General features: G+C 52.1%; 5 protein-coding genes across 7 annotated transcripts in view; 3 read left to right on the top strand and 2 right to left on the bottom strand.

The window, feature by feature from the left end:
* The window catches only part of RHBDD2 (rhomboid domain containing 2), a 10,343-nt gene extending 9,001 nt beyond the window's left edge, over positions 1–1,342 (top strand). The window contains exon 4 of the mRNA XM_029961262.1: positions 1–1,342. This exon is cut by the window's left edge and continues 840 nt beyond it. The gene's annotated coding sequence lies outside the window, so the exon portion shown is untranslated.
* Positions 1,343–7,205: 5,863 nt separating this feature from the next.
* LOC103763613 (NADPH--cytochrome P450 reductase) lies at positions 7,206–33,068 on the top strand. 3 transcript variants are annotated; one of them, XM_018076643.3, is made up of 16 exons: positions 7,206–7,343; positions 17,427–17,619; positions 23,597–23,645; positions 24,489–24,617; positions 25,032–25,181; positions 26,020–26,144; positions 27,041–27,130; positions 27,587–27,685; positions 28,230–28,346; positions 29,053–29,171; positions 30,332–30,513; positions 30,657–30,806; positions 31,360–31,627; positions 32,118–32,263; positions 32,487–32,572; positions 32,807–33,068. In XM_018076643.3, exons 2-16 carry the CDS (start codon positions 17,441–17,443, stop codon positions 32,949–32,951), a joined length of 2,034 nt encoding a protein of 677 aa, XP_017932132.1. In that variant the 5' UTR covers positions 7,206–7,343; positions 17,427–17,440; the 3' UTR covers positions 32,952–33,068. The 3 variants fall into 3 exon arrangements, with proteins under 3 accessions (XP_017932132.1, XP_017932133.1, XP_017932134.1); XM_018076644.3 differs by lacking the exon at positions 7,206–7,343 and adding an exon at positions 11,995–12,156; XM_018076645.3 differs by lacking the exon at positions 7,206–7,343 and adding an exon at positions 20,981–21,309 and having other exon boundaries at positions 17,511–17,619.
* Positions 33,069–34,647: 1,579 nt separating this feature from the next.
* On the bottom strand, positions 34,648–42,572 carry TMEM120A (transmembrane protein 120A). The gene is made up of 13 exons (XM_029961261.1): positions 42,497–42,572; positions 41,789–42,318; positions 40,132–40,250; positions 39,557–39,673; positions 39,047–39,106; positions 38,257–38,352; positions 37,896–37,985; positions 37,430–37,495; positions 37,213–37,274; positions 36,871–36,963; positions 36,100–36,164; positions 35,493–35,561; positions 34,648–35,404 (listed from the first exon to the last, which is right to left on the bottom strand). The coding sequence occupies exons 1-13, from the start codon at positions 42,570–42,572 to the stop codon at positions 35,291–35,293; spliced, it is 1,557 nt and encodes a 518-aa protein (XP_029817121.1). The 3' UTR covers positions 34,648–35,290.
* A 247-nt stretch (positions 42,573–42,819) lies between these two features.
* On the bottom strand, positions 42,820–53,749 carry STYXL1 (serine/threonine/tyrosine interacting like 1). Its single transcript, XM_018076646.2, has 9 exons — positions 53,530–53,749; positions 52,555–52,616; positions 51,959–52,085; positions 51,576–51,632; positions 50,530–50,675; positions 49,043–49,188; positions 47,891–47,985; positions 45,789–45,898; positions 42,820–43,635 (listed from the first exon to the last, which is right to left on the bottom strand). Exons 1-9 carry the CDS (start codon positions 53,636–53,638, stop codon positions 43,504–43,506), a joined length of 984 nt encoding a protein of 327 aa, XP_017932135.2. The 5' UTR covers positions 53,639–53,749; the 3' UTR covers positions 42,820–43,503.
* A 36-nt stretch (positions 53,750–53,785) lies between these two features.
* Positions 53,786–62,317, top strand: MDH2 (malate dehydrogenase 2). Its single transcript, XM_008930393.3, has 9 exons — positions 53,786–53,933; positions 55,871–56,039; positions 56,811–56,894; positions 57,855–57,964; positions 58,495–58,620; positions 59,303–59,380; positions 60,367–60,466; positions 60,880–61,031; positions 62,012–62,317. The coding sequence occupies exons 1-9, from the start codon at positions 53,868–53,870 to the stop codon at positions 62,141–62,143; spliced, it is 1,017 nt and encodes a 338-aa protein (XP_008928641.1). The 5' UTR covers positions 53,786–53,867; the 3' UTR covers positions 62,144–62,317.
* Positions 62,318–67,420: the final 5,103 nt, after the last annotated feature.

Raw genomic sequence — 67,420 nt, 5'->3', positions numbered from 1 at the left:
GTGATGTAGCTAGGACCCAAAAGAGATGGGAATTGGGCAAGCCTTAGTTTATAACTTAATATTTGAGTGGAGGAGGACAGATGTCTGTTCTACTGGTGACTTCCCCACTAAAACAGTGCCATGAAGAGGGCTTGTTAAACCAAGCTGGGGCAAGAGGATAGAACACAGAACACCCTTTTCTGCCATCACAAAACACAGCCCTAAAATGCTCAAGGTCCTTCTTAGCTGCAGTCTGTGACTGCATCAACATGTTGCCTTCATTTTCTGATAGCACTGCACCAGCTCAGCCTCTGTCACCAGCACTTGTTGATAAGGCCACCTCACATGCATGGGAAGTAGTGGGGAAGCTCTTCAGTAATGAATTTTGGCCATTTGTGGAGCAAATGTTTATAAATCCAAGGAATGCAGCAGTGCTGTTGGGGGGTGTTCACACTGCTCAGCATTAGAAGTCTCACCCACCAATATTAGCACAATCTCTCTCTGTTTTCTTGGGAGCTGGTGGGCAGGTGTGTGGGAGAGGGGAGTTTTCAGCAAAGGATTTGGAGCAGGATGCACTGTTTGGTGTGTGTGGCTGTAATGAAGGAGTTTGGTCGAGTTGCTGAGATTTGAGTGTTATTCCCAGCTGTGTAGCTGCTGCCCTGTGCCATGCCCAGGAGGAATCTGCTGTCTCTGTATCTGTAAATCAGCCAGGATCTCAACTATTGCCCTGGGCTCTGCTCAGAGTTTTGTTGTGTTCCAAAAAAAAAGTGGTGCATGAAGCACAAAATGCCATTACTGCTCCTGGAGATGTTCCTGCAGTGCCTCACCCATCCCCAGAAACACAACAGCCTCAGGGCTCCTCTGTGCTCCCAGTGAGCCTGACCAGAGGCAGCTCTGGCAGCTGCATGTTCCAAAGCAAGTCCATGCCCCTTTGATTTTTCCATCATCAATGTCTGAGGAAGCCCCTTGTTGCTGTACAGCCACTTCTCCAGGAGGCTGGAGTTGAGGGCCTTTCACTCCTCCACGGGATCACAAATGGAATTGACTTCATGGTCCTGTTTTTCCTGCTGACAGCAGTTGCATTGTTATGTGTTTAGTGTGGAGCAAGAGCGGGATAAGGAGCTTGTTTGTAATTTAAAAGCATGTTTTTAATACCAGGAAAGAAATGCTAGAGATAACATTGAAATGTTGATGCTCCACTCCCTGCTAGTGCCTTGATTTTTCCTCCTTGTGAAATCCTTGCCTGTAAACCTAGGAATTTTATCACTGATTTTTCCAGGAGGGTGATGAGCACTGATAGCAATCATGAATGTTGTATACCTCCAAACTGGGAACTGGAAATAGAATCTGAAAGACAAATTGTTATGGTCTCTGGGTTTGCTTTCAAAGGGGGATGTGGAGCGTGCCCCTCCGGGTGGTGGGCTGGGCACGGTGGGATCTGTGGGGCGGGATCTGTGGGATGGGCTGTGGGATGGGCTGCTGGGTGCCAGCTCCGTGTCAGGTTGGGGCTTTGGACGCGCATTGGGGACAAGTGGAACTGCACCCTGGAAAACGCTGGAAGCCGGTTATTTTTCCTTTCCAGCTCTTATCAGCTGATCTGATGAGAGATTCGCTCTCCCCGCAGAGCTGTCAGAGGGATGGCACGTTTCCAGGGAGTAGTTTCCTGGTTTCGTAGTGGCGGAGGAAGCCCTGGCCTGTAGGAGTCACCGCAGTGTCGCTGCCGGCGGCCGGAACAGCCCCGATCCCGGGGAACAGACAGCAAACCTCCTTCCAGGGGGTGAGCTGGGCCCCTTGGCCCCGGCGGTGGGGGGACATTCCTGCCTGGGAAGGAGCAAGCACCAGCCACTAACCTTTCCATGCTGAGACAAGACAACTGCCACAGCCTTCCAGGTGAGCAGGACCTGCCATAGGGACAAAACCGCAATTTGGTTTTTTTTTTTTTTTCCTTCTGCTCCCAGGTCTTTTAGGAGCTTCTGGGTGACCTTGGCAGATCACATGGTCTCTCTGATCTCTGCATCTTTCACCATGTCCCCAGGGCTGTTCCAAGTCCAGCTGCACCTACTTGTCCAGTGCAACGTGTTGTACCTTCAGTGCCCTTCAGATGGATGTTTGTGAAGATTTATTTTCTAGTGAGGTCTGTTCCCTGCTTTCCTGAGGGCAGCTGTTTCACCGTGAAACGCTGTTGTATAAATGAGCCAAGGACCTTCTGCTTCTCCAGCAGTGGAGTCCAAGCAAGTCCCAGTTCCCCAGGGCTGGTGGCAAACTCAGAACTCCTTGCCCAGGGAAGGGAAGTTGCTGGGAGGGAGGAAAAGTGTTGGGATGAGACATTTCCAAATGTGTTTAAGGCTCCGAGGAGGAATTAAATTTGGGAGAGAGGGAGGTGAAAGTCATCAGCTCGCTGGGCTTTGGCATTTGCCTCACTGAGCTCCCAGCAATGTTACTCATTGCATGTTGCAGTACCAGCTCATTTCCTTGGTGGGGAGACAGAGAATGGAAGTTCCTAAAGGAGGACGGGAAAAAAAAAAAAAAGAAAAAAGTCAATAACCTCCCAGTTCAGCCCGGGATGGCTGCCACTGGGAACGTGCTGTCCCTGGAGCTTTGTTATTCTGTGCCCCTGGTGCATTCCCAGTAAAGGCCACTTCATTCAGTGCTAGGATCGCATCTGCCCCGGAATCAGGGTGTGCAGAGAGTCCAGAACACCCCTTGGGTTGACCCCGTGTCCTCAGAGGGTCACTGCAGAGTGACAAAACTCTGGGGACAAGCGCTGGGAGCTGAGCCAGGTGCTCCCTGTGCTTGGGATAGTCATCCTGATGCAGGAAGGATGCTCTGGAAGAGCCCAGCTCCATCCTCTCTGCTCTTCTGCACCCACTATGGTGCAAGAGGAAAGGCATGGGGGGTACATGAGGAAAGCAGAACCGACTTGGACCTGCATTGCTGCCCCATTTAGGAGCAAGGGGGGGGTCCTGCAGAGTGGGGAGGCCTGGCAGGACACACTGATGCTGGAGGAAAAACAGGTCTGTGTTCCTTTGCTTTCCTATCCCTCATTTGTTCGTGGCAAAGCACACCCATGCAGTTATCCTGACTGGGGGCCAGGTTCCCCGTGCCAGGGCCAGGACTCTGCCAAACACCACCTTCATGGCTGTCCCATGGGGCCCCAGCCTTTTTGCTGCCACTGTTGAGGGTTCCGTGGCCAAAAGTTCAGCCCCAGCCTGTGCTGGGAACAGAGGAGTGTTGGAGAGATGGGAGAAATAGGTGTGGTGACAAAGCAGTGACCCAACAGGTCCCTGTGGGCTGGCAGAGCTCTGCTTTTTCCCCCAGGGGGAGTTTGGGCTGGGTGTGATGAGACCCCAGCCCCTTCCCTGCTGGCACAGAGCAGGCCAGGCTGTGCTGTAATGCCTGTTCCCAGTCCAGGCACCCGATAGGATGACCCCAAACCAAGGGCCTGCACTGTCCTGCCGTCCCATCAGTGCCACTGTGATCTTTAACCCGCGGCCATTCACCCCACGGGGCACAGTCACAGACCAGAGCCACTCCGGGGCAATTCCAGGGGGTTGATCCCAAAACTGATGCAGGTGGCAGTGGTGCCCAGGTGATCTTACACCCCTCTACCCTCTGCTTGGATGCCATCATGAAAGGGGGTGTTCCTGCAGCCCTGGGCAACGCTGCCTCAGAGCTGGTGCTTTTTGGGTCCATGCCCCCTCCTCACACCCCTCGTGGCTCCCCACGTGCCTGCCAGCCCCAGCTTGGACTTTGCACCTTCCCTGAGGGTTTTATTGATTCTGCAGCGAGCGCCAACACAGTGACAGTGTCAGAGTGGTGACTCTGGATGTGCCAGTGCCTGGCTGAGGGAGGGGACACAGTCCCGTGTGACCCCACGTGGCCTGGGGCTGCTCGGTGGGGTCAGGGCGAGCCGTGTGCCTGGCTTTGGCCAGGCTGGACTTAGCAGAGCTGTGACCCAGCTTCCCAAAAAAAAGGAGAGAGGAGAGCAGCGGTCCCTCCGTGTCTGTGGGAACCGGGGTCTGGGGGTTTGAGTTGCAAAATGTCCCGCTGGGACTGCTGGGGATGTTTCTGGAGCTGCTTGTGCAGTTCCCTGGTGGTGGCAGCATGAGTGCTGAGAGAAAGGCCGCCCCAAAACATCTAAAACATGTGGTCTGCGGTTAAATCAGGAGCATGTGCTTGTGCTGGCTGTAAACTGACTGGGCAGGGAGCCCCCCGGGTCCCAGGGAGGGGAGGCAGTGATCAGGTTCCAGCCTCTACCCTGGGGTCCCTTGACCCCCCTTGGGCCCCGCACCAGGGCAGGGGCCTTGGCAGGTTCTGGGGGGTCCCGCAGCAGCACCACCATGTGCACACAGGCACCGCACGTGGCCACAGACAGGGTTCTTGGGTGGGGGGGTCCTGGCTCAGGCACAGCCTGTGTCCAAAACCGACCCCAGCCCATGACGCAACCGTGACCCCAAACACGACTACACCATGACCCCAGCCCTGACCTTAAACCCACCTCGACCGCAAACTAGATCTGAACTCTAACGCCAGTTCTGGCCCCCACCCTCACCCCCCAAATACAACGTTGGCTCCACTGCTGTCTCCTTACCTTGCCCCAACCCTGACCCCTGCTGTACACCCAACCGGGCCCCCAACTCCCCGACCCCCTTCTCCCTCCCCCCCGCCCCAGCGCTCCTGCCCCTTTAAGACCCCGGCAGGCCCTGGGGCCGTTTTTACCAATTGCGGCCTCCGCCGAGGGGAATTCTTTTTTTTCTGGTAGGCCGCTCCCAGGCCTATTGGCGGGCCGGCAGGGCGGAAGCGTGTTTTCCCCCCGCGCGTAGGGCCGAGTGGTTTTGCGGGCCCGCGGTTACGTTGCCGGCCGCCCGGAGGCTGCGGGAAGCCGCCGGGCCACAGAAAACGGGCCGGCCGGCGGTGGGTTGCTGCGGGCTCGGCGACGCCGGGACCGCGGTACCGGGTTCTGTGGATGAGAAGGGAGTTGGGCTTTCGGGCGTTCCCCTATTGCCTGAGGGAGGGCTGGTGCTTTTTTTTCCGCCACTGGTGTCTGTTCTGGTCTGGGGAGGGGGGCGGGAGTGGGTCCATCGCTTTGATTTGGTGGGATGTGGGATGGGACGGACGGACGGGAACAGGGGTGCCCCTCTTATAACTGGGGTGGGGACTGGCTGTGGCTGGCTCCATGTGACTGGGAGGAGTGGGATGACTGAGGTCCCGCGTATGGCGAGGCTGTACTGAGTGGTCCCGCTGTGATTTGGGGGGAGTTCGATGTGAATGGACCCTCTTTTATTTGGGGGGACTGGGATGACCCTCTGGTCATCCTGGTATCTGGAGTCTGGTGTGGCTGGATCCCTGTCTTTGGGGGGGTATTTGGATGTCTAGAGGTCTCTCTTATTCAGGGTGTTGGGGGGAACTGGGATGACCAGACTTCCCTGTTATTTGGGGCGTCTGATGTGACTGGTCCCCTGTTATTTGGCAGGGATGAGGATGACTAAAGCCCTCTTTTGTTTGGGGGGGTCTGGTGTGACTGGATCCCCTGTTTGAAGGGGACTAGGATGACCAGAGGCCTCTGTTATTTGGGGGGTCTGGTGTGACTGAGCGCCCTGTTACTGGGGGGACTGGTGTGACCAGGGTCCCCTGTATGGGGGGTTGACATGAGTGACCCCCTGTAATTTGGGGTACCCCAATCATACCTGGCTCCCCGGGGCCTGTGGGGCAGGGGGCTGACTGGCACCCCGTGGTGGGGCTGAGAAGGGGGTGTGAGGCAGGGTGGGCAGCCAGGGAGGGGGGTGATGCCTGCCCTGTCTCGCTTCCACAGCACTGAAGGGTTGCTCAGACTTACCCAGTCTCGGGCTGTTGCTGGTTAAAAGCCTTTAATGAGCTTAATTTTCTGGCACTTCCCTGCAGAACGTTATTCCCAGCATTTAACTTGCACCTTTGCTGCAGGCTGGGCTGCTTAGCTGTTGTTCCACCTATTTAACTTTATAAGCTGCTGGGGTGTGGGAAGACTCTTTGCCCCTGTTTTTTCCTGATGAAATTGCTTGGGAGAGTGAAGTTACTCACTTAGGGAATGTGCTTGTCAAAGGAAATAGTGGAAAACCCCCTGTTTGGGAATATTAAGGCTGGAGGGGGTGAAGGCACCTGGATGATGGTTTTGGGAGTTAGTCATCAGTGTGGAATTGGTTCTTAGGAAGTTGTCTTACTTGCAGAAGTAAGCACTGCTGGTGGAATGTGCATTGTTCTGTCAGTGTTTAGACCTTGGGTTACCTTTCAGAGTGTAAAAGAAATAGGAATGCTTAGTGGAATGTGTACAGAGAAGAGGAATCACTGAGGCTTTCTGATATGAATCTGGAAAAAGTGAAATTTGGGTTTGTACCTCTACAGCTCTTTTTAAAAAGCAGAAACATACATCCAGTTGAGAAGCTGGAAAAGCACAAGGAAGGGTCAGGTCTCTGTTTCTGAAATCTGGAAGTGCCTCAGTGATAGCGTTGGTGGGGACATCCCCTCTTACACAGAGCTCTACACTCTGTGTGGGCTGTCCAGAGGAGCTGTGGGCTTTCATGTGTTTTGTTAGGCAGCAGAGCTGTGCTGACTGGGGTGCAGGGATGCACACATCCCTTTTGCCTGGGGCTTTCTTCCAGTATTTCTCTGATTCTCTGAGAAATCCCGATGAGCTGTTGCACACATGCAAAGTACCTCGGTGATTAACGTGCTGCAGATGAGGAAATCAGTGTTTTGTCTGGGAAGGGCTGGTGAGCCAGACCCTTCCTGGAGAGCCCAGCATTGTCCCAGCACAGGTTTTTTCTTCAGGTGCATCATGTGCTGGTTGACTGCACTGAACCAGGGTGTGCATGGCACAGAGTGTGTCTGAGTGTTGTATGTGGATGTGACGGTGCATGAGAACTCATTTGCAAAACAGGTTTCTGTAAAGCAGGGAGGATACAGGTGCTACAGGAAGAAACACCAACTGACACAACTGAGTGCTTTCTTTTAATCTTCAGGTGTGAAAGCCTTGGAGAGTGAGGTGAAGAGTGGGCAGGATGGAGAGGGTAGTGTCATACTTAACCCTCTGTTAATTAGTCCTGCCCAGTTTGTGACAGAGAAAAATCTCTTGCTTGTCATCGCTGTGCAGGTGCCTCATGTTCAGTCAACAATCTCTGGGGTGGTGCCTTGTGGGCAGCCAGGGTTGAGCAAGTGAGTGCCTTCTGCAACTTTTAGTTTGTTTCTTCCAGAGCAGCTGGAGCAGCTCGACGGGGCCATAGGACCAGAACTTGTCTTGTCTCGAGGGAGGCTTTCCCTGCTGCTCTCCACCCTTCGTGCTGGAGCTCACAGGCCCCATCAGCGCTTGCTTGCAGATACATAAGTGCAAGGTAACCCCTTTCTTTTGACTGTCAAAGGTTGTGGAGTGTCTGTGGGTGCAGTTGGGTTCGGTAGGGTGGCTGGCAGTGGGTGCTGGGAGTGATGGTTTCTTTACCCAGTTCACCCTCAGCAAAAGCAACATGTGGAACTGTGTCTGACTAAAATCCCATTTGATTTTTGCTCTCTCCTTTGCCTGTTGTGATGCAGCAAAGACGGTGTGTTTGCTCAGTTCTGGCAGACTAGGGAAAAGGCTTCCCTGCTCAGGTCTTCACTCCTGCCATCTCCTCCCCATCCCTTTCCTCTGGTATAAAAGAAAACCACCCACAGTTATCTCTGTGGACACTGAACTTTGTTTTGTTTCCTGATGTGAACTCTCCCGCCTCTAAAAACACAATTCGTAGAACTTGCATAAGGTGCTTTCCCAATGTGCTCATTTGATCCCAGTAATGAGACTACTTTGTCCACGGTATTGTGGAGAGTGAGTCACCAGCCCTGCAGTGACAGGTGCACCTGTGCCAAGATTCCTTTTTTATAGGCTTTGAGATTTCATAGATCAGAACAAATAATTACAGGCTGCTCGTAATCTCTCGCTGCTTATCCCCGAGCAGACATTCAAGCTGATTGTGTGCTGCTGATCGCTCACGTAATCCAGAAAGACCAGAAGCCATCTCTGGTGGCTTCTGTAGGGCCACAAGTCCAAAGAGTGGCTGAGTTTGACCTGTGGCAGCAGATTATTGTAGTGTTTCTGCTTAGTTATCAGCCACGTCTGTAGAGTTACTGACTAATTTACCTTCCTTTCTTGCTGTGTGGAGGAGTAGACGGGCGAGGGTTGGAGTTAAAGATGGGGTGGGGTTTTTCTCCTTGGGGACATCTGGCTCTGGCAGTGCATGGGAAGTGTGCAGGGAAGGTTTAGCAACCGGCTCAGGGAGTTGGTGGGTCCGACTTGGCGGTGCTGGCAGGTACACTGGGTCTTGCTGCGTGGTTGCTTGTGAAACGCATCAATTGACTGGCTTTCACCCCTTTCACGGGTCATTGCTGCATCTCTGGGCCCCAGCTAACTCCAAGCTTTGGAGGAGCAAGCTGATAAAATGCCTGCGAGGATTGTGCAAGCCCTGGTTGTGTAACAGGGCTCTGTGCATAATTTCGGGAGGTAAGAGGAGCAGCCTGTGTTACAAAAGGAAAGAAAAATCCTGTGTCAAGTGTCTTCTGTTTATGTTGATTGTGCTGGGGATTTGGAGAGCTGTGGTTTTTGCAGCTTGAGATCAGCCTTTCAGCCTGTGACCTCTCTTATTCCCTGGGTTGTCTGATGTCCTGTGGCCTGTGTCCCTTTTTGGCACGAGGACATCCGTTTTGGGTATGGAGTTGATGTTCTGGTGCCTGTGATTGTGGTTGATTGCAGGGGCTGGGCTGGGAAGTTGCCTGTATTTCACAAATGTTCAAAAAAGTGAAATCCAGATTAGATTGCTGTACCCATGGCAGGCAGGGAGGGTCCTAGGGTGACTGCACACCCTTTGACAGGGCAGGCAGAGCAGGAGGACAGTTCTCCTCCAGAGTTACCATGGGATGTAAGGATCATGCAGACACACTTCCATCCCATACAGCAACATAGGAGACAGGCTTGTAATGTCTGAAAAGCTCTCACATCCTCAGAGGAAAGCTGCCTTATAAATACAACATGTCCCCGTTCCACACAAACAGGGCTTGGTTTTCTTTAAATAAATAAATCCCCAAAACATACTGTTCTGATCAAAGGTCTTCACAGTCCCTAAAACTTTGCCAGATCTTTTTAACAATGTCCCTGTGATGCTCCTCCAGCTGTTGGTTTCAAAGGAAACCTCCTAAAGGAGAACAGCATTGGAGGGTTGTGCTGTCCACACTCTTCCTGGTGGAAGAGGTCAAAGTCTGGTTACTGACGCCATCTGTAGCACTTACCTCCCTGTAGAGGTTGCAGGCAAAGTCACACCAACCCTCAACAAACTCAGGCACAGGGTGAGTAAATGGCCTGTTGGGAGGAGCTGAAATTCCAGCCATGGCTGTGGCAGCACAGGGCACAGCACTTGGAGAAGAGGCTGCTGAAAAAAATACCATTTTTCGTCTTGATCTTAAAAAAACATCTTCACCAGGACCTGAACCATGCAAAATCCATGCCTGAATGGGCTGCTCCTGAGGTTTTGCAGCCTAGCCTGGCAAGAGGGTGGTTTAAAACTCCTGCAGACTTGTCCCAGCTCCTGCATATTGGTGGTGGTGAGACCCCTGTTCCTCTTTCAAACAATGGCTGAGGTGTGGTGCTCTGGATTTGTCCCTCCCTGGGAGGGGAAACTGGGGAACAGTGTTGGTTCACAAGGGGGTCAGTTTCCCTGCCATTCTCAGGTTTTGTTTACCCTGTAACCCTGAACTCTTTTTTTTATATGCTGGCTCACGTTAATCTGTGTGAAGGAAGGTGTTCAGGTGCCTAAGCTGGTGAGATGCCTCATGCCCTTGTCTAGAGGTCGAGAGGCTTTCATCTGGTGAAAGGAAGTGTGCAAATTTAGTAATTCTGGGTTGCTTTCTTTTAAGGCAGCTTGGCAAGTTCGAATTAATTTTTGTATTGAATAATGCCTCTAAATCCTTTGTTTCAGTGTACTGGTCTGACTGAGCCCCACCTCAGTACACCCACGGTATAGAGTTGCTTTCTGCCTCAGCAAAGCTGTTCCTCTTGTTCTCTTCCTTGCTTTTGCAGCTGCTCTGCTGTCCTTGAATAAGACCCGTGGGCCAGAAAACATGGAAGTATGACAGTGAAAGCTCAAATATGCAGTATTTCAAGATCCAGACTGACTGATGTGCATTCCACATCTGTTTTGTGCCTAAAATAGAAGTTTTGCCAATGTCTGAGCCGGTGTGTCAGGGTCTGGGTAGAAGAGACCTTGCACAGTGAGAATAACTTTTGCTTCACAAGAAAACCCAACAGCTTTTGTGTTCCTTTCCCTGCTTTAGGTGCTGCTGCAGCCAATGCCTCAGTTTAGATTGGGAATTCTGAGCTGGTGGTAGTGCACAGAGGCACTTTCCTGGTTTTGTGTGAGGCTCTGCTTTTCAACCCTTCCTTACTGAACTGCTGCTGGTTAATGGGAAGTTGTGGGATGTGCTGGAATTGTTGGGGTTTTTTAAATATGTGGGAAGAAAGTGATGGGGAAGCACTAGGTGTAGGGAACCTTCATGCCTAGTGAAATCCAAACCCTGGCTCATGTCATCCTGCCCTGTTCCACGGTAAACCCGTGGTCCAACGGAGGGTCTTGGAGCAAGGAAACTGTGAGGTTTCCCACTGTGCCTTCCTTCCCCAGGAGCCCAGGAACTCACCTGTGTGGTGATCCCACTCAAAACAGGAAGCCTGTGCAGACCAGAAAAGCACAGCCATTTATCTGGCCAGATACATCCTGGTATTGATGGGAAATATGATCTCCACATGGCAGAGCTCTGGAGAAAAGGCTGATCCAAGGGCTGGTGAAGCCAATGTTAAATAACCTGGGTCTGGGTGCCTGCTTCCATGTGCTGCTTTTGTTTTGGAAAGGACCACTTTCCTTGCCAGGTCTTCTTTTACTAAAAAGGGAGGGGAAAATAGCTAATTTGAGACTGGCACAGGCTGATGTAAACAGAATTTCTTAGTCTAATTGGTTGCATTTGTACTCAGGAGAGGGAGAAGATCTGGTTTTGCCCCCAGGGTTTCCTGTCCTAATACCACACACAAACATGCAGAAAGTCTTCGCTGCAGTGGGTTTCAGAGGAGACCAGGCACAGGAGTCTGGGCAGAAATGCCACCTGCACCACAGCCCTGCTCCTTCTGCTGCTGCCACATCTCTCCTTCCTCCTGGCCTTGTGTCCGTGGGGCTCCTCTTCCTGACACAAGTCAGTGACCCGCCTGTCTCGTGTCATTAGTGGGTGAAAGAAGAAACCTTTGCTGGTCACAAGACTGCATTCCTGTTTGTGAGTCTCTTCCTTCTCCTCCACTGCAGCTTCCTTTTGGTGCTGCCTTCTGTGCCAGCTCTCCACAAGCTTTGCAGGTGCCCTGGGAATAGAGACCTGTGAGAGTGGCTTTCTTTTTTTCCTCCCAGGTGTTTTAGTTGTTTAATTTCTATTTATAATCTTCCTGCTTTTCTGCTGTTTCTAAGGCTTGGGCTGCAGGTCAGCGCTGTACAAACAGATAGAGTTTTCCATCTGGTGGGGTTGCTTATCTCTGTCATGTGTCTCCCCTCTGTCCTGAAGTTGTCTTTGGGGTTGTGCCATGATGCCAGTGGAAATAACTGGTTTCTCACTTAAAAAGCCCAGTTTTAAGGCTTCTTCTCAAGGCTGCTCTGTGTTGTGCCATGGTCAGCACAAGAGAAGGGGCCATCACTGGGGCAGACGAGGTGTGTGGTGGGAAGGGAGGTCTGCTCACACACACCCACCTGCACCTGTGGAATTCAAGGTGGTCCTTCCTGATCAGAAGGAGGGATCTGGCAGATGTGGTGGTAATGCTGACATTCCCAGCCACGCAGAGCTTCCACCACTGGAAATCCTGACAGCTGTGCTTCCTCTGTGCTCACTAATACAGTGCCTGTGCTGAGTCAGGGACATGAGGGTCATCATCACGTGGCTGCAGGGAGCACGAGGGGTGCTCTGCCAAGTTGCCTCTACCAGCAGTGTGCCCTTTTGTCCCCTTCCCTGTGTGGCTGTGCGGGGCTCTTACTGGGAGTCTGAACTGGAGAAAGCTGGTCTGAAGGAGCCAGTGGCTTTTTGAGTGTGTTTTGCTGTTAGATGTGGTGGTGACCTGCATGGATTCCTGTTTCTGAGAAACTGGATCGCAGTCCTTTGGTAAGTGTTGCTGGATGGAATCAGTGGACTCTTGGAGGGGAGATGGGTGCTCCAGGGCTCGTGTTGGCACCGTGAAGGTGTTGCTGCGAGACACAAGTCAAGCTCGTTGCTGCAGGGGTGATTTGACTTCTAACCACTACCTGCTGTCCCTGCTGGTGTTCAGCTGAGGCAGCCTGGACTTTGCTGTGGGCTGGGAAGGCTCTGGCTGCCTGCACCCTGCTGAGTTCCCTTTGAATGGAGCCTGGCACCAGTGCCAGGGCAGAGGGTGACTAATGGCACTGCCCACACATTTTTCACGCAGTTCCTCTTTGGCTCAGTCATTGTAGGGCTTTTTCCTGCAGGTATTGCAAAACAGAGGTTCTACCTGCAGCCCCTGTGTTTATCTGCAGGGGTCCAAAGGGTGCTGATGCTTGGCTCCTGTTGGGTGTTTCAGTAAGCTCAGGGGCACTGGAGATGGAGGTGCAGCCTCTGTGCTGCCCCATGCCAGGGCAGGCAGCGTCTGTAGGGTGTGTGGGAATCATGGGGAGCTCTTTCTGCTGTGTTAGGCTGATCCTGGGGGCTGTTTGGTGCTACAGCTGGTGCCTGGGGATCACTTATCAGAGGTGGGAGCAGTGAGCAGTCCCAAGCTGTGCTTGGTCAGCATTCTTCCTTCTCCTTTCCCTCTCACCAAGGCTGACACTGCAGGTCGTGGTGTGCTGATGGTGGCACAGGGCAGAGTCAAGCCCAGCTTGGTCACTCGTTTCTGGAGAGTCACAGGCTGCAGTCCTGGTCTGAGACTGAAAAGTCAGATTGTCCTGAGGTAATCGAAACTCCTCATGGACATTCCATTACAAAAAAAAAAAAAAAGAAAAGTCTACTTCAGGCTTACAAAGAGCCAACTTCCTGCCAACTTAGCCTCAGAGCCAACTTTTTGGCCACTAGGAGATAGTACAATGTGACTTGCAGAAACATCCTTACGTTTGCAGAAGGGGAAACCTCCCAGCCACGTTTCATGACTGTGGTGCTGTGCTCCAGTGTGCTTTTGGAGGCATCTGCTGCACCATCTCCTGGCACTGCCATCCTCTGTGTGCAAGATCAAGGGGGGAGAACAGATCCCTTTGGGTTGCTGATCATTTGGCTTTTAGAGCGCTCCCCATCCTGTCTTGTCTGTTGCAATACTGATTTTATATATATTTTAATATGTGTGTGAGAATTAGGAATACAGGTTTTTTTTAACATGATTATGAAGAGCATCTGTTTGGTAGCGTGGAGATGTGCAGGGAAGGTCCCCAGTGATTTGAGTGATTGTGAGCTGCCATGTATCAAGCAGATTCACACATTTAGGAGCTGCATTCAGGGGCTGAAAAGCTGAGCTAAAACACTGCATTGCCTGATTGTGATCTTTCAAAATATTGTGACTTCTCTGTGCTCACACTTTGCTGAGGGTGATTGCTTTGCTGTGTGCATAAACAGGGATCCAGGAACTGGAGCCACGATTACAAAAAAAAAAAAAAGGGATATGGAAGTCTTGTCTTACCTTAATGGAACATATAATAAACACTGTGGATAAAATGACCACCCTTGAAACTGTTGTCAGGGGAACTTTTACTTCTGCATCATGAATTTTTTTCTTTTCCCCTTCAAAAACCTGGTCTGATTCTATCAGGGTCCTTCCAGAGGCTGCATAATTCCCAGGGTAGTTAAATTTCAAGTAAGAGTCAGGTTTCTCTTCACTGGATGTTAGAATGTTAGAAAGTGTATTTCAAAATGAATTGCTGGAAAATTGCTTCTGGAAAATAATTGTTACAGCCAACTGGGTAAGACTGAGATAAACTGAGGAATGATAATCTTCCTGTGCTGGGTGAATTGAGTTCCTGAATTGTGACAACCTTTTAAAAAAAGAAACATGAGGTCTAATTTCACATCCTTTGCTGTGTCTGAGCGAACCTTTTCCCCAGGGTCGGGATGGTGAAGGGAAAGCAAAAAGAAAAACCTTTAGCTGGAATATAAGACTTGAATAACTAAATGGGCAAGACCAGAGGGAGCCCATCATCAACACTAAAGCAGTTTTTGCGTCTTTGCTTCCATCACAAGACCATGACCATGTTTCCTTCCAGGGTTAGAGGTCAGCATATAATCTTTGTGCTGTGGAGATTGTGACTGAAGAGAGGAGAGCTCTCCAGAGATGGTTCTCTTCCCTGGCTCTGGGGGGGTTGAGTGTGTGGTCTGGCTGCAGCTGTAGGGCTCCCCTTTGAGGCCCTGGAGAGCTGCAGTGTGGTGAAGGCCAGGAGATAGCACAGCTTCCACCCCCGCATCCAGCCACGCTGCATTCCTGGGAGCTGCCTCCCTGAGGATGCCTCTTCCCAAGGCATCCCTGCTTGGGACAGCAGGCCACGTCCAGGGGATTGAGAAAGCCAAACCTCTCTGGCTCCTGCTTGTCTCCTCTGCCCTGGGAGGCCTGAAGCTCTGCTGATTTGGGCACAGTGATGAATTTTGGCTGGAGACATAGCCCTCACCTTGCTGAGGAGGGCACAGACTCCTTCTTGCCCTGTGTGAAGGCAGCTGGTGAATATCCATGTCTGAGCTATCCAGAGCCAAGAGGGAATTACTGTGCAGCCTGTGTGCTTTCCACTCTGGGCTGGCTGCTGCTCACCACAGATGTGTCTGTCTTGGAACTCTCCTCCACGTGCAGTTTGTGACAAGGGAGGCTGCTGTGCTCTGTGCAAGGAGGCTTTCCTAGGGCTCAGCTGCTCTGGGTGCTGGGTTTGGTGCTCAGAAGGGAAGGAGGTGCAGCTTCTGCCCAAAACCAGCTTAGCATGGTCTCCTGCAAGCCTTGTTTTTATTCATGGCTTCCTCTGAGCAAGGGTTTGTCATTGCCTCACGTGCCTTGGGGAAGGGATTTTCAAGGAAAGTGGGTGAAACACAGGCTGTTGCTGAGGATAATCTTACTGACATGGCCATCCCTGTGTGAGAGGAACTGGCTGCCCTCGTGGAATTTGGGCAGTGGAAACTGGCACTGATAAAAAAACCAACCCACCTCACAGCATTGGAGATGTTTATCCAGGCAGCCTCCTGCCTGTGTCTGGCACTGCTTCCTCCATCTCTGAAGAAGAGAAGGGGTCTGTGCTGTGCATGGGCAGCAGCTGAGGCTCCCTGGAAACCAGCAACTCTTCTTTGCCCGGAGACATAATGAAAATTCAAGTGATGAGTGAGATAACAAGGAGAGGGTGGGTTTCCTGGCAGATTTTGGCTGAGATCCTCCTACAGGTGAGGTGGAGTGGCAGTGAGGAAGAGGAGAAGAGCTTATAAATAAAAGTTCGGGGGTTTCATCAGGAGTGAAGGCAATAAACCAGCAATATTTTTCCCCCCACCAGCGCGTTCCCCTGGTGTTGGTTGCCAGACCAGCTCCTTGGTGGTTTACTGGAACCAGATAAGGAGAGGGATGCTGCTGTGAGCTGTGCCTTTTTGGCAACTAAGCTCCAGTTGTGGGGGCTTTGGCTAATAGTTTTGTCTAGAGCTGTACAGAAATAACACCCAGCTCTTGCTTGGCTCCGAGATCCAGTGATGGAAAGCCTGTCTGCAAGGAGGGAGGACAGGGTGACCTGCCTGATGGAGAGGAATGTGCAATTTGCTTGTCCGTAGTCACATCACACATTTTTCTTCCAACTCCCTGCCTTGGTGTCATCTCTGAGAATTTAATGGGAAGCTTTGCCAGTGGTGTTTTAGTGCCCTTTGTAATATAGTTACTTTCCAAGTTCTCCACCAAATTAAACTTCTTTGGGGGTTGAGCACTACCTGGGTTGCCAGAGTACCTGTCTCTGCTCACTGCCAGGTTGCTATGGACTTCTCCCTGTGCTCCATAGGGCACCTTTTATAGCTGGTGTCCTCTGGCACAAGGCTTCGTGTTCTCTGGAGGTGGAGTTTCCTTTTAAGGGTAACAACAAGAGGTTGTTCTCTGCTGTACCTGGTCTCCCTTGTTAGATCTCCCTAAGCATCACCTTCCCTTTTCATCCCAGCTAACTTATGCTAAGTTATGCATTAGCATAACCTTAAACTTTGGTCACTTTTATTTCTCAGCCCAGGCACAGGCTTGGAGTTTTCTGCTGTTTTCAGCCCCCCCAGAAAAGCTGCCTGGGAACTTTCCTCTGGCAGTCATGGCTTAGCTCTTCCTTCACTGCCCAGCCATGGCACACGTCCTTTTTTTTCCTGTGGCACCACCACAGCTCTGAGTCACTTTTTTGTGTGGAAGTTCAAATGTCCATGGTCCCCTGGGTTGGCAGGGTGCCCAAGTACAAGAAGAGAGACACTTTGCCCTTACAAATCAAGTTTTGAGTTAATTATCTGTTTACTTGGACAGAGTGTGTCCTTGCCTCTGGTGAGATAATATTGTGATCTGGACTGGGGTCAGAGGAGTTCAGAGCTTTGGCACAGCAGAGGGAGAGAGAGAGGGAGTGATGGGTGGATCCTCAGGGGAAGGATGGGGCCATAGGGCCGTAGGTTTGGGATTTGAGGGCTGGGTGCTCATCCTTGTGCTACCACAGACCCTGAGTATGGCCTTGGGCAGCTCACAAGTTGCTTAAACTCTGCCTTGGTGAGTGGAAAGCAATAGTTCAAGGAGATGGAAGTTAAACCAGGGGAGATAGTGGATGGGACTGGAAAGCCAGAGCCCCAAAAAGAGGTGGATAGTAAATCCACCTGCAATGGAGGTGGATATTAAATCAGAAGTGTTCATCCTTTGTATTGTAATGTTGGCGGGGATGCTCACAGACGTTTCATGCCACAGTCCTGCTCTGTGGTTTATAAGCACAACAGTGGGTCCAGGGCATCCTGTCACCTTGTGGGAAGGAGGGAGGAAGCCCTAAATCTGTGGGGTGGCTGGAAGAGTGGGATCTTCTCCCAGTAGCACTCCAGGGGCTCTGTGGTGAGTAAGGGCTTCAATAAAGGGTGGCCATAAGTCCCTGTTGAGTTTTGCTGTGGCTTTAGTAGGAGTCAGGCTGAGCTCCCTGGCTGGCCTGTGGGACTGCTGTGATGTTGCTGGTAGAGGGAGAGCAGAAATCACTTCAGATGGATCAGCACAGATGCAACAGGAAGGGAAAAGCTTGGTGTGACACCGTGGGACACAAAAGGATCCTGCAGTCTTGTGATGCAAGGCCTCTCTCCAAAGATGTTGTTGGGCAGCCTTGTGCTCCCAGGACTAAATGTGTAGCAAAAACCACTTTCTGAAGGACCCCTGTTGCTCTTCCATGGCACTGTGTGGCCGCTGGTGCTCATTTGTGTTTCCTTGCTTACAGTGCCTCTGACCATCATGGGGGAAGCCAGGATGGACCCAAACCTCTCCCCTCCCGACAGCACTGCACAGCAGGACTCTCTCTTCAGCATGACAGACGTGTTCCTCATCTCCCTCATCACCGGACTCTTCACTTACTGGTTCTTCTTCCGCAAGAAAAAGGAGGAACTCCCCGACCTGCCCAAAATGCAAACAGTGTAAGTAACAACTCTCAGGCAGCGCGCTGGGAGTGGAGCTTTCTGTCGTGCTTATGATGAGTCCTGGAAGGCTCAGCTGGATTGTAGGAGGCCTCTGGTGAGGGAACCTAGTCCCAAAAGATATTTCTCTTCCCTCATGTTTCCTCTGAGCTGCGTGTTCCCCTCCCAACGCAGAAATCCCGGGGGAGGAGCCAGGCTGCAGTTCTGCCTTACCCCACCGCGTGGCCCAAATCGGGAATTGGCCTTTCCCAAGCAAGGCAGGAAAAGGCAAGGCAGGAAACCCTCTGGCTGTACTTCAGAACTCTTAAGGATTGCTTTGGCTATTCTCGGTTTTTTTTCTGATAAAAGTCACATTTAGATAAATCTGGAGAAATGTGGACTTGCTTTTAAGTAGGTTTCCTATCAGAAATCTTATCTACCCTTGGCTATGAAGAAAAGAAATAGTCTTGGGAGATAGTTCCTGGGATGAACTGCTTGGCAGCTCTTGTGAAACTTGCTTGGCTTTGATGCCAGGGTACTGCAGCATCAGGAGACTGGATTTGGAGAGGGAAATCCTTGTTCTACCCTGTCTTCTGCAAAGGGCTTAGGGCCAGGATTGAGCCATGCTGGTGGAGACCAGGGTGCATTTAGTTCCTTACCTCACAGTAACATCAGTTTTCTGCTGGGCTTTTTACCTCAGTCCTTCTGTTTCTGGTGTTGCAGGAGGATGGAAAGTACATTTTTCTGGCTGGGAGGGTTTTAAAGGGCAGCAGTGACCCTGGCTGTGGAACCTTGTGCACATGGGTGCACACGAGGTTGGCAGCAGCACAGCTGTCTGTGCCTGCTTAGCTTACCTTGGGAATGTGTTTCTTTGGATTGGTGGGATACTTTACCTCTCACTCCTGCAGCAGAGAGGGCTGTGTGTGTCAGTGCACGTGGCCCTCTCTGGAGATTGTGAGGAGAACGCTGTTGCCATGAGAGCTAATCTGGCTGGGGAAAGGGCACTACCCATCTGAAATTAGATGCTGGCATGGCACAGGCTGGGCCTGTGTGACTGATTCCACCCCGCACTCACCACATGCAGCTCTTCCAGAGGCTGTTGTGACCTTGCAGAGCAGCTTTTTGACTGCCCCTGGTACATGTTACCACCTTGTGCCGCTGCAGGGCCTCAGCACATGGGCTTCCATCTGGGAATGGATGGGGGTTTTGGCTCTGAGCTGCTCGTGGGCACTTTGCCTGGGTTTGCTCCATGGGGTCCGTGCTGCCTGCTCTGTCCCTGTGAGCCATGGCTGGAAGGGAGCTCCCTGTGGGAGATGTGGAACAGCAGCACGTCCCATTGTGGATAACTAGGGAAGAGGTGAGGCTGTTCTGGAAGTCATCTGACACTACTGCATTTTGGAAAAGTGGCAACCAGGCAGGTGCAGAGTGAGAGGAGGCTGTGAAGCAGTTTCTCCCTCTACATTAAGCCTGACCCTGCTGCAGCCCTGCTGTGGTCCTTGCAGCAAACTGGTCAGAGGGCAGTGTGGCCCCATAAGCTGAGGCTGTGGCTCGTGGCACATCCGCCTTTTGGGACAGAGACAGAGACTTCCTGCAGGTCTTGCAGTGTAATTTTATGGGATGCTTGGAACTGGGAGGAAAATGAGTGGGAAAAACAAGCTTGTTCAGCCTTGGGTTTCCTTCCCTCTTGTAATCCTTGAGTCTGGGGTGGAGTTTCCTTTCTGGTGATCAGGCAGATCGACAAGACACAGGGTCACACTGTCAGCCACTGCCTGTGGCTGGCTGGATATGTCAGGCAGGCCTGTGGGCAGGCAGGGAAGCTGTCCCAGACCCATGAAGGCAGAGAGGCCTCATCAGGGCTGTCTCTGTCTGAAGTGGAGAGCCTTGGCCTTAAGAGGGGTTGCTTTTCTTCAGCTTCTTCTCTGCAGCTCTGCCTCGACTCACCAAACTGTCCTGAGCTGCTTTATCTGATGGCACTGAGTGATGGATTTAGTTGTCTCACTTTGGCTCCCCCAACTTCAGCCTCAGGATACCGGAGGATGAAGATGCTGAACAGGGATTCAGACACATCACAATGGCTGCTGCTTTAATGGTTTGTTTGCAGTGTTGAACAGTGCAAGTAGGGTCTCTGACCTGAACACAGCATCCAGCACCTCAGTGCCCTCCTGATGTTTTTTGGGAGCTGCTGCTGAGCACCTTGATAAAACCATGTCAGCTCAGCAGGGTCTGCAAAGGAAATGCCGCTGTTGTTACTGCCCTTGATTGTGGAAAAACAGATGCCCTGTTGAAACACCCTCTTTTGGGCTGGGTTCTCCCTGCGTGGCTCCACCAGCCTGTGTGGCCTGGAAACACTCATGATCTTGCCATGACGATGCATCCCTGGGTTCAGCCACAGCTCAGTGAGGGATCAGGCTGCTGATTCTTCATCCTTACAGCCAAGTGGAGCTGTTTTCCTGGCCAAAGTCTCCGCAGAAGGGACAGAATCCAGCACATCGGAAGGCATCCTGTACCTGTGACGTGTAACACATGCATGTGTGGGACAGGCTGGGATCCCACTGACTGCTCGTGTTTTGACTATTTTCAGACTTAATTAAAACCACTGGGGCAGCCTTCCCTGCAGCCTGCTCTGCAGATGTCATTAGGGAGAGCAACTCTGGATCGCCACGCGGCCGTGGCCACCGCGCTTCCTCGTGGGGGCATTGCTGGGGAATGCACAAATTTATTTTTATTCTCTGGCTGCTCCTCCTCTGCACGTTTCTCAGTCAGAGATTTCTTTCCCTTCTCATGTGCCCTCTCCAGAGTTGTACAGACAGTCATCCTGGGGAGACACAGGCAGGACAGCCATTGGTATGCTGGGTGTCACCCTCTCCTTTCTCCCCCCTCTTTAACATTGTTTGGGGCAGAAACTGGCTTATCTCTATTCTGCAGCTATGCAGAAATCCATTCCCTGGTACTTGTAGGGCTTCCTGTGGCAGGAATTGCTCCAACTCCTTAACCTGATTAGCTCTCTGCTGCCTGTGTGTGTGAGAGAGAGAGAGACCATCTCTAATTTAATTTAATAGGATCCTGAAGAGAACAAACTCCTTTGAGCTGCCTCCGTAATGGCACTGCCATAGTTACCCGAAGCGTTGCTCACGCAGTGTCTGGAATCGTTTCATTCAGCTACAGCATCAAGCTTTTCTCTTTTTTTTTTTTTTTTTTCCCTGAAAAAGGAGAATATATATAAAAGCAGCTGTGATATAAACAGTTTCCAAGGTAACAGGGCCGGGGGAGGGTTTTGTGTCCCGTCCCCCTGCTCCACGCCGATGGGAGAGGGACGTGTGCTGCGGAGGATCCTGGGAGGTTTCATTCTCCACTCCTAATTCCTTTCTGCCACTGCTGCCAGATGTTGCAGTTTCTCAGGACTGTGTGGATCCACTTGGTAACTTCCGAAGCCCCACCACGAGGATCCGAGGGGACAGGACCACTCCTGCTATGACCCGTGCCGGGACCTTTTGTGCCGGCTCTCTTCTCCTCAACAAAAGGCTGACGCTTGGCTTTAGCGCCCAGGAGGAGCAGAATGGGAAGGCCTGTGTGGCTCCAGAGCTAAGTTAGATCCGTCCCCCCACACCTCCCCTTGCAGACACAGCTGCCCTGGGACTCTTTGTCTGCCTTCTCCCTGCCCAGCATGGGCTGCGTGTACTCGGCCCCGCGGGAAGAGCCGGCCGTGGCCAGGTGAGTCAGTCTGCCCGATGGGCCACGGGGTTGTTCCACCTTGGAGGGTCGCTCCTCCCGCCCCAAAGCTGGGTGAGTGGGATGCCTCTTCCCTCTGGGACAGGAGGAGGAGGAAGGGGAGAGGCTCTGCTCGGAGGCAGGCTGCTCCAGAGGAGACCCTGCTGTCGGTGCTTGGTTTCCCTGCAGTGTCCAGGCTGTGTCTGCACTTTTGGATGTATCTATGTGTTTGTCAGGAAAACCATGGGCATGGGAACTTTCTGAAGGAGAGGTGTTCAGCTGGGACAGACTTTGATATTGTTGCTGAGCTGTTGGGAACTTCTCTCCCTCTCCTTTCTTTCTCCTGAAGTCAAAATGACAGAAAGCCCTGGGAGCTGTTTGTGCTGTGGATTCTCACCAAGGGTGGGAGATCTGTACAAGCTACAGCTCATTCCAACAATGGGGTTAATCCCCTTCCCTCCACCCAACACTTCTGATTCTCATTGTCACTGCTTTGAGCTATCTAAGCTGTAAGAGCAGTCATTGCTGAGAACACACTTTCTCTTCTAAGTTTCCCTGGCTGAGCAGTGAAAATGTGTGTTGTTTCTGCCTTTGGCGCCTGTGTGTTTTCGTAGCTCAGATTTTCAAACCACCCTGATGAAGCAATTTCAGAGAGTTGTGTAGCCTTTTTTCCAAAGCCAGGCTCATTATTTCTTCTGTGTTTGAGCCACAACTTGTTCTCCACCACACACTTCAGTGTGGGGTTGCCTCCTTTGAAAACGGACGAGCTCCATGTGCTGCACCCTTTTCTCTTCCAAAGGGAGCTTGCTGAAAGGATCTGAAACTTTTTTTTCTCCTCTTTAAAAAGCATTTTGTTTAGCAGTTGACCCAACAGTTGTTTTAATTGGATCTCGCTTGCAGAGGACAGAAAACCAAAGAGGTTCACCAGGAAGCCAAAAGCTAAGTGAGAGCTGAGTCTTGTGAATTCTCTCGAGCCCCCGTCCTGGTGACAGCATGGGCAGGGTTGGGACTGCTCCCTTAAGATGCTTGTCATATCTCAGTTCCCAACAGGGGACAAATGACAACTCTGGGAGAGTGTTAGCTGCTGGGAGAGCAGAGCAGGAGTGTGAAGCAGCTCTCTCCTGGGAGCACAGCTGCCTTGGGTAGCTTTTTGAGGTAGGCTTTGCTTGTCTTTGATGTGTGTGCTGTATGAGATTGTTAGTTCTCAGAACTGTCAGGCCCAGTTATGGAGCTCCTTGATACCTTTGGGTCAAGGAGGGTGCTTGGAGGCACATTTTACTGAAGGTCCCCCACCCTGCTGCTCTGTGTGTGTGCTCTCTGCAAATGCCACGGCACATCTGCAAGATCCCTCCCCCTGGGCTGCAGAGTTTAGGAAACTGTTAGTGAGCTCTTCACATTCTCACATGGGCTGGAGCCAAAACCATTTGTTTTTTGCCTGGAGGCTTCTCTCTTCCCACAGGAGACCCAGCCTTGCATTCTTCCATTGTGAAATGGGAACGGGTCCCACGTTCTTCCCCGCTACCAAAGCTCCAGCGGGGAGGACAGCAAGGGAGCTCCTGTCCTCCTTGCCTGCTGTGAAAAGCCCCCAGCACCTAATCTGACTGCAGCTAGACCCATCTCTGCTTGGGAATGGAAACCAGCAAGGGAACCAGCTCTGCAGGACCTTGGCTGGCAGTGGGTGCCTTGCTGGTGGCTCTGTGGGTCTGATCAGCTGCGTGTGTCTGCTCCACAGAGCTCTCCAGCTCTGGGACTCGGGTCTGGCATGCTGCTTTGAGGTTGAAATAGCTGGGTTTTAGCCCTGTTTGACTTCAGGCTTGGGGAATGTGCCCTGGGGAACATAGTGCAGGACTGAGCCTGCCTGCCTGCAGTGATGTGGGAAGCAGGGAGCTCTCTATTCCCTTCTCTCACACCATGGCTTGTCCCCTGAGATTTATCTGGAGACCTGCTCTTGTGAGATTCTTGTAACCTGCTCAGCTGTGAGACCTCTCAGAGCAGTTGATAAAGGCTTCCTGACAGGCAGGGCTGAGTGCCTGGGCTCTCCCTGTGGGAGGGTTCACCGGTGGAGGTAAGGCAGGGGCTCAGCTTTTCCTGTCTGCTCCGAGTCCCTGCTCCATGGTTGTTGCAGAAGCCCTGTGGTTGAGTGATGGGTATCCCTGGGACATGGATGGTCAGTGGGCAGCCTTTGGGCAGCCTTCCTGAGGTCTCGAGGCCACTTCTTCCCCACTTGCTTATTCCTGACCTCAAAAAATGAATGTGTTTCATCTGAAAGGAGGTTCCTCCTGTCTTTCAGAGTAGCTCCAGTGAGAGACAGCAGCTTCATTGAGAAGATGAAGAAGACGGTAAGCAGCTTGTTCTGGCTACAAGGGGTGCTGGGAAGGAGGGAGAGCTCATGTCCTTCCCAGTTTTCTCTGGAGACTGTCAGCAGGAGGGGCTGATTTGGATACAGGCACATGCCTGCTGCAGAGAGCATCCAGGGGAAGGCTGTGTGGGCAGCCAGGAATAGCTTTTTGGGTCTATGCCTGGATGTTGTTCTTAGAGAAAAAAATTAAAGTGAAAATTTGGTGGGGAAAAAAAAAAGTGTAATATGAGATCAAAGTCAAGAGGGAAATGGCAGAGACTTTAAAGTCATTGGCTGGCAGTTATTTATCTGCGTGGTTGGTTCCCAAACTGGCTCGCTGTGGAATGGGAATTGTTGTGCACAGAACTGGCTTTTGACTCCACTGGTCTGGACACAAGGGGAAGCAGAGGAAGAAGCAAGGGCTGGATGTATTTTCTGTTTTACTTCAAAGTAACTGGCTTGCAGCAGAGCAGGAGCTCTGGTGCTCAGGCATTTCCCCAAAGCTTTGGCAAGTCTGTGTTCTCATCCAGGGAGTTCCCTGTTTTCAGGAGTCACGCTGCAGCCCTGAAGTTGAGAATAAATCTTGAGGGTTTTTCTTTGTTTTGGGTTTTAGTCTGACCTGAGTCTCCCCTCTGAGTGTGACAAGAGTCATGTTCTCATTAACGGTTTAGCCTTGAGTTTTCTGTCAGACCTGGCGTGGAGTCCTGTACGAGCACAGACTCCTGGTTGCCTTTAGGTTGCAGTCCAGGACTCTTGATCCCAGGCATTTCCTTTGTCTGTGCTTCATCCATGCATTTGCCAAGTGAGTAATCACCATTTAACAGGGATTTCTTTTTCTCTCCAGGGCCGAAACATTGTGGTTTTCTACGGTTCCCAGACGGGCACAGCAGAGGAGTTTGCCAACCGTCTCTCCAAAGACGCTCATCGCTACGGCCTCCGGGGCATGGCAGCGGATCCGGAGGAGTATGACCTGGTAATTTAGCCATGAACAGCCTCAGGATAGGTAACATCCCATTAATGTCCCCTAAAAAAACCCAAGGACCCTGGCCAAGGGACAGCTGGCCTTTTAACAGTGTCATTTAGGGGAGAAAAGATGAGCCCGAGCGATGCAGAGATGGGCTTGGTCCTTGCCGTTCTGCATTCTCACGGTCCCTGAAAGCTTTGCATGGAAAATCCCATTGCTTTTCTGGTGGAGTAGAAATGCTGACTTGCAGTCCAGTGGGGGTGGTTGGCTTTATTTCCCCTGCCAATTTTGGGTGGGTTTGGCCTTTCCCAACCCCTTTTGCAATCGAGTGGTGTTGCTCTGCACACCTACACCGTAGGAACAGGCTTGCCCAATAACCACGTTGTGGGGTCCTTAGGGATTCATTCTGTCCTTCGCTTGCAGTCGGACCTGAGTCGCCTCTCGGAGATTGACAAGTCCTTGGCTGTGTTCTGCATGGCCACCTATGGAGAGGGGGATCCCACGGACAATGCCCAGGATTTCTACGACTGGCTGCAGGAGGCCGACACCGACCTCTCGGGTCTGCGGTTTGCAGTGAGTGGCTCAACTCCGGTTTGTGTGGGAATTTGGGAAGGAAAGCCAAGAGCCCTCCACTGTGCCTGCACGTGGCTGGGGGAAAGGCACAGCATGTCTGTGTCCTGTACTCCTGTTTTGGTTGAGGTCCCTACTGTCTTCCTTCGCAGGCTTTGTGGACTCCTGCAAATGTACATCTGAGGGCTCTAAATACAGATGTCGTAGTTCTCTCTCCATTCCCTAAATCATGAGGGTTTGCTGGTACAAACAGCCCCAAACAGGCCTGCAGGCACTGAATACAGCATCTGCAAATGAGCTACAGGCTGCTGCTGTTCAGAAGCTAATTGAGCACCCCGGGGCCAGATCTTCTCCCACAATTTAAATCACTTGGAGTATGTAACTCTCTTCCTGTGCTGAGCTGAATAACCACCTCACCCAAACCCTGGCCAAATTCCTTAGGCAGCATAATAATTGCAAATGAGGATAAAATCCACTGCTGGAGATGTGAAGCTTCTCTGTATGAAGCAGTGAGCAAACATTTGCTGCGTGGTTTGTGGGAGGCAAAGGCCAGCAATCGGTCTCCAGGCAGTCCAGGCTCTTACTGGTCCCTCGAGGGTGCAGGAGTTCTTGTAAGTGCATCCTCTTGCCGTGCCTGAGGCTGGGCTCAGGGGAGGTGCTGGTGCCTCCTCACCAGTGGTAGGCTCTTACCCAAGGTCCACGAAGAGTGGATGGGGAGCTGGGAGAGGTCTTGCTGTCTTTTCTCAACTTCATTTGCTGGGTGATACTTGCCCAGAGGATGTCAACTGGATGGGAAGAGTCCAGCTCCTGCTTCTCTATGCTCATGAGCATTCCCTTCTAGGTCTTTGGGCTGGGGAACAAGACTTATGAGCACTTCAATGCCATGGGAAAGTATGTGGACAAGAGACTGGAGGAGCTCGGAGCCCAGCGCATCTTTGAGCTTGGGCTGGGAGATGATGATGGCAAGTGAGTAGCTTGGGTGGAGGGGCTGGTCACAGCTGGATAAAGCACCTTGGATACTTTGGCAGGGAGTTGGCTCTATTACCAAGACAGAAATAAACTCTACAGGGCTCTTTGTGGGAGTTGACGTAACTCTGAGTGTGTGTCTGTCTGCTCTCTCTCCCACAATCAGGTCCCTGTACACAGGGAGTATCCTAGGGAGTCTTGTGTCTGGGAAATCCCACACCAGCTCTAAATGCCCATAGGTACATACTGGAGCAGGCTTTGCAGCCTCCTCTGCCTTTGTCCTGCTGTAGATCCATTGCTAACCCAACCTGTGTAGATAAACTTCCCCATCCCTGTGGAGAAGGCAGACTCCATCTCCTCATGAAGTGTTTTATGGTGGGAGGCAGCAGTTTTCCAACTCAGACAATGATTTTTATTTTATTTTTGCCTTTCTGTGCTCACCTGAGCACCCTGGGACATTACATCAACCTCTGGCTTTACCTCTAAGTCTGCAAGGTCTGATGTGAGGTTTGTGAGGTGTGTGAGAGGCTCTGAACCCAGAAAAATGAACACTGCCGTGTTGGAATCTGCCTTTTGGGAAGGTGACTTCATGCCAGGAGTGGGCAAGGGGGGAGCTGAGGTGGTTAAAGACTGAGCCTGAATAGCAAAGCCTTCCTTGGCAGACCTGGTGAAGGGAGGGGTGGTTGGTATAGCAACAATTCCAACTTAGTGCTCTGACAATGCTTTTCTGGTGATCTGTGGCATATGGAGGTACCAAAACTGTCTGGGTCCAAGGCAAATGCCTTTTCCCATGGTGGAGGGAGAAACTCCATGGGGATCTCAGATGGCTCTTCTCAGAGTGCCCCTTTTCTCCCAGCTGGGAGTGGGTTATTGACTCTTTCTTTTGCCCTGGATAGCCTGGAAGAAGACTTTATCACCTGGAGAGAGCAGTTCTGGCCGGCAGTCTGTGAGCACTTTGGGGTGGAGGCTACAGGAGAAGAGTCCAGGTGGGTTTGGGAGCAGATCCTTTTGGGTACCAGAGAGACTGGTCACCTCTGACTGGTGGCCATTCCATCACCCCCAGGCTCCTGTTCCCTGTCCTCTGCACTACCTCCCCTTCCAGACTGGAGGGGGCATGGGCAAAGTAGAGCAGGAAGTGGAGCTGCTTGGCCTGAGCCTGGTGCAAGTTTGAGCCCAGCTCTGAGTTTCTGTTCTGACTGGGGACATGGTGGGTTTGGTACCTTTGGGGATGGCTGTGCTGGTTGTGATGCTCCCAGTGAGGCTGAGGTTTCCTCTTGGTTTGGGTTTTCTGCACAGCTTTCCTGATCCCTCACGTCCGGAGAGGGGCAAAGGGGTGGCATTTGCATTTGTTTTTGAGCTGCAGCAAATCAAGCAGAGTATATGCTGGTTCCAGCTGCACTTTGTGGTTTCCAGTTTGACTTTTTTTCTCTTTTCTTGCCCAGCATCCGCCAGTATGAGCTGGTGGTGCACACGGATGTGAACATGAACAAAGTCTACACGGGAGAGATGGGCCGACTCAAGAGCTACGAGAACCAGAAGCCGTAAGTGCCAACCCCCTGGGCAGGGTGTATGTGGGGTAGGGGTTGGCTGATGGGTCCTTGATGTCTCTAACAACACCTGCTGTGTGGGCAGTGTCATTTCTGCAATGCAGCCTGTCTCTGCCCAAGAGGAATGGGCTCAGATCTCCACTGGGACTCTGAGAGTCCCCAGTTAATGGATCATTAGTGGTGAGGAGATGCCTGTGGCCCCGTGTGCTGCTTGGCTGGTACATCCACAGCATCTGTCTTGAGCCTTTCCTCGCCTGGGGTGGCCAATACATGATGGCTGCTGGCAGTATTGCTGTGGGAGATGAGCTGTATGAACTAATTCCAGCCTGAAATATTTCTTTGAGATGTGACAGTTCCTCCAGTCCACTTGTGTGTCACTTGTTCCTAATGGGACAGAAGCTGTTGACTGCTGGGCTGTGCTTAGAAGGAAAAGGATGTGCTTTCTGTGCCAGTGTGGGTAGCATCAGGATCATAGTTTGGTTTGTGCTGTGGTGTAGTGTGCTTTGAAGCATGAACCAAGCCTTGTCTTTCCTTCCAGACCGTTTGATGCCAAGAACCCCTTCCTGGCCAAGGTTACAGAGAACCGCAAACTGAACGAGGGTGGAGAGCGGCACCTGATGCACCTGGAGCTGGATATCTCCAATTCCAAAATCAGGTAGTTTTCTGTGGGAGACTGCTCCTTTATTTTGTCAGGAGCAGTCTGCAGCAGGAGCAAAGAACAAGGATGTGGCACCAGCTTCATCCAGTACTTCAGTGATTACTCAACACTGCCCCTCTGGGCTTCTGTACCGGGTACCCCACATCAGGACTTTCTCCCAGCTCTTGCACTGCCTGCTTTGGGTCCCTCCCACCCCACAGACCTTTCCTAGCTGAGCAGTCCCAGTTGAAAGAATTCTCTAGGAATCATTAAAAAAATGAGAGGGCAGATGAGCTGTGAGAGAGAGGTGGGGATGGCTCATGCCTTGGCTTGCCTGGCTTAGGTGTTCAAGCATAGGGGGAATAAAGCCCTGCTCCTAAAAATCTTCTATCTGGCTTAAATTGTTAGAAAGTCACAAATCCAGGTGGCTTAATGTAACAAAGTACTGCAGAGGTTTTGAGCAACTGGGAGTTGGCCTGTCCTTGCTGGAACTCTGGCCTTGTTGAAGTCTCTGACTTGGAGGTCTCTCATAAAAACCCTGGTTCTTAAAAGCGTTATCCCACCATGGTCCTTCCCGCTGTTGCTGTGGGCTCTGGGGATCCCTGGTGGTGCAGCAGCTTGGATCTGTGTCGTCCAGCTGCCTCTTGCACCAACCCACTTGTCTTCTGGGGGTGGGCAAGAAGTGGTGCAGGTGTTGCATCTGTTCTCCTGTGTCTCGTGCCAGGTACGAGTCCGGGGACCACGTGGCCGTGTACCCTGCCAACGACTCCTCTCTGGTGAACCAGATCGGTGAGATCCTGGGCACGGACCTGGACACTGTCATGTCCCTAAACAACCTGGATGGTGAGTACAGATGGACCTCTGAGGGTCAGCAGTTCTCCTTCAGCTGTGGCCTTTGTCCTTCCCACCAGAGCAGGATCCAGATCACCCTCAGGTCCCGTGGGACACCTCCAGGCAGACAAATGTCCCACAGCCACTCTGAATGCTGTGCTGTTCTAGCAGTAGCACAGACCTGTTTGCTGAGAGCAGCTGAAGTGGGTCAGTTGTGAAATGTGTTTAGTGTGCCCATTCAACAACAAATTATGTAACAGCACACTCCTAATTACAGAGCATCAGCCCACCAGAGCATCCCTCAGCTGCAGCAGCCCCGGAGCTCCACAGGGCCCTCAGTGTGTGAGATGTTCTTATTCAGTCCTGAGAGGAGGCACAGCCTTGGAGACTGAACTGCCAGGAGGGAGCACTTGTGCTGGTACAAAGAGCTCTTCCTGGGCAGCGTTCCCAGCAGAGCCAGCCTCTGGCAGGAAGGAGATGCCAGCTGCTGCCCATTGCACTCCTGGAGCAGCACAGCCAGACCTGAAGCATCAGACGTGCTGGCCCAGAAGCCTGAGGGAGCTCCTGGTTTCAAGAGAGAAAGTGGCTCTAATGCACTGCTGGAGCCTGTAGCCCCCTGTGCAGTGTTGCAAGTTGTCCAGCCTCACACTGTCATTCCTGTCCTTATGGACCTCTCAATTTGCTGAATGGCTCCAGCCTTGACTGCTGGTGCTGACCTTTCCCAAGATGAGTCTGAGCACAGCTCTCTGTGTCTAAATGAGCGTAAGGACACTTTTGAGGCCAGGTCTGATAGAGGTGTAAGTGTGTGAGGCCAAATTAGCTGTGGAGGGGAGCCCCCCTGCTTGGTCTGCAGGTTTGCTGGACATCTCAGGGCAGAGAGCCCTGTTGGGGACCACAGGGTGATATTTTTTGCTGCTAAACTGTCAGGCAGCATCTGTGAAACACAGAATGGGCTACTGGGAGAGGGAGCTGCCTGGAGAGGGAGGTGCTTCAGTGTGGAACTGGGGCTTTGGCCCACAGGCTGATCGGCCTTAGGGCTGCTCTCTCCTCCCTGGAGCCTTGCTCTGTCTCCAGCCCTCACACGCCGTGCGTAGCTGCCGGCACGAAATCCCCTTGACATAACAGCAGGTAGTTGCCGATTTTCAGTTTTTCTTTCTCTCCCTCTTCTCCAGAGGAATCCAACAAGAAGCATCCCTTCCCCTGCCCCACGTCCTACCGAACAGCCCTGACCTACTACCTGGACATCACCAACCCTCCCCGCACCAACGTGCTGTACGAGCTGGCCCAGTACGCCACGGACACCGAGGAGCAGGAGCGCCTCCGGAAAATGGCCTCGTCCGCTGCCGAGGGCAAGGTGGGAGCACTGGCCCTTCCAGCAACGCTGCTGGGCTGAACTGGGTGCTGGGGGATCCCCAAAAGGGCCGTGCAGAGAGCCCAAGGGGCGTTTGCCAGCCACGAAGGGAAGTGGTCACGTGTGTGTGCCCTCCTTGCCCGCAGGCCCTGTACCTCAGCTGGGTGGTGGAGGCCCGCAGGAACATCCTGGCCATCCTGCAGGACATGCCCTCGCTGCGCCCCCCCATCGACCACCTGTGCGAGCTCCTGCCCCGCCTGCAGGCCCGCTACTACTCCATCGCCTCCTCCTCCAAGGTGAGTGTGCTTCCAGCAGGGAATGAGGTTGTGGAGGGACCGCTTCAGCTGGAGCTCCACAGCACCACGGTCCTTGGCTGGGGACTGGATGGGGGGAGCTTGTCCTGGTGATAATTTCCATCAGAGAGGCAACTTTAGTTATCTCCTTGCATGGAGTTATCCCAGCTCCCACGGGGTCTGCAGAGGGTCTCACACTGCAGCCAGCTGTGTCCCAATACCACCTGCACTCCCTGGGGCCCTGCTTCTCTTCACCCATCAGCCTGGCTGTTAGGACTTGGAAGAAGGTGGAATTTTAGGGGCTGGTCAAAATTCACTCATTACTTTGTGCCTGAAGCCCTGAGGTGGCTGGAAATACCCAGGGAAGCTCCGTGGTCCTGTGTCAGACACAAGACAGAAGCCCCAGGAGGGGCACGCAGGGAGGAATAGCTGTCCCAGTGTTAACATTAGGTTAGAATTCTCCTCATTCCTGAGCACTGAGGGGGAGCTGCGGGGACTGAGCTGTGGGGTTGCCGGGGCTCCCTCTCTGCGTGGTGCCAACATCCCTTCCCTGCAGGTTCATCCCAATTCCATCCACATCTGTGCCGTGACGGTGGAGTACGAGACCAAGACGGGCCGCCTGAACAAAGGGGTGGCCACCAACTGGCTCAAGAACAAGGTGCCTGACCAGAACGGGAGCAACTCCCTGGTGCCCATGTACGTGCGGAAGTCGCAGTTCCGGCTGCCCTTCAAGCCCAGCACCCCCGTGATCATGATCGGGCCGGGCACTGGCGTCGCCCCCTTCATCGGCTTCATCCAGGAGCGGGCCTGGCTGAAGCAGCAAGGTGAGGGCCCAGCAACCTGCCTGGGGCTGGAGCTCCTGCAGGACAGGGTTCTGCGGGCTTCAGTTGGTGCCTCTGAGGTGCAGCTCGTGTTGCTGGTGGGTCCAGCAAAAAGCAGAGGAGGTGGGGGAGGATGAATAGGAGCCAAGTGTTGCCCAGCATGAGGATGCTTTGTCCTCTTGGCCAAGGAGGATGTTTGGGGGGTGGATAGGCCTGAGGCAGTTCTCTGACCTCTGCCACCACATCTCCAAATAACTGCAGTCAAGTCACACTCATTGCTGAAGCCTGTGGCCACTTCTGGGAATCAGTCTCAAGCTTCCCCATATAACCAGAAGTAGTTGTGCAGCTCTGCCTCCTCCGGCCTGGTAGGACCAGGGGAGCAGAGAGGGCAGGATTGGGACTGCTGGGATTGGCAGGACAAGGGGAGGGTGGGGAGGGGGACAGGGTTGTGGGCTGCCAGGGGCCAGCTGATGGAGGCCGTGTGACCCTGCAGGCAAAGAGGTGGGTGAGACAGTGCTTTACTACGGCTGCCGGCGCGAGCGAGAGGACTACCTGTACCGGGAGGAGCTGGCCCGCTTCCAGAAGGAGGGAGTCCTCACCCAGCTCAATGTGGCCTTCTCCAGGGACCAGGCTGAGAAGGTACTGCTCTAGTCATCCCACCACTTGCTCCTGCTGCTACACCCAGCTGTGGCCTTAGGGCTGGAGACTTCCAGCCTGGATGGCCCATGGCAGGCAGGAGCACCCAGCACACCTCCACTGTCTCCAGAGCCTTGAGCATGGGCTTGGCTTCCCCTCATCGCCCCAGCCTGTGGTCTGGGGGGCTCTGCTCCTCTCACCTCATTCCCACCTTGTTTCCTGCCAGGTTTATGTCCAGCACTTATTGAAAAAGAACAAGGAAAACATCTGGAAGCTGGTTAATGAGGGGATGGCTCATATCTACGTGTGTGGGTAGGTCTGGGGGCAGGGAAGGGACTTTGGGAAAACATTCCCGTTCTCAGGAAAATTAGTGTGACTCAGTTTCCCCAGCTGTGCATTACAAACCCTGGGAGGGTTACACTGTCTGGTTTCCAGGGGAGGGCAAAGGGCCAGGCAGGCGGGCTGGGGTGAACCCTGGGTGTTCGTGTGGGGAGGTGACAGGGCTCTGTGACTCTGGTGTCTCACTCATGATCCCTCTGTTTGCAGCGATGCCCGGAACATGGCCCGGGACGTGCAGAACACCTTCTACGAGATTGTGTCCGAGTTCGGGAACATGAGCCAGGCCCAGGCCGTGGACTATGTAAAGAAACTGATGACGAAGGGCCGGTACTCTCTGGATGTCTGGAGCTAAAAGCGGGGCTGGTGGGGCTGGGGAGAGAATGGGTCCCCAGGCGAGGGCCCACGGGAGGTGCAAAGTGCCTGCTCGCCCACGGCTGCTGTGGGTGAGGGTGTCAGCCCCGCCCCACAGCTACCCATCACCCAACCCCTCCTGGGCCACTGCAGCCCCTCGGGACAGGCTGTGTGCCCCGGGGGGTGGAAGGGGTTGAGAGGGGCAGGGGGGTAGCTCAGCTGCTGTCCAGGAGCCATGGTGACCCCGGCACCCCAAGGCGCACCTCGCGGCACCAGCATTTGCCTTGAGGTCAGGGACACAGCTGATGTGGGGCACAAGGGATGGACGCTGCTAGAAAGCTCTGGGGTCCTTCTCTGAACATGAGGTGTTGCCTTATCCCCGGGGCTGGAGCCCACCCTGGCCTGCTGGCACGGCAGAGGGGTGGAGGGGCCAGGCCGGCAGCCCCCTGCGATCCCCCCGGGTGTGAGGGCCCGGCCTGGGCAGCCATCTGTCCTCACCTCCCTCATGCCCTGTTTGTCCAGCTCTAGGATGAGGGGCTGGCAGCTGGCTCTGGGCACAGAGGTGCCCTGTGCCCCCCAGACCTCACCACCCCCCTGCTCCTTTCCTGATGCCTGCCTTTGCTCCAGCACGCAGCGGGAAGGGGGTGGCTCCTCTCCCCTGGGGAATAGACCCAGCTGTGGGAGGAGGGGTCTCAGTCCATAGGGCCCTGCTTGCTCCCTGGGGTCCGGCAGCTCCCCTGAGCCCAGCCCCTCCCTCACACTGTGTATGGTCATTTTTTAAATACTGTTTTTATTTTAACATCTTTGTGATTTAAGCATGGGGGGGGGAAGAAAAGAAAAAAACAACCTTTCAGGCTGTCCAATGATTGTAAATTATTTAAATACAGTTGCCCTTGGAATAAAAATGCTGTATCTGTAGTTTGCTTCCTACCCTCTCTCTGCTCAGCCAGAGGGCAGAGGGAGGCAGGAGTATTGGATGCTAACTGGGAGGAAACCTGGGGACTGGGTGGCAGCTCTGGGTTTAGGCTGAGCTGGGGGCAGCCCCTACCCTGAGTGCTGGGACCTGGTTGGGGGGAGGATGGCAGCTCTGGAGTGGGGTGCTGCTGTGCCAAACCTGCTCTTTGGTTCTTCTGGAACTCCTGGTGGTGGTACAGGGTGTCTCTTCCCTGAGCTGCAGGGACACTGAGGTCCTGCTGGGCTCCTTGGATGGCCAAAGCTCTGGCCACAGCCCTTGCACAGAGCTGGGCAGGCCAGGCATGCCATGGAAGGGAACTCACAGCACTGACCACCTGGCCCCATGGGGAGTGGTGGTAGGGGCACAGGGAGATGGGTTTTCACAGAATCATGGAATCATTTAGGTTGGAAAAGCCCTCTAAGATTGTTGAGACCAACCCTTAACCCAGCACTGCCAAGCCCACTGCTAACCCATGTCCCCAGGTGTCACATCTACATGGCTTTAAAATCCTCCAGGGATGGTGATTCCACTGCCCTGCACAGCCTGTGCCAGGGCTGGACAACCCTTGGGGTGAAGACATTTTCCCCTAATGTCCAGTCTAAACCTCCCCTGGCACAACTTGAGGCTGTTTCCCCTTGTCCTATTGCATGTTACCCAGAAGAGACAGACCCCCACCTCCAGCCTCCTGTCAGGGAGGTTGTGTCAGAACACCCTTCCCAAAGAGCCAAAACCACAGAGCATGGAAACTGTTCCCAGACCACCCCGGTGACCCGGGGCAGCGCCTTCCCTTTATTTTTACATCTGCACCCTCCAGAGATGCCAGCCCAGGGTGCTGTTTGTGCAGCTCCAGTGTGAAGCCTGGCCCAGGCTCCCGGTGCTCCCCACCCCTCCTGAGCCTCAGGCCCCTCTTCCCTGTGGATTGAAGGTGAGGGAGGAACTGGAATAGGCACACCCTGGAACCCAGGACTTGTGCACAGCCCCCAGCTGCCCCCTTGCAGTGATGAGGCTGCCCCAGGGCCTCTGCCTTCAACACACAGGGGCTGCAGGGCTGGGGGGGAAAGGGGGAGCCTCGACCACGCCAGGAGCTGTGTGAGGCAGCTGCCAGCCTTGTCCCAGTGGGATGGGGAGCACCAGCATCCAGAGAACATCCCAGCAAATGGGAGTGGCTGTCACAGGGTGCTTCTGACTCCGGGTGAGTGGCTTGGGCATGGATCCAGCACCGCAGTGAACACCCGGACTGTCCAGGAGCAGGGCCCAAGCTCTGTCCCACACCCAGGCTTCCAAGGAATGGGATGAGACACCAGAGTCCGGACGGAATCGAGGAGATGTGGATGGGGGATGGAGGCAGTGGGGAGAAACAGTCCTGGCCCCCACACTGCCCCCCTTCAATTCTCCTTTGTGTCTTTGTTCTTGTTCTGAAACTTCTGGTGGACAACGCGGAGGGTGGTGAAGAAGTTCCCCAGGAAGAGGATGAAGAAGGGGAGGCCACACATGAGGACCTGTGGGAGGCACAGAGGCACAAGTCAGCAGGAGGGACCTGCCTGGGGCATCCCCCTTCCCAGGGCAGCCCCCTGGGAGCCCCCTTACCTGCCACTCCTTGCATTCCGGGTGCTGGAGCATGCGGAAGAGGGTGATGGCATTGTAGAGCTGCCAGAACTGCAGGAGAGAGGAGATTGAGGGAGAGCTCTGCTCTCAGAGGTTCCATCCCATGCTGACACTCACCCAGCTGCTCCCTCTGGGCACAAACCCCACACTGACCTCATGTGAGGGCAGTGAAACCCCATCCAGGCTCAGGGTCAGAGGGTTCATCCCCAGAGGACCCCAGCTGGGACATCCCCTCCCCTTTTGTGCCACCTGGAGCTCAAGGGCTGCGAGAAAGCCTCAGAGCAGCCTTTGCCCATCAGCCTATGACCAAGGAAGGGCTTTGGAAAAGATTTGGAAGGCTTCTAACCACAGAACTGCCCCAGGTCCTCCCCATCTCATTGCTCCAGTTGTGGAGGCGGTGGGTGCTTTGGAGGAAAAGGCTCAGCGTTTGTTGGAAGCATTTCCCTACCCCTGGCATCCCATATCACATGGCTGCAGCAGCCTGTGGGGACTGTGGGATGTCCAGGCTGCTGACCCCACAGCTGGGACTGCAGCATGACCTGCTCCCACCTGAGGCTGTGGCCTCTTGCAGGGATCAGTGCAGACTCACGTGCCCAAAGAAGAGGAAGGGAAGCAGAAACGTGAGGCCTCTCCACATCCAGGACTGGAAACCCTCTGCAAAGGATGAAGGTTTGTGTGAGGACCTGGAACAGGCTGGCAGGGAGCAGATGGAGCCCAGTGCCTCTGGACACGGGCAGCGAGACTCAGTGCCCACTCCATGCCTGGCTGAGAAGGGCCTGCCATGCCAACCTCACTGTGGGCACCTGTACTCACAGGGGGGATGGTGACAGGGACTCCTAAGACAGCAGAGGAAGCTGCTCCAGTGGAGCTGCCCTCGCCCATGCTGGAGCCCCTCAGCCCAGCCCTTGGTGTCACAAGGGCCTGGGAGGTGACAGCCCACACACAGTACCCGGGGTGTTGGAGGGATATTTCATGTCTGAAAGAGCTTCCCGGGGAAAGTTTGGATGCCAGGAGCTACATCCACTGCCACCTCGCATCCCGAGGGAGCCAGCTGTGGGCTGGTGGTCCCAGGAGAGCAGGAGGAGGGAGGCACCCAGCCTGTGGGGTGCTGCTGCCCTATGGGAGATGCTGCTCTCAGAGTTTTGGCTTTACTTGTAGCTTTTACTGTTTCTGCCACTGACAAACCGCAGCCAAACTGACCTCGGACCAAACTGCCACCGTTACCTTTAACAGAACCCACAGCTCCCAGTTAGCTGAGGCTGGGCTGGAGATGGGAGGGAGGCTTGGCCAGCCACAGGCCCTGCAGCAATGGTGGGTCCAGCTGGACTGGGACAATCAGTAAGGGGAGATCCCGACTTACCCACAGTCAGGTCCATGTTGTGCCTCTCACCCAGCGCTCGCAGGCGGTACAGGCACCCACTCTGGTAGTAATACTGCAGGAACTGCACAAAGCCTGCAAGGAGAGTGTGGCTGCCATCAACAGGGGCCCAGGGATTAAATCTTGGCCCCAGCTCCGTGATGACCTTGCCCACAAAGATCACCCCAGTGCCAGGGAGGTGAGGGCAGGACAGAGTCCAAGGGAAAACGCAGATAAGCCGAGAGCTGTGAGCAGCTGCAGCCAGGTCTGCACGTGCTGCAGAGCCCCACAGGCACGCTCAGCACCCCAGGCCAACCACAGTCCCTGTCCCAGCACAGCACTTACTCTGGTACATGGAGAAGGAGAGAAACTGGTTCCTGAACATCTGGTACATGAGCCCATCTGGCCTGTGGAGAAACGATGCTGGCTGGGGGACATGGGGCTGGGAGGGGATGGCCAGCCCTGCCTGCCCCACAGCCCCTGTGGCTGCAGGTCAGGGCAGCAAAGGCCCCTGTGCCAGAGCCACCCACAGCCCCCTGTGGGATGGGGAACACACATTTACCATGTCAGCATGACACCTGAGAGGAAGGTGGAGACGTAGTGATGAAAAACCCACCAGCCTTTGATTCTGGAAGGCAGACAGAGAGAAGGGGTGTCAGGTCCTGAGTGTGAATCCCAACCCAGAGGTGCACCAGCAAAGCAGAGCAGCCACCTGACAGCTCCCAGAGCAAGATGAGGAGTGGGGCTGGTTGTGAAACATCCGTGCTCGGAGCAGGACCCGGCGCCTCCGGTCTGGGCAGCACCGGGAGCTGGGGCCCTTCCAGCCGCCGTTCCACCTTCCCGCACCACCTCCGCACGGGGAGTTCCTCCTGCCCCGCTCCTACAGCTGTACCAGGGCTTGCTACACACCCTGAGTAGGAGGGAGCTGCTCCCTTGGGAAGCTCAGAGCTGCTCGATGGGCCCCAACTTCTCAGCTTTGCAGAGAAGGACCAACTCGCTGCACCCCCTCCCCGAGCCCAGGGACTCACTTGGATCCGTTGTTGATCAGGATGCTCTCTCGGATGGTGAGGGTGCAGTAGTACCACACCAGGAGGAAGTTAAAGACGGCATCTGTCACCCTGGTGTCACACAAAGGAGGGTGTAAAGGTGTGTTGGGGGCACTGGCACTGCTGTGGGACACCCACCCACCGCAGGCAGGGACCTGCTCCTCCCCCCCACCCACCACGGCCACGGCAGGACTGCAGCAGCCACAAAGGCCACCCCACCTCCAGGGCAGTGTCCAGATCCTTTATCAGGATCTCCTGTTCAGCTCTGGACATTGCAGGATGGGAGAAGAGGACACGGGGACCCTGGGAGGAGATCTCTGCCCAGGATCCAAGCAAGACTCACCGGGAGTTGAAGAGGAACCGACAGGAGGAGGAGACAATGAGTAGGATGATGGTGAGGTAGAGCTTGAACTTCTCATATTCATCTTTATAAGCAAACCTGCAGGCAAGCACAAGGACTTGGAGTGAAGTGGCTGCTGGAATGCTGTATCCTCCCACCCCACCAAGCTGGACAAAAGTGATGTTCTGTTTGGAGCCTCTGGGACACACTTGGGAAAAACCTTGCCTTGGGGATATTTCTGAGAGGAGAACACACCAGGCTGCTTCCACACAGGTGGGACACCTTCAAGCACTCCAAACCACCCAACAAACTGTCTGGTGGCCCAGACTTTGGGGAAGCTGGGCAGACTGGAGTCTGCACATGTCTCCAAGAGGAGGATTGGGAAACAGAAGGAGAGGGACACAAGCTCCCGGTTGGGTATCTCTGGCATGGGGAAGGCTCTCCTGGGCCAAAACCAACCACTGGTGTTTCCCCAAGGGAAGAGGAGGGGGCTATCCACTGTCTGTCTTTCCAGGAAGTTCCTAACACAGCAGAAACCCAGACATGGCTTTGGTGGAGGATCCTTTTTAGCTTGTCAGAGCTAATGGTCCATCCCAGCCCAGTGGCAGGAGCTTGAGGGGGAGTCAAGGATTTGGCTGATTCTGTGAAAGGATGCAGAAAACAGCCCAGGAAGGGAATCTACACCAGGTGGGCCAGGCCAGGCCAGTGTTTGGCCGGGAGGAGCTGTTGTTCCTGGTGCCAAGGGGATCCCAAGCCAGGCAAAGCAGAGGTGGCAGTGAGGAGGGAGCCGTACTTGGCCTGTTTGCTGAGCAGTGTGACGTTCACGTTCCCGAGCACCAGACTCAGGTACAACCTGGGGAGAGAGCAGAGGTGTTAGGATGGGGACCTGCCTGTGGAGCTGTCCCCTCTCGTGCCACCACTGGGGCCAGGGATGAGCTCCCTCCCAGCTGATTTCCACTTGGAGCTGCCAGGCACAAACACTCTGGCATCCCCTCCCCAGGGCAGGGGGACGGGTGGCCGAGCACACACCCCACCTCCTGTGGGCACTGGGGTTTCACCTGGGCTTCCCCCCCACACAGCCACTGTCCAAGGGTGGATGAAGGCCCTGAGCAGGCAGAGGAGTGAGGGAGAAGAGGGCAGGGCTGCAGAAGCTCAGCCTGGCTCCTGCCCAGGTATCCTCTGGGGAGCCCAAGTGGAGCAGCAGAGCTGTGACCCCCCCAGGAGCGGGGTGACAGCAGCCTTACAGCCACGGGGATGTGGAGGGTGGACCTGGTGTTTCACCCAGAGCTGAGGTGCCTCTTACCCATTCTTCTTCGGCAGATAGGCCTCCATCTCAAAGAAAACATTCTGCCTCTCTTTAATCAGGTTCTCGGCCTCCTGGATGGAAGATACCTGCTCGGGACTCGCGTGGGCTTTGCTTCTGGGGAGGAAACACAGGTACTGGCATCAGGAGAGCCTCTGCAACGTGATCAGCATGTGCTGGCCCTCCACAGGTGACTGACTCGGGCAAGGACACCCCAAGGACAGCAAAGGCAGATGGGAGGCAAGTCCATAACTCTGTCAGGCTGGGATGTTGCTCAAGAGAAGGAAGCAGGAATGGGAGTGAGGTGAGGCCAGAGGAGTCTCTCACCCTCGAGGAAGGACGGGGAGAGCTTGGTGCAGGAACGTGGCAGTTCATGGTACCTGCAAAGCCCTTGCAAGCTCTGAACTGCAAACGGGGCACAAATTGGGGCACAGGGAAGGGACGCTGGGGAAGATCTGCCTCTCACAGCACTTTGCCATGAGTGAGGCTGCAGAAAGGTTTGTATTTCAGACACGGGGTGAGAGCCCCATCCTTGCCTCTCTCCCCTCCTGTGCTGCCACAGGACACCCACTTACTTTTTGAGGGAGACCGAGAGCTCCTTCAGCCGCTTCTTCTGCCGTGCGATGGAGCTGGAGATCCCATCCTGGAGCTTGGTTAGCTCCTCGAGTTTCTGCTTGTACAGCTTGTGGTTATCCTGGGAAGGAGAGACCAGCAAGCATTAGAGCTGCCTGCCCAGCCATCCCTGTCCTCAGGCCCTCCACGGGGGCACTGCTGATGCTTCTGTTAAAAAATGTCCTCAACTTCACCTGCACAGCAGCTGGGTGAGAGGAGGGGTGGCTGCAGAGGATCAGGTATGTTTGAGGACAGCCTGCAGCCAGCCCTGCTTCCATGGGGATGCCCATCCCCAATCCCAAGGAAGGTATCTACAGGTGCAGGCACATCCACAGGATGCAGCCTGGTCCTGCCCTTCCACATCCCTCATGTCCAGCCCCCTCCAGCTGCGGGCTGTGAAAGTCCAGCCACCAATGTGGTGATGCTCCCACGGCTGGGAGACCACTGACTGTGCACAGAGGATAGAAAAGACTTTGGAAAGAAATGCTGTTTGAGCCAGGGCTGTAACTGAGGGCCGTGGTAACCCGGAGCGATGGCTTTGAGTGCTGGGATGGGATAAGTGACTCTCTCTGCCTCCAGGTTTGTGCAGCACCTGCTGCTGCCCCGACTTGTGGCTCTGGGCACCCCTAGAAAGCTGGAAGGAGCCTGTCAATGAGCTGGACAAAGAGGACGGACTCACAGCAGGGCTGCAGCCAAGTGCCTGGTAACCCAACCGCACCTGGGAAAGGCTGGATGCCACTCTCCACTATATTTAGCAAGGAAAGGAGAGAGCGTGCGGGATCAATGCTGCTGCCTGTCCAGGTCAGCTGGAAAACAGCCTCACCTCAGCCACAGCAGCCCGAATGCCACTTCCACCAGGGAATTACACGCTGCTCACAACAACCCTTGGACTAGACCTTAGCACACAGGCTTTAGCTCTTATCGAGCACTTGATCAGCAGATTTGAAAGTTGTTCCCAAAGGAGAAAGGTGAAACTCAGAGCACAGGAGGGAAACCTTCTCCCTCTGGTAACAAGCAGTAGCAGATCTGGATCCCAGACAATCCCAGCTCCCCAGCAGTGATTTATGTCCCTGATCTCTCCCAGGGCATTCCCTGCTTGGCCATCAAGCTTTCCTGCTCCCATCTGGAGTCACCTCCTCCTCTTGCTCTGGAGTTAACTGTGAGCAAGTGGCTTTTGTGACAAGTCCTTTAGCTGTGTCAGCATCCCAGCACCACGCTCGAAGACAGCCTGGATCAGGAGCCACCCCGGGAGGAGGTTTCCAATGGGAAGGGCCAGCACTGTGTGGCTGCACTCAGCGTTCGAAGTGGGCGACCCGGGACATCCACGCAACCCCTATGGAGCAAGAGGAGGTTTCTCAAAGCCTCCCTTGCCCCAGATCTGGGCACAACAGCGACGTGCCCGCAACAACATCCGCTTCACCCCACTCCCGGGGGGGAAGGAGGGGGAAAGGGAACTGGTGCAGCTGCAGCTGAGTGACCTGAGCAGCAGCAGGGGATGGGGTTAGCCAACCTTTCCCTTGGGTGACCCTGTCTGAGCTGAACCCTGCCCACTCCTTCCCCCGGCAGCCCGCGCCCTGGGGATTACACAAAGCAGGTGGAAGCACCTCTGATACCTGTCACCTGCCTGGCACGGAGCCCCCGGTGGGTGGCAGGGCACGGGAGGGAGGGGGACGGGGTACGGAGGGTCGGGACGAGGAGCCTGGCCGCGGTGTGCCCGGATTCCCGGCGATCCCGCCAGCGGGCGGCAGTTTGCTCCGGGCCGTGCCCGAGCGGCGCGCTGACAGGGGCGATAAGGAGCGATAAGGAGCGATAAAGAGCGTGAAACGGCATCTGCGCTCCCCGTCCGGCCGTGCCACGCCAGCTCCCAGCCCTCGGACCCGGGAGCTCTGGGTTCTCCACGCCAGCTCCCAGCCCTCGGACCCGGGAGCTCTGGGTTCTCCACGCCAGCTTCCCAGCCCTCGACACGGGAGCGCTCTGGGCTCTCCACGCCAGCTCCCAGCCTTGGAACACGGCGGTTGGGCTTCCACGCCAGTCTCCGCCCGGGCCGGGGTCCTCAGACCGGCGGACCCGGTCCCTTTGGCAAGCGCCCGTGCCCGGCAACACCTGGCCACCTCCGCCCCGCTCCCAACCGCTCTGCCGGGCGCACAGGGCTGGGACACAAGGGAAAAGGGGAGAAGCGGCCCGCTCCGGAGGGAAGCGCCGGCTGCCCTCGACCCGTTGGAGTGCTGCGGGGAGCGCCGCGGCGGATTCCCCCAGGGCGCTGTGCGGTCACCGCGGGGTGCCGGGGCGGCCCCCGAGCCCCCCGCGGCGGCGGAGGGTTCGGCGTACCTGGAATGCCTGAAGCCGTCCTGCAGCTCCTCCAACTCCGCAGGCACTCGGCGGTCCGAGGCGCACCCGCGGCCATGGTGGCGATGGCGGGAGCCCGGCCCGGCCCGCGGCCACCGCGCCGCTGCCCCGCCCCCTTCCGGGCACGCCCACTGGGGGCGGGGCCAGGCCGGGGGGCGGGGCCAGGCCGGCCTGTAATTCCCATTATTTGGAATGTTCCTTTCGTAGGAATGTTCCTGCCGGGTAGGAGTAGCACTCTGGTATGGAGGTGCCGTCTATTTGAAACAGTTCGCGTTTTGAAGAATCAGAAGTCGAAACTCTCGGTGTTTTTTACCTTAGTATTTAGGGTGCTTTAATGAAAGCAATTAAATGGACCCGACCGCTGTAAATGGCAAACACAGAGTGCTAGGAAAGCCCGGGAGTGTTTTCTGGAATGTTTTTATTTTGGGACGTCAATGAGCAGAATTCACAGTGAGGTAAGAGAGAGGGCGACGCTGAGTTTAGGTTTCATGTAGCAGGATTGAGGCTTCAAAACTACCAGCTGTGCCAAGAGGTTTGGTTGTTGGATTAGAAGGTGGCAAGTGGGAAGGATGGTCTGAACAATTCAACCAGTGAGTCTGTGGGTAGCTAAGAAGGCACTCACAGGCTGCAGGGACTTCTGAATCACAGAAATTCTGTTGTCACCTCTCCAGGCTGGAAGTGGCCACAGTCAGACTCTAAATTTGTCATTCCAGGCTATGGATAAGGAACCTTTCCAGAGATAACCCTACTATGGTTATAGTGTCCTTTGCTTACTAAAGAGACAAACAGCCTGTAATGGGTCTCATCCTGCAGCACTTGCATTCCCCAAACTGCCACACCTTCTACAGCACAGGTGAGTTCTCCAGGAGGCTCCAGAAGTTGACCCAAAGTAACGTGGAGCTAAGGAGGAAAGCTTTTCCACTGAGGTCTTTCTCAAACAGCGCTCAAGTCATTTTGTTGGTGGTGTGGAAGGGAGTGCCTTTCCCCTGTCAGTAGTTTGGCTCAGAGATGTCTGTGATGTTGGTCCCGTACATTTGGCTCTCCCAGGCCGAGAGCTGTTCCACAAAACCCCGGTGGGGTCTCATGCTCGGTTTGCACTTCAGGAGGTAATCCCAAGCTCCCTGTAAGCAGAAGAAAAGGAAAGAAGTGTTAGGAATTGAACTGAAAGTCATGAAACAGCTACACTTGTAGACAACACGGCTTTGTATTTGCTCCCTGTGCTGGGCAGCAAGAACCTGCAGGCAAGACTTTGGCTGCCAAAGCAGGACAGGCTGGATCCAGATGTGGACTTCAGAGAAGCCTGTCCCGTTCATACTCTGCTCTCCTGGATATGAGGACAGCTCAGGCTGCTTTCATTACCTGGCAGGTATCCTGCATTATTTTATTTTACACCAATGGAGAAATCCAGGCCTGGATTTTCTACCCTAAAATGCTGTTCCTTCCACAGATGGTGAACGAAGCAGTGAAGTATCATCAGCCATTCACAGGTAAGCAACAAAGGTTATCATGGTTTTGGATTGGTGTGACCTCATGTGGCAAAAGCAGCTATGACCCTGCAGTTATCCCACTGCACTAATTACAGCCATCTTAACTATTTATTAGTTCCAAGTAATCACCCAGGGACTCTGACACACACGGGGCAGATCCACCAGCATTGCTGTGCATTACTTCAGCTGCATCCCTGTGTTTTCCCAGCAGTGCTCATCTTCCTGCTTGTAAAAGAGTTTGCCCCCTGCACTCGGAGGGTTGCTTAAGTGTAATGAGACCAAAGGTCAGCAGATAGTGCTCCATTGGTTTGTTTTTCTAATCTCAGTGATTCTGCAGGCTCCAGAGGCTGATCTTCCAACATTTACTCCTCTGGAACCACGGTGTGGGTGTCTCCAGTTTTCCTGGACTCAACAGATCTACTCACATATTGATTACTAACAGAATAAGGGGCCACACATCCCAAATCTGCCTTGCTTTTAGAAGCTTTCAAAGATCTTTGCCTGGATTGGCTGGAGAATCACATGGGAATCTGTTGCACTGCTTTTGTCTGCAAGAAACAAACTTGCCTGCCAGGGTAATCCCCCCAGGAAAGCTTTGCCCAGCCAACAGTGGGCAAGCACTGCCCTGTCAACCTTTTCTTCTTCTTTTTTTTTTTTTTTTTTTGGCACTTAGTAAAATGCTGAGATCAACCTGTTGATGCCAACTGAGAGGAATGGCAAGGATCAGCCTTTGACTTTTGCACTGCCATGCAAGCCCAGTCTGAAATTCAGTGTGCAAGTGGCTGGTTATCAGCATTCAGGAGCAGTTACACCCGTGCTAGTGCAGGGTCCGAGCCATGTCTGCAGCCCTGCTGGCACCCTCAGCCTCTAATTACCCACTGGCACACAGCCACGGAAAGAGATTTCCTCTTACGTTGCAAATGTTTGCACAAAATCAATAAAATTATTAGATACAGGCCCAGCTTAAGTGGAGTTTGGATCAATCTGTTCGAGCTCCCAGAGGAGACTTTCTAAACAAGGATGAGGAGATGCTGTTCAGTTCCCATGGGAACTCATTTGCTCTGTGTTAGCAGGTACCATGAGATGGTGCTTAGGGCAGCACAATACCCATGTGTTGTATGGAAGGGGCGAAAGGGCACCAGAGGAGAGACCATCAGGCTTTTGCAAAGCCAGGCCATTCCCAGCCATCCTTCATCCATTTCTTACATTATTCAGAGCTATGGAACAGCATATACTGGCCATCCAACCTGTACATCCCTCCTGAGCGAGTATTATCCCATTCCAGCTTTCTCTACAGCAGCATCTGTGGGAGGGGATTGCTTCTGGAGAAGTAAAATGGGGTTTCAGAAGAGGTCAGTGCTGATGCTGAAGTCAGTGGTAAATCAGAGCCCTGCAAACACTGGTTTCTGAACTTCCCTGTAACACCATGGAATTAAGAGGTGGGATTACCTGCAGTAGCTTCCACTCTCTTTCTCAGATCCAGGAGAGAAATACCATGTTCTCTAACCACAGCTTTAGTTTTATAGCCCTGTAGTTAAGTAGGGAAATGCAAGGATATCACAGGTGCCAGGGTAAGAACTCACAGATCCAAAATCACACTTAAGCCATCTCCTTAATGGTATAAAGAAGATGCAATCTCAGATCATATAATCAGTTACATTATCAGGTGGATATTCTGCATGAGATCACAGACAGTGAATGTGTTACTACTACAGTGATGAGGCTTCAGAAAGAGAAATCAAGTGCAGACCCAGGCAGTCTGGGTGGGAACTGTGACAGTGCCATACCTTCAGGGAAAGCCGGCAGGAATGCATGAGATAGGCAATGATGGCTGTGCTGCTCCGGCTTATCCCCAGGCTGGAGAACACCAGCACTGCTCCAACATCCATCTGAGCATCTGAGGAAAGAAATGCCAATCACAAATTAATGATCTGGGAAATCAAGCTTCCAAAGGTAGAGCCAAGCACTAATTCAGTGACAGCTGACAGGCTGAGCGACAGGAGCCCTCAGGAACCCTGACAGCAGCAGATGGGCTCTGCCAGCTCCCATTTCTGTAAGCATTTGCCTTTCTGAGAAATCCACTTGGTTAAAATGTGGCTTTGAAGACCAGGACCAGTGACAATAACCAGTCAATGCTTCACTGCACATCAGTGTCACCTTTACATCAGGGAACTGAAGAAATGTGGTCTACCACGATCCATCACCTGTGGTCAGCATCACTCACATCACCTGCTCAAACTCTTCCCAGAAAGGCTTAAAGGTATTGAAATTTCTGATGAACTGCCTGCTCTCCATGCAGGCTGGAGCAATCAGCTCCCAAACTGGAGGGGACTGAGACTCTAAATCCCTTTCCTCTCTCCATGGACATCACCAGCAGGAAGGATGTACATGCCAGCTGGGGCACTGTTTTTATGATGGATACTTTGTGGTGAAAATTGCAAAGATCAGCAAACCCATTTGCTACCACAGGATGTTGTCAGTGGCTCCTAACCACATTAACTCTGCTGCCTGTGCCTAGAAGGTTGCATATTTAATTAATCCTTTCTCTCTCTCTCTAGACAGCATGATGGTTTTAGAATATTAGCAACCAAACAACAGAATTCATAGGGCAAAGCCTTTTACTGTTACTGAGATGTTCTGTCAGTTCTGAATTTTTTTTTTGAAGTATAACAGCATTTTCTAACTTATTTCTATAATGAGATACTATTTCTGCTCTAGAACCTGAGTAGAAGTTGCCTCACTCCAATATACACCTGGCATGAGAATATCCACACTCCTCTCGGAGTAAGTGGAGAGCTTTAGTCTGGTGTTCCCCCATAACTGATACAGTTTGAATATTCTGCTCTAGAGGGCCAAGTAAACAGTTCCACTATCAGGTAAACAGTGTAACACTTTCACAAGAGCTAAAGATAATAAACTCTTGTAGTCTGCCTTGGAAATGTGCACAAACTGATGGGAGAAAGAAACTGTCTTCTGAAACACTACTGGGAAGAAACATGGGGCACAACAAAAGGCAAGCAAGTGAATTTCAGCATTTGGGCACATGCAAATCATCAAATCCAGTTCAGGACTACAAAATTATATCCTCAAATGTTGTTTCCTTGTTTCTTTGCATCCAGTTGTCACTTCTGATATTGTACTTGGATTATAAGGTCTGTGGGGACAGGATGGTCTTTTGCTTCTGAACAACACTCCGCTCAGCAGGGTCCTGGTCTGTGGCAGGTGTTATTTGATAAGTGTGATAAAAGATAACCACAGGGTTTGACAGCATCCCAGGATGGAGCTGCAGGAGCCGTGTCTGCTGTGCAGCTGCAGGCACTGAGCTGGAGAGTGTGTTTTTTTCATGCCCTATCTGATGTAATCAGCCAAAGGCAGGTTGATGCCACCCAACCTGAAAGTCTTCCCGGGCTCTACGGTGGGTTTGTACTGCAAATCTTAAAGATTAGCAGCACCTTGTGGAAAGTTCCCTAGTGTGGGTCATGCTCTGGTTCAAATAAAGCTGTACTAGTTGAAGATTTGGGCTGGTAAGAGCCAAAGGGTTGTTGCAAAGGACTAAGAGGGAAGGAATCCTATGGAGCTCTGGTGCACACTTTGCAGCAAACCCTTTTCAGGTCAGGTGGAAAGCTGCCTATTACCAGAGTGAGGTGTTCTTTACAGTGAGCAGGAACATCAGAGTCAGATGCCCTGTAAAATTGCCTCTCTGTCCAACAGGCTGGATAGTGAGGCAGGTCCAGCATCCATCAGGGTGTGGGCTTGCTTGGGAGTGTACTGATCGTGAATGATTACGACCCTGCTGCCTGAGCTTCCTGTTGGAGTGAATTGCTGTCACTCCCATCTAATATCTAATAGTGAGCAAGGTCTCAGGAATTCCAGATCAGGATCAACTCACCTATGAAATGAGAAATGATGGGAAAGAAAGAAAAAAGATCTGCTTCGAGTGAATCTGGAACAGATATATGGAGGGATTCACCATCTTCTGCAAACCTGGAAAGAGAGCACACAGACCACATGGACCAGAGAAGCAGCTTTGACAAGATGTGTTTGTTGGAGGCAAGGTGATAATTTTGTTTGCTGTTACACATGTAAGTTTTTCATCATCATCATCATTAACATTATGATAAGGGATTTGTTATGGTGAGACACTGAGATGTTTGTAACACAGATCCAATTTAATTAGTGATTTTCCACTCCACGTGGTATCAGCATCACTGTCTTAACCTACAGCTTCCTTTATCTGAGAGATAAATGCAAACAGATGAACTGAAAGCCAGAGTGCCTTCACAGCATGTGTGTGTTGGCTGTTTTGTGAACAGAGCCCCCCATGTCACTTGATGTCATTCTCTATGACAGCATCTCCTCCTTCCAAAAGCTCAGAGAACTCAACTCGGAGAACTCACAGAGCAAAACATTGGTGAGGAATTTCCAAAATGTGAAAGCACATCATGCAGAGGGCATGGGAATATTACCCACAGTGCAGAGACCTTCCTCCAGAGCCAAAGGCATGAGAAATGTCTGCTGGTACACATCCTGGGTGGTGGGTAATTGGATTTGTTGCTTACTTTGTTTGGGTCACCTCCTTGAGAAATGCCACTGGATTTTTCACTGTGTGAAATGGCATTTCCAGCACAACCTGCAGACTGGGCATGGACAGAGTAGGAAGAAAGGAAGACCAGCAATGTGACACATGGGTGATTTAGCATTTACACTGATGTGTTTGTAAGATTTTGCTCTGAAAGCTATTCAGAGATATAGGTTTTTCCTGGATAATGGTAGTATATGATAGACTCGAAATGCCATGTGCTTCCCACTCCTCCTCTCACCCAACTCACCCATGGCATGGTCGAGGGCTGCAGGACTGTGTTGCTGCTCTGGGGTAGAGATTGGAAAAATGAGCATGAAATGGCACTGGAATCTGCAGTGAACAACAGAGGTTTCCTTGGAAGTTCACAGGCACTGACTGCTCTGTGAACAGACTCTGTGCCACCTCATTTATTCACATCGCAGACATTGGTGAGAGTAAACCTTGAACTGTTTAACTTACAGTGTTCCAGGCTGTTCAGAGACATTGACTAGTGCTTTGATCCTCAGATCTTTCTGAATTTTTTGGTCACAGGCCTGCTTGAAATTGCCCATATATAACTTTAAAGGCAGTATTTCTACAGGGTATGGCTGGAAGTTGTCTAGTTCCTGCCGAAAAGAAACCATAGGCTCAGGTTAGAGAGAATCTTTGTTCCATTAGCTTGCTAAGTTCTTAAACATAAGTCATGTGAAGAATTGAACAAGCACTTAGTCAACAGCCCATGACACAATTTAGTGTAATGATTCATTCAATCACCTGGACTTTCTGTATATTGAAGTCTTTACTAGATTTACTGAGAATAATTAACAGCATTGCTGTTGTTGCGGCGTTACTTGAAACAAACCCTGACTAAACAGGAGGTGGAATATACCCTTCCCATTGTCTGCAGGGACTGCAGCATAACAGATCCATTTGATGTTCTCCCTGGTTACTGTTTGCAGGGCTAAATGAAATCATCTGCCACCTGCAGAGCTGCAGGTGCCCTGTAGTGGCACAGCACAACTCTGCAGCTGCTTCCGGGCGCCTGCAGCGTGGAGGCTGAGAATGAAAACACACAAGAAGCCTCGACATCCTTAATGGATACTCTGCTACTGCTGCAGCAGCACAAAGCAGCAGGCTAAACCAACAGTGAACAGCTTAAACTGAGAGGCAGGGAGGTACTCTGTGTCCGTGTGAATCTGATGGGGAAGCTCAGCAATGTGTTGCCCTTCGCAAAGCAGCACAAAGTGAATCGATTCTGCCTCCTGTGCTGTAGCATCCCACAGGTCAGCACAGTGTCATGGGCTATTTCCTGTGAAGCAGGAGGGAACAAAAGACACGTTGCAATGAGATGCTTGCTGCTGACCAGCACCTCCTTAGCCTGCCCTGCCTCAGGTCCTGTCCTAGGTGTGAAATAAAGGGTGATTGTTTCTCATGAGCTAAATAGATTGATATTTGTAGGTGAAATCAAATATTAGGATACTGGTGTTTGAGTGGATGGCTGCTTTCTTTCTGAGCCCATTGAGAGAATGCACTAGCACTTGCTTTGTGATCCTTCCCGATGAAAACACATGGAACACAGTGCTTGGTAGGAATTGCACTTCTGTCTGAAAACATTTGCTGTGTACTATCCCAGATAACCACGTGTGAGAGAGGACCCTGCTTCTTTTCATCATTTGCTAGTGTTTGTTCAGTTATCTGTACTCTCCCCAGGCCAGTTTCGGGGTTATCAGGGAAACATTCCCAGGTTGTTTCCATGAGCTTTCTTTCACGCAGTGGAAGATGAAAAATGTGGCCGCAGAAGAATCAGTGGTGAGACTCAGGGCAAGCACAGCAATTCAGATGACATTTAATTCCTTTGCTTGAAGTTACTGTGATACTACATTTGCAACACCATTTAACTTGAATTCATCAGCCATCATCAGCTGAATATGAATGCTAATTCTACTTTCAGATTAGTCTCATGTCACCTGAGGCATCCACAGTGTCTTCTGAGTCCCCAGAAAAGGAAAACAAGCTGAAAAATGCCTGTACCCTCCCTTCAGGACGAGCACGTGGTGGCGGGTGAACTCCTGAAAGTTTCTGGCGTGGAGGAATGCAGCTCCTTCCTGAGTATCTAAGGAGACCAAAAAGCTGTTTGCCAGGGCAGGTTCAGTGTCTCCATCATCTGCCTCCCCAACACCCATAGCAATTCCCATTTCATTTAATTTAATGCTCTATAGAAAACCTTGCTAAAAGCTCAACTTATTCTGTACCTGTGTGCTGCTTTCACCTCTTGTCCCAATCTTTTATTCCTCTCCTTGATTCTTCTGTAGGTCTAGAGAAAGGCATTTGTGTTTTTTTTTTCCTCTCCTGTTTTTTTTTTTGGGAAATACTTGTAATAAGTTCCCACAAGAGGGAAGTATTATTAATTTAAATCTACTAATCATAGTTTTACAGAGGCCCTTTTCTTTAGTTTGCTTTAGGCAAAGGGGGAAAGAAGGAAGTGCCTTCAATCCTCCTCAAGTGTTTTAAACACTCTCCTCAATGAAGTAAATTATGTGAGATGGCTGCTCCTCTTCCCAAGGGATCCATCCTGCTTCCCTCTAGCTATGTCTGCTTTAGAAACAGATCAGCACAATAGAAACCCACTTCTGATTCTTCACACCTTCCCTTTAATGCCTCATCATCAAGCATTTAGGAATATCCTTCTTTTTTCATTCCCCTCACACACCCACGATTTTTTTCTTTGTAAAGTGATGTAAATCTTTGCTAAAACTATTGTAGACTTTGTAAAGCTCATAAGAGCCAAATAAACATACAGAAGTCCAGCACACAGCAGAACTCCCTGCTGAAGGATGTGTGAAAGCTAAACAATTCCATGGTTCAAGGAGGGCTGAACACCGACATGGAAAGGTTTCCAGCTCTTCTCACTTCCTGGTGAACTCCATCAAATCATCACCCCCATTAAAGGTACATCTTTTTAAGCATCATGATATGAAAGCCTTTTCTAGCCCTCAGAGAAGGAAGTACTCACTCTGGGAATGCACGGGACTCAAGCCACTGTTTCCGGTCCCTGAAGCAGCACTGCTCCCTAAAAGGCAATTGTTGGACAAGCCCAGTCTCAGGGAAACGTGGGGGGAAAAAAGAACCCATTCCTCACATGCATCAAGGAGCTTCGGGGGATCATCCACAGATGGAAACCAGGCCTGCCAGGATGCTTTGAAATAAAACCTGGATTTTTGAAGCCTAAGAACATACACAACACAGTGAAAAACCAGAGGCACAGAACGGACGATCATTTTTCAAATAGAACTGGGAACATTTGCACCTCTTCCAATGAGTTGCATAAAATTAAATGAGGACTGGGATGAATATCTCTCTGGCAGTGAGGTCTTGACTGATATGGGTCCCACGTACCTGTTTCTTTCTCCTCTTCATCATAGTCACAGCAGCTCAAAACGCTGGTGTTGTAGTCATACACCACACAGTGTCTGACATAGCCCAACTCCTCTGCACTCGGGATCAGATACTCCCCTCTAGGACTCTGCAAAATCACAGAGGAATTCTGTCAGGGGCACAGCTCCACTCTGCTCTTGTGGCATCAACAGTACTGACATCTTGCAAGCTACAACTCTCTAGCTATGTGTTGGTTTGCCCGTGTGGGTGTGGGTGACGCTGAGAGCCCCGGTTAGGAGCCAGAAATTATGCAAACTGCCCTGATTGCTTCATCACCCACAGCGGGGCAGATGCCAGCACTGTCCTTGCGAGACAAGGCTACAAGATGTGAGTCCTTGTGCAATATTTTTCCTGATATTCAGCCCCTATGTGCCAATCCTTCGGGCTGCTGAGGCCACCTTTGCTTTGTGACAGAATACATCCCCCCAGTGGCAGCCACCGAGCACGGCTGCAACAGGCACGGGAGAGGATGGGACGTTTCCCGGGGGTTTTAAACCAGTTTTGGCTTCCTGCTAATCGCTGAATCGAGGGGTGGTTCGCTCAAACAATGCCCTCACCCGTTCAATCCTGCGGGCTGTAACAATGTGGCTCTCGTCGAATTCACGCTGAGTACGGGCATCTGAAAAGACCAACCGAGACAGAGCAATTGGCTTGTAAAGGTGGAATTCTGTTTGTGATTCGGTCAGCGGGAATTCAGGCACTGGCATCACCCAGAGAAGAGACATTTGGGGCTGTGGCACTTGGGGATATGGTTTAGGAGTGGTTATGGTGGTGCTGGGTTGATGGCTGGACTGGATGATCTTGAAAGTCTCTTTCCAACCTTGATAACTCTGTGATTTGGCTTTTTAGGAACTGAGGCTTTCTGGTGTGGATATAATGACCTCCGGGACCGATGTGAGTGTGTGTGCAACACTAAGTGATGCCAGCAGCCTTAGTCCTGACCCAAGTGTGTTCCTGTAGCATTCCCAGCACCAGTCCTGTGCCTGCTCTGACCTCTGCCCAGCAGCTCTGCCTCTGCTGCCCCAGAGCTGGGCAGAGGGGCACCAGACCCACTTCCAAACTGGCTGATTCCTTCACCAAAACATTTAATAATGTTGCAGTATCAGACACTCTTTGGGGGGGTATTGGCACTATGCAAGATGCAAATGCTTATCAGCAATCTTTGTGAAATGGTTGAAAGATCTTGTACACCTCTAAAATTGCTGGAAGTAGAGGGGGAGAGTGTGTATCCATGGGATGGATCAGAGCAGGGAGAGCTGGACATCAGGAAAGACGGAGCAGGACCAGGCTGAGCACAGTGCCTGGCTGCAGGCAGGGGCAGGAAAAGCCTGGGGCAGCAGCAGGCAGGGGCAGGCAAGAGCAGCAGGCAGGGGCAGGGATAAGCAGGAGGCAGGGACAGAAGCAGCACGCAGGGGGCAGGCAGCGGTAGGGACAAGGACAGGGAGAGGTAGGAGCAGGAAACAGCAGGCAGGGATGGGCAGGGGTAGGCAGGGACAGCAGCAGGCAGGGGCGGGCCTGTGCCGCGGCCTCACCCAGCAGGCACAGGTAGTTGGGCTTTCCGCCAGGCCGCGGGATACCGCCGGCACTGTCGTTGATGATGTTGTAGAGGTGTCGGGGCTCACAGAGCGCCACCCCTGCCATCCCCGGCGGGCTGTCGCCGACTATCGCGACACCCCAATCCCGCCCTGTCCCTGCGCCGGGCCCGGGGAGCGACGCCCGCCCGTCTCCAAGGTTACCTCTGCCCAGATCTCGCGAGACTGCCGCCCGCGGCGGGAAGGGGAGGGGGAAGTCTCGCGAGAGGCGGCCGCGCAAGGCGTGGAGGTCGTTGGAGTCACCGGGTGCCGACAGCTCCGCTCCCGCCGCTCCCGCCATGCTGTCCCGCCTCAGCACCGCCACCAGCGCCGCCCTGCGCCGCGGCATCGCCACCTCCGCACAGGTAACGTGGGTGGGGAGCGGGGCTGGGCCTGAGGCCTCCTCAGAGCGGGGCTGCGGGGCTCGGGGGGAGCCCTCGGTGCGGGGCTGTGGAGCCCGTGTGCTCCCCGGTGAGGGGCTGCGGGGCTCCGGTGCGGCCCGGGACCTCCTCGGTGAGGGGCTGTGGAGCAGCCCAGGGAGAGCCCAGACCCTTTTCAGTGAGGGTGTGCAGCCCAGTGAGGGTGTAGCTCGGGTGGAGCCCCGCTCCTCGTCGGTTCTGGGCCTGCAAGGCCGCGGTTGGACCCAGTTCCTCCTCGGTTTTGCGGGGCTCGGATGGAGCAGGGGCCCTGCTCGGAGAGGGGGCTGGGGGCCGGGCGGGAGTCCTGGTTCTCCTCGGCGGGGGGCTGTGGAGCCCAGACCCTCGCGGTGAAGGGCTGCGGGGCTCGGGTGGAACCTGGGGAGAAGCTCCGGTCCGTCCCGGTGAGGGGCTGCCAGCCCCGGGTTGGGCCCAGTTCCTCCCAGGTGAGAGGAACCCATGTGGGGCCGGGGAGGAGCCCAGGCCTTTCTGGGTTCTGGGGCTGTGGAGCCCGGGGAGGAGCCCAGACCTGATGAACTTCTCTCTCTGGTGGTGTGCGGTGGGTGATAGGCAGGTTTCCTCGCTCCCTTCCTCTAGTGCAAACGTGCCCCTGCGTTCCAGAGGTTTTAAGAGCTAAAGCTGGTGGCTGGGGTTTAGCAGTAATCCTTTATGTGCTTGAAATCCACCGTTTTGCTGACCCCAAACCAGAGGAGAACTGCTGCTGTGGTTGCATGGGTAGGGACTGACCTCTATCTGACATTAATAGTGGTTATTGGAGCTATAAAGATGTGCTGCACAGGAGAGGCTTGTGTAAGTTTTTTTTTGTAGGAACTGTATCTTTTAGCAGTGAGGTTTTGACCTCGTGGTATCAGCTCAGTGATAAATAGGGCACAGCATTTACTCATGCCAGACTTTGCTTCCCCTTCAAGAGTGTTATGCAAAATTACATCTGTTACAATAGCAAGAAAATCAAGATGAGGTTGGGCTAATCTAGCTCTCGGGTGGATTATTTCTTGTCATAGTACAGTAATTAAGGTGTTCATGTTGGGACTTGGAGCTATTGTGGGTTTATCTGGTAAGGCTGTGATAGAGAATGGCTTTTTCAGCAGTAATTGTATTGCCAAGTTGCCTCTCTGCAGGAGACTGGTTCTCCATCACTCCGGAAGAGCACTGCACTTTAAGGTTGTTCTGGCCTTTTTCTCTCATCTTGGCAATACTCTACAAACAGGAGCAGAGAGAAATAATGTCCTGCCAGTACACCTGTGAGGGTAAAATTGGTTCACAGGGCAGCCAAGAAGAGTTGATTTTACTTGATTCTCAGCCACATGATCAAAACTGGAAGCTCTAGTCATGTAATATTCTCAGACCTTGATCTTGAGGCAGCTGCAGGTACTATGTTGAATTTATTTCTGGCCTAAACATTTTCTTCCTGTACATACAGTGGTTATTACATTTATTGTAGACCATTAAGTGTACTGATTTGCCAAATGGGAAGGCATATTTTTTTAATACTGGCAATATTAATAGTCTAGAGAAACTACAAACCAGATTTTGCCCGAAGTCAGACCTGGGTGGCAGGTATAAGTCTCAGGCATACATTTCTGTCTGGAGAAAGGTGATCCTTCGGGTTCCTTTGCCCCAACCTTGCTTCCCTTTTGAGCTTCAGGTTGCAAATAAGTTTCCTCCAACTTGTCCTGCCAATAAATCTGGAGGATCCCTGGGAAGCTCTCACGAGCATCACTTGAGGCTGCCAAGTTTGCGTAGTGCTTGGTGAAAAATTGAGAAATAGAGCTAAAATTAAAGAAAGCGTGGAGGAATCCCCAAGGTCACCGCTGGGGTGGTTGCCAGAAGTTCTGCACCTCGTATTTGTTGTCTCTTTCCCACAGAACAATGCCAAGGTGGCAGTGCTGGGGGCCTCGGGGGGCATCGGGCAGCCGCTGTCCCTGCTCCTGAAGAACAGCCCGCTGGTGAGCAAACTCAGCCTCTACGACATTGCCCACACTCCAGGAGTGGCAGCTGACCTCAGCCACATCGAGACCAAAGCCAAGGTCAAAGGTACTGCTGGGAATGCCCTGTGTTCCTGAGGGATCCTCTCGGGTGGCTCTGGCGCTGGATCGCTCGTTGCTTGCGAAGGGGAATCTTCACACAGTGATCCTGAGGCCTGGTGTCAATATAAGGAGCTTTTTCCTCGAGCAGTGCATGATTAATTAAGGTTTAGCTGATTAGATTGACGTGTATGGAGATGAAAATGGCCTGTGGTTGCACTGTTGAAGGGGAATTTGTGATATCTGGCAGGAAACACTCAGTGAAATTATTTCTGAACAAAGCCCGAGTGTTGAATTTAGAAGTTTGACTACAACTAGACTTAACACTCCCTGGGTATCCACATGAATTCCACATACTTCAGAAAAGAAGGGACGCTGTCAGGTTCTGATGAAAGCAAAACTTATTCTGCTGATCTTTATTTTGTCTGAAGACCTCCAGAAGGTGACATTTTACTTGAATGTGCCTGCCTGAAACTCTCTGGGGGCACTGACTCTTGTGCCAAGGTTTTTGGAGAGTAAACACACATAGCAGGAGGAACTGGGGGTTTTCAAAACAATTGAATGTGAGATTCTCACCACTCTTGTTCTGTAAGTTTTGAAGCAAGGATAAAACATCGAATGGGATCCATCCGTAATTGTTTCTTTGCTTTTCAGCGTAAGTTTGAATTGAAGGCTAAATTAAAAAAAGGAATTGGATGCCTCTGGGTGTAATTTTGTACTTCGAAGTATCAGTTACTTAATAACTCTCGAAAGCATAATGTCTGAGTGTCTTCCATTTCAGGCTTCATGGGACCTGAGCAGTTGCCAGAATGTCTGAAGGGCTGTGATATTGTTGTTATTCCGGCGGGAGTCCCCAGAAAACCAGGTACGTTCTCTTTGTTGGAAAGCCCCAGGGCTGCTTTGAAGTGGATCTCTGCAGTGCTGCTGCTCAAATAGAGCTGTGTCTGGTGCTTTATGGTGGTGTTGGCTTGAGGTGTAAGTGGTCTGTTAATGCCCCTGACCCAGAGCTGCTTATGGTATCAGGCAGCTCATTCAGCCTCTCTCTCAGACTGTCCCTTGTGAAATGGGCAGCATTGATTTTTGGAGTTCCCACGTAGGGTTGAGGGGCAAAGACCTTACATGAAAGTGATCCTAAATCTCCCTTCGTGTTTCTTGCCCTGAGGCAATGCTCGAGGAGTAAAAACCAGTTCATTGTTTCATTTCTCAGGAGAATAGAAATAATCTATTTGTGTTGCATCAGTTGTGCAGTAACTTCTTGGGGCATCTCTGAATAAATGCTGTTAAGCCTTCCTAGAATGTCTCTGACCCGCACCTTTTCTACTCTGTTTTTCAGTATCCTATTTGGAATGTAACAAAATTCTAGACTTTAATGCCTAGCTCTTCCTAAATCTTCATTTTTCACGGTTAAGTAGTTGCTGCAACAGAAATGGGAGGTGGCACTCACACAACCAGCAGTATTTTGCAGAGAGCAGTTGGCATTTAAACTGGAGTTGTGGGGGTGACTTAAGAGAAGAAGGAGAATTCATCTTGGGAGCAATTAGGCTGCTCTGAGTATCAGTGGTGTGGGTCTGTATGGTCACAGTGTACTCCAGGCAGCTTAGGTGAAATGTGTTCTGGCAATGGGCAGCTGGGCTGGTCGCTCCTGAAAAGGGCTTGTTAGCAAGAGGAGTTATCTTTGGAGCCAGTTCATTACTGCAGCTGGAGAATTTACTCTGGATCTATGAAACCAGAAGCTGATGTGTCTCTGCCCAGGTTTTTGGTTGGGTTGCTTGCCCGTGAAGGGGCAGACTGTGGGTAACAGGACACTGCACTGGCTGTGTTTCAGGTATGACTCGTGATGACCTGTTCAACACCAATGCCAGCATTGTTGCCTCTTTGACAACTGGCTGTGCAAAGCACTGTCCAGAAGCCATGATCTGTATTATTTCTAACCCGGTAAGTGTTTTCTGAAGGCTTTGGAATGTAGAGGAAAAAAAAAAAAACAACAAAATCCAGACTGAGAATACTAAAGTAATCCAAATTCTTTTTGAGCAGTATCTTTAAGATCTGCAGTGTATTAGTGGAAAAGCTGTAAAAGCCTGGTTCTACTAACCCATTTTTCTTGGCCGTATTTAAGTCAGAGGAAACTTGGATATAAAAGTGCTTAATATCTCAAAATCTGTGTGACTGGTTATAATACAAGCTGGTGTATTAGCTAAAATTAGGGATAAAAGTCTTAGCTCTCTGAGGGAGGAGCCTTTGTAATGGGAATGAACAAATTTATTGTCTTAATGGTTATGTAAAATTAATGACTTTTATTCCAGCCTGACTGTAAATTGCTCTTCAATTTAGGCATTAAAGTAATTGGCTGCAGCTGATTCCAAGTTGGAAGTGTAGTTCAGGTTGTTTGTTGGCCTGTTTAAGTTCATGCATTGGCTTTGCTATTATACTGCTTTTAATCAGTGCTTGCCTCTTCTTGCTGGTAGGTAAATTCAACCATCCCTATAACTTCAGAAGTCTTCAAGAAGCACGGTGTGTATAATCCCAACAAAATCTTTGGTGTCACAACGCTGGACATCGTCAGAGCAAACACTTTTGTGGCTGAACTGAAGGCAGGTCATGGTTAACAGCTGCTGGGGGAGGGACACTGCCTGCTTTGGTATCAGATCTATACAGAAATGCTTCCAAAATCACTGCAGAGAGCCAAAGGAGCTCGGATTTCTGTGGAGCCAGAGGCGAAGGCAATGATTCCCTGCCTCCATTCTCTAGAGGAGCCTGGAGATAAGGTTTCTTGCAAAACGTGGCTCAAGAGACTTTGACCTTTCCTTTTCATAGCCCTGTGAGTGAGCTACGTGTTCTCCTTAATTCCATTGGCATTTCCAACCCCTGGTGCAACTGGAGGAGAGGGTTGAGTTGTTGTATGTGTTTGCAAGTCAAACTCTGTGCTGTGTGTTACAGGATATTCTGCAAAGTATCAGAAGCTGTAACAGGTTACTGCTCTTAATAGCCCTGGTGGTGTTTATGTTGTGCTGCTGTTTATCCAAACTTGCAGTAATAATGTCCTGTAACTGTATAAAGTAATCAGAGTAACCTGGAGCTGCCTCTGAAACTCCTGCCCTGTGTAGCACCGGGTTATAGATCACAGAATCATTTAGGTTGGAAAAGACCTCCAGGATCATGGAGTCCAACCTTTGACTTACCAATGTGTCCATGTACCCAGGTGAAGTGTGCTGTTTTCACTTGTTTTTCTTGCCCATGTGCTTCAGAAGCTGGAAAGTTTCATGTTTCCCTTAGGGCTTAGATCCAGCTCGAGTAACTGTTCCAGTTATTGGTGGCCACGCTGGGAAGACTATCATCCCTCTGATCTCTCAGGTGGGTCGTGGTGACTGCTCTGGGGGGCAGCACACTCCTCAGGGTGTTGGGGTTGATGTAAAGTGCCTTTGTGATGGCAGTTCATTGCTAAGATAGAGCAGAGACAGTTTTCCCTGCTCTCGTGGCTGCTTTCCTTCTGGGATGAGATACATGATGAGATGGAAGGCAGCAAGCCAAATCTAAACTCTGGATGGTGTCAAGAGTGTAAATAGTTCCAGCTTTCCTTTAAAGGACTTCGGGATATAAGATCTGAAGTGTGGCAATGGCAGGTCATCAGGAGAAGCTCCCTTCATGCATCTAAGCCAGACTGAAATGCAGTTCTCAAGCAGGCTGCAACCTCGTGGGGAGATGGCTGGGATATGGCCAAGGACAATCTGCAACAAAAAGGGGAAAAGCTGTGCTCTAAGTGGGGAATAAAATATCCTTCACAGAAGGATTTTCTTAAGGAATAAGAGCTTTGGAGCAGCTGTATGCTGAGAGGGTGCTTTGGTTAAGCAGTCCATTGGGAGAGACACAGCTGTGCTTAAGCTACTGGCAGAACTGTGTCTGAAGGTTTAGTAACTTCTAAATACTGCTGGGAGACTGGATCCTTCATAAGGCTCTTGACTTCCATAATGCCACAGTGACCCGAATATTTACAAGATGACTTTTTGAAATTCCTAACGCTTGGAGGGCATATGTTTAGTGCAAAGGACTGCACAGTAGTGAGGAACCATGGCAAGCCCTGGTTTGGCTGCAAAGCTGCAGTTTGTCCTTAAGGAATGTGGGCATGGCTGGGCTCCTGTTCCAGCCCTGCAGTGACCAGTGGCCCTGGTGACTCCTGCAGTTGGTCAGTGTCACACAAGTTGTGAACTGGGCTAAACCCATTTAGTTGAGAATTACTGATAATAACTGCAGTGGTACAAAAGACATCGTGTGGGTGGCCTTGTGCTGAATCTGGAGGGGTTCTGGTATTGGATAGTAACTTTTTTTTCTTTCCTATCTAGTGCACACCAAAAGTGGAGTTTCCTCAGGATCAGCTGGAGAAGCTTACAGCGAGAATTCAGGAAGCTGGCACTGAGGTTGTCCAAGCTAAAGCAGGAGCAGGTGGGTTCTTGAGTAGAGCTTTCAAGTAATTCTTGTTATCTACCTGAATGGATGCAGTCCCCTGCAGTTTAATCTTACTTACAGTTTATGAACTGCCGATTAGGGATCTAGCTGTGACTGCCTGAGCTGTGCTACCAGAAGTAGCTCAGTATGTCAGACTAAACATTAACTGATCCCACACCATATATGGCTTTAAAAAGAATCTTCTCTGTCAAATTAAGCTGTTTCTTCTATAAATCTGGTCAGCTGGATAGCATGTAGCTGGCCAAGAGCTGCTGCTTTATCCAGCTGACTGTGAGCTTGAAGTCAGTGACACTGGAGCTCTGTAAACATACCCGTATGGAAACCTTTGATGCCCAAGGAGGTATCAGATTTCAACGTGATCTGTTCTAAAAGTGGTTTAACTCTTACAGGATCTGCCACCTTGTCCATGGCCTATGCTGGTGCTCGATTTGTGTTCTCTCTGCTGGAGGCAATGGGTGGAAAGCAAGGGGTTGTGGAATGTGCCTTTGTTAAGTCGGACGTAACGGAGAGCCCGTACTTCTCTACACCTCTGCAGCTGGGAGTATGTACTTTAAATCTTGAGGCTTATTAACAGCAGCTACTGATGGAGCCTTGTGGGTTTTACTCAGTGATTTCAGTTTAGCTGAATGCCTGGTATTGCTGGAGTTAACAACTGAGTGTACTTTTTAAAGAGTCTTGAGTATTTGGGTATGGTATTTAGGCACATAGCTCGACTTGGCAAGGATGCTGCTGCTTTTATCTGCTCTTAAACTGCAGATCACTGAGTAACCAGAGATTCAGACTTGGCTTAAGAGGTCGTACTTGCCTCAAGTCAGGCCTGTTTACTCTGGGCCTTCATATGATTAATCAGAGTCAGTCTGACCTGCCGTAAGCAAAGCCCTCAGAAATCGAGGCACATGGGGAGCTACAGCATGGATTAGGATTAATAGCTTGCTTTCAGAACCTCTTCTGGACTCTGAAAGAAGTCTTCCTTTTGTCACCCTTATCCCATGGGAGTGATGGAGGACAAGGATGCTTCAGCCCTGTCGTGGCTGCTGGGATGCCAAAGGTGGTGTCTGCTGTGTTAGGGGCAGGCTGATGAGGGAATGGAAGCAGAGGGGTATTAAGAGGGTAGGGTTTGGATGTAGACATCTTGAAAACCCAGGAGTGCCACTGTAAAGCAGTTTGAGATTGCAGACCAGTGACAAGCAAAGGACATAGTCTGGGGGGAGTGATTCTCTTGCCAGATGGTGTGTCTGGAGGTGGGAAGGAGCACTTGCTATCAGTTTCCTCTTGAAGGAGCTGCTGGACTTCCTTCAGGTTTCACACTTGTGAACAGTGAAGGAGAAGTTTGTGAGGGCTGTAGAAGTTGCCACAGATAGTAAGAGGTTTTGAACCTTACCAGGATGCACAGGGTTGGCAGACTAGAGATGACAGAGGTCCAGGCTGGGTCTCTGTCTCAGCTGGGTAATACTTAGTCAAAGCTGTTAAGCTACTCTTTAGGTCAATTAATGGTTAATCCTTAAATCCTCTTTCCCTCAGAAAAAAGGAATTGAGAAGAACCTAGGCCTTGGCAAGCTCTCCCCCTTTGAAGAGAAGATGGTTGCTGCGGCCATGTCTGAGCTGAAGGCTTCTATTAAGAAAGGAGAGGAATTTGCAAAGAACTTCAAGTGAAGAGTTGATGATGGGGAGGAATTAACTTCCTTAATTTATTAAGGCATCATGTCACTTTATGACTTCTGATTCAAAGCTCATGCTTTGGTTGAAGTCTGTCTGTATTAGCTTGATGCTTGTTGCCAGTGCAGAGTCTAATCATCAATAAAACGGCCTCATTTTTTCAGTGTACCACGTGGGCTTTTCCTGATGCACTTTATCTTTTGAAGTTAAGGCTCGTAGATCTCTGAGAGGTTAATGGTTTCAATAGAGATGAAATAGCCTTGTAAGGTGGGTGAACTAGTTGCTCCCAACTCTGCTGCTGCCTGGGTTTTGGCTTGGGCTCCTTGTTCAGCACAGCCACTGTGTGGGAACCAGGTGTGATCAGATAAGATTAAGATGGGTTGAAGGGGTTGCACCAGTGATCCAAGAGGTGATTTTCCAGGAGGTGACATTACCTCTGTTACCTTGTGTTACCTTAATGTCTTATGTAATTTGATTTTTAAAGGAGTTAGTGAAAGAGCATGGTGTTTGAAACGTCAGTCCTGCGCTAAGACAGTAATTAAACTGCTGAGAGCGACTTCTTTCTAGTTAGGAACAAAAGCCTTGATTTAGCATCTCCATAAATTTCTCTTACATTCATCCTCTTGTGAATATAAAAATAAATGTCTGCAAGAAGATGGTGATGACGAGTTCTGTTGCTGACTTCTTTGAAGGTAAGCTTTAATGAAGGAAGCAATTAATTCACTCTTCCTCCGTGCTCTGCGCTGCTTACGCTGTTGCTTTGAATTGCTCTCATCTGTGTAGGTTGAATTCTAAGTTGAACAGACTTTATTTAGATGAGGAGAAGGAAAAGCCAAAGCCCAGCACCTCTGGAGGAACTGAGGGGAGTGTTGGTTTGAGCCAAAGAACCTGGGGCAGAAGCTTCTCAGAAGGAAGATACTTAAAGGTAGTAGATGCTCTTTGGTCTCTGCCTTTCTTCTTCCTCCTCCCACTTCTTGTATTCTTTCTTTTGAGCTGTCTGAAATGGGTTTTATTTTTTTTATTTTAATTGGTTCATCATTCTGAACCAGATCACACAGTTGTGACTGTTGAAGATGCATTGATTATCAAGTGCCTGGTTCTTTCCCTGCCCTGTGGAACATGTGGGCAGGGAGGACAGCAAGCACAGTCCTTGTCACTCCTCTCTGCAGAAATTTGGTGTGTTGAAGCTTGGTTTCTCTACAGGAATAGTAATGGAATTGAAGCGTCGGCAGTCATTACTCAGCAGGCTTGGAACAAAGTAATTATTAGGTGGTATTAATAGAATTAAAGATTAAAGAATTAAAGATTGTGTTGGAGGGGGGCATGGGAGGATGTCAGAACTGGAGGACACTGAGGAGGAGTGAGTGGCCAGACCTGGTGAGTATGGCACAGACTGTTCCAAACAATAAATGGAAAGCATATGGCAGATTGCTGTAACACAGGTCATGGGGTGTAGGGGTCTTGCAGGCCTGTCAGCAATTTTGTACCCAAAATAGGCAGCACAGCTTATTAAAAATGATGTGTATTGACCTGCCAGAGGTGTGTGCCATGGTCTGTGTGCCCAGCTGGTCCAGGGGAACTGCCATCCAAAGCTGCCAAGGAACCAGCTGCAGGGAAAGCCTGGCCTTGCACCCAGGAGGACAGGAGCACACAATTGTTCCAGTCCTGCTATTTTTAATGCAACAGATAGAGCAGATTTCTGAGCGTTGGAGGCTTTTAAAACTTGAGGTTCATCTTGTGGCTTAGGTTATTCTATCTTTTCTTGTGTCAGCAGTCCAAATCCAGCAAAGTCTGGAGGAATTGCATGGACAAGCAGAAAGCTTCGCTTGCACTGGTAGGGACTCAGGGACAACATGGGTGAGTGGAGCTGAGGCAGAAGAGGATTATTCCTCAGCACTTGCTGACTTGTAAATTCTCCAGGGTCTCCTTCAAATCCCCTGAATGTTGACAGTGTCCCTGCACTGTTTGGTTTTTGGGTTTGTTTCTTTTTCCCCCAATCCCATGCCTCGTGCTTGGAGTTGCAGCTATTCCCTGTGCCTGGAAATCCACTCTGTTTTGGGAAGGGAAAGGAGACACACTTCTTGTGGCTTTCTGCAGTGAAGTCAGGGGCCAGAAGGACACTGTCTGAAGAAATGGTCTGTGTAGGTGTTATCCACTTGGTAACATGTGCTGTCCTCATGGCTGAGCAGTTGTGTGGTGGGTAACTTAATCCCTGTGAAGACTGGAGATGGTTTGCAGAGGGAAGTGTGGGACATACTCCCGCTTTTCTCTGAGGAGATTCCCTGGAGGAGGAAAGGATCTAGGGCATACCCCTCCTCAGGAGGAGCAGGGTTTGGCTGGGTGTACCCAGATAAGTGAACAGCGTGCTCTGGAAGTTGTTTCCTGGTGCTGTGTCTCCAGGACACACGACCTTCATCCTCTCTCCTGTAAGTTGCTGCAGCAGGGCCGCCCTGCTGAGTCACGGCGCTCACTCCTGTGCCGGCAGCCTCTGGTGTTTACCTCCTGTGGAGGTGAGTGACCAGGGCTGGAGGAGATGGAAAACCTGCCCCGTGCAGGACTCTTGGGTTTCACCCTGTATGCTGTGCAGACTTTTTGTCTTGATGGTCTCTGAGCACCTCTTCCAGTGCAGCAACATTTCTTTGCACGGAGCTGCCACCTCCTCGGGCAGCCCAGCTCTGCACTGGAGGACAGATGTCAAGATACAGAGGAGTTGTGTGTTAAGAGTAATAAATAAAGGTTCTCCAGATGGTCATATGTCAGGTCACTCGATCCCACCTGCTGTTCCTGTACTGCTGGAGCAGCATATTAAGTGCAGGAAAGGATAGAACAAGGAGAAAAGCAAATTAAACACTATGGCTTGAGTCTCCTTCTGGTTAACTGCAGTGTCCCAGGAGTCTTCAGGTGGGATGAGCAGGCTGGCACACCTGTGTCCCTTATTCCTGGGAAATCTGTTTTCCCTTCCTGGCTCCATTTAAGGGCAAGTGCTTTGGTGTGGGGGTACAGACCTGCCACCCCTGAGCCCCATCTCACCCCAGGGGTGCTGTGGGTGGTGGGAGATGGGGACAATTTGCCTTTGGATAAGGCTGGTACAACTGCCCCAGTCATGGCTGAGCCCTGGGGACAATCGATGGCATTTCGGTGATATTTAGGAGAGGGAAAAGCAGAGGAAACAACAGGAAGACAGTTCAGTGAAGCCTCTTCCTTGCCAAAGCTGGCTGCCTTCCCAACTCCAGCAAAGGAGCAAAACTGGAGAGGCTGGAGGTACTTCAGAAAGCTATTAGATAACTATCACCCTCTCTCATGAGCCCACCTCCAAAACTGAAAACATCCAGGGCCCACAGCAGGTGCCAGGACAGAAAGTGTTGCTTCTGTCCTCCTGAGCAACCACCAACACTGTGGTACCCAGTGTTCAACCTTGCATTACTGGGTCTGGCAGTTCATCCTCTATCCAGGGAGATGGTGGATGAATGGGGAAAGGAGAGGGGGAAACCCCGAGGTTGGTTGGGCACAGCTGGGGGTGCAGGCAGATCTCCCCTGCAGCCAGCTCAGCTTCCTCCTTCCCTCACAGGGCCAGGGTGAGGGCAGGAGGATCAGAAACCATTTGAGCTGCAGTTTTGCCTCTGCAGAGGCCTCTCCCCCTCCCTTTGCTCTCCCGCCTGGCCACAGGCAGTGTGAAATCACCACCTTTGCATTCCCTGCTCTTGATTTACTGAAATGCCCGAGAGCTCCCTCTTCCCTCCCGGGTGCCTCAAAGCAGAGCTGGAGTGCGGCGCCGAGGCGGGAGGGTTTGTTTGCATTTATAGGGAAACCTGTTAATAAAGGAGACCAAAGGGACTGCTCTTTTCCTGGCTGTGGGAACAGATGGCTGGATAACGCAGCGCAATTAATATGCAGGGAGTCCTGCCGGGGCAGGGATTTGATTGCCTGTTAGGAGAGGTTACAGCGCTGGAGCTGAGCTCTGCCACTGCTCTGCCTGTCCCTGACACCTGCTGCCTGCAGGGGCTCCATGGGGACTCTGGGACAGATTGGATGGGGTCACAGAGGAGGCTGTGGGCACTGGTCATGGGGAAGGATGCAGCTGGGGGCTCTGGGACAGCAGCAGGTCTCTGCTTCTCCCACCTTGAGTGATGCTCAGAGAGGGCTGCCCTTTGGGTTTGTAAAAGCCAAGGCTGGGTCTGGTGGTAAACAGCTGCTTGGAGATACTTCCAGGCTCGTTCTTTCCTCCCATACTTGTTTCTCCTCTGAGTCTGGAGGTTTCAAGGAAAGCAGGAAGCAGCAGATCCTTGATGAGCCAAGGGAGATGTGCTGGGACATGGGAGGTCTCCTTGCCGCAGGACAGCACAGGTACAGAGTGTTTCCCAGGGCTTCAAAGTGACCAGACAAATCCATGAGGAAGAGAAACCCCCTGCCGAGGGCTAGGAGGGTTAGGAAGCCCTGGGGAAGCAGGAGACCCAGCAAACCCACCCCAGCATTGAGCAGGGCCACGTGGCCACGAGGTCAATCCCAAATCGATGGGAGCCTCCAGCCGCTGGCCCCAATCGAACGGCCCAAGGTCACCCCGGGTGCACTTGGGGCTGTTCCTGTGCCCTGTCCCCACTGCACCCCGGGCTCTCACAGGATCGTGGGGCCTCCCAGCCCCTTCTTCGTGCCTTTGCTTTGCCCCCCCCCCTCCCCATTTTCTGGTGTTTCTTTCCCCCCACTGCCTTGTCAGGTTGCTGAGCACCACCAAAGCCAGCGCCAGGCTTTGATCAGGGGCTCCTGCCTGTGCTGTGCCAGCAGCACGTTCCCGCCCGGCACTGCCGTTCCTGGCCGCCCTTTCTTCTGCGTCAGGAGGCGGCTGGTGGGGATGTCGAACCTCAGCGCGAATCCTTGCAATTAGGCCTGTTCTGCCGCCTGCCTCGTTTGATCTCCTTTAATTATTTATCGCCTTTATTTTTTTTCTCCTTCCCAAATCCTCAGTTTCTTTCAAGTGATGATTTTCTCCCTCTCCCCCCAGCCGTGGCTGGCTCTGTCTGTTTGCTTGCAATTACCGACCCTTCTCCCACTCCTTCCATCTCTCCCCTTTTGTTCTCCACCGGATCGTCTCTTCATGACGCTCTCCCAGCTTCACCCCTCAGCTCTCTATCTGCCTGGCAGCTTTTTCTTCTTGCTTTCCTCCATTTTTCCCACCCAGATGGCTGTTGCCTTTCTCCATCCCGTTCCAGGTGTGGTTCTGGCTGTGTTTGCTGCTTGTGCCAGCTCTCTGGCTGGGATCCTTCACCCTGGGCTGGGCTA

This window comes from Manacus vitellinus, unplaced genomic scaffold (assembly GCF_001715985.3).
Source record: "Manacus vitellinus isolate BGI_N305 unplaced genomic scaffold, ASM171598v3 scaffold_32_pilon, whole genome shotgun sequence".
NCBI lineage: Eukaryota > Metazoa > Chordata > Aves > Passeriformes > Pipridae > Manacus > Manacus vitellinus.
The sequence above is the reverse complement of the archived record's forward strand: the minus strand, read 5'-3'. Positions and strand labels throughout refer to the sequence as shown.

Coding starts and splice junctions, on each gene's coding strand:
- STYXL1 (XM_018076646.2), bottom strand. CDS start 53,638: ATGGCAGGGGTGGCGCTCTGTGAGCCCCGACACCTCTACAACATCATC. Junction 50,676..51,575: donor GAGTCCCGTGCATTCCCAGA/GTGAGTACTTCC, acceptor TGGTCTCCTTAG/ATACTCAGGAAGGAGCTGCA. Junction 49,189..50,529: donor AGACACTGTGGATGCCTCAG/GTGACATGAGAC, acceptor TCTTTTCGGCAG/GAACTAGACAACTTCCAGCC.
- LOC103763613 (XM_018076643.3), top strand. CDS start 17,441: ATGGGGGAAGCCAGGATGGACCCAAACCTCTCCCCTCCCGACAGCACT. Junction 30,807..31,359: donor CCATCGCCTCCTCCTCCAAG/GTGAGTGTGCTT, acceptor CCTTCCCTGCAG/GTTCATCCCAATTCCATCCA. Junction 32,573..32,806: donor GCTCATATCTACGTGTGTGG/GTAGGTCTGGGG, acceptor CTCTGTTTGCAG/CGATGCCCGGAACATGGCCC.
- MDH2 (XM_008930393.3), top strand. CDS start 53,868: ATGCTGTCCCGCCTCAGCACCGCCACCAGCGCCGCCCTGCGCCGCGGC. Junction 53,934..55,870: donor GCATCGCCACCTCCGCACAG/GTAACGTGGGTG, acceptor TCTTTCCCACAG/AACAATGCCAAGGTGGCAGT. Junction 56,895..57,854: donor GGGAGTCCCCAGAAAACCAG/GTACGTTCTCTT, acceptor GCTGTGTTTCAG/GTATGACTCGTGATGACCTG.
- TMEM120A (XM_029961261.1), bottom strand. CDS start 42,572: ATGGCCGCGGGTGCGCCTCGGACCGCCGAGTGCCTGCGGAGTTGGAGG. Junction 36,964..37,212: donor CTCCTTCTCCATGTACCAGA/GTAAGTGCTGTG, acceptor CTCTCCTTGCAG/GCTTTGTGCAGTTCCTGCAG. Junction 35,405..35,492: donor CGGAATGCAAGGAGTGGCAG/GTAAGGGGGCTC, acceptor TGCCTCCCACAG/GTCCTCATGTGTGGCCTCCC.